Source organism: Geospiza fortis, unplaced genomic scaffold (genome assembly GCF_000277835.1).
Source record: "Geospiza fortis unplaced genomic scaffold, GeoFor_1.0 scaffold403, whole genome shotgun sequence".
In the NCBI taxonomy this organism is placed as follows: Eukaryota; Metazoa; Chordata; class Aves; order Passeriformes; family Thraupidae; genus Geospiza; species Geospiza fortis.
Genome location: NW_005054336.1, coordinates 2,777,635 through 2,829,376, shown reverse-complemented (window position 1 = coordinate 2,829,376; position 51,742 = coordinate 2,777,635). Strand labels below are relative to the sequence as shown.

General features: G+C 38.0%; 2 protein-coding genes across 2 annotated transcripts in view; both read right to left on the bottom strand.

The window, feature by feature from the left end:
• EPHX4 (epoxide hydrolase 4) overlaps positions 1-107 on the bottom strand; it is a 16,370-nt gene extending 16,263 nt beyond the window's left edge. Inside the window, exon 1 of the mRNA XM_031057862.1 lies at positions 72-107. Within this exon, the coding sequence (XP_030913722.1) occupies positions 72-107 (36 nt within the window). The remainder of the gene's footprint in view (positions 1-71) is intronic.
• Positions 108-5,099: 4,992 nt separating this feature from the next.
• BRDT (bromodomain testis associated) lies at positions 5,100-26,833 on the bottom strand. The gene is made up of 20 exons (XM_031057900.1): positions 26,754-26,833; positions 24,481-24,722; positions 23,725-23,862; positions 22,874-23,003; positions 21,879-22,051; positions 20,401-20,772; positions 19,289-19,417; positions 18,930-19,118; positions 17,483-17,670; positions 17,119-17,408; positions 16,922-17,035; positions 15,270-15,395; positions 14,338-14,405; positions 12,978-13,140; positions 12,137-12,249; positions 10,713-10,854; positions 8,893-8,966; positions 7,412-7,629; positions 5,953-6,112; positions 5,100-5,246 (listed from the first exon to the last, which is right to left on the bottom strand). The coding sequence occupies exons 2-20, from the start codon at positions 24,670-24,672 to the stop codon at positions 5,178-5,180; spliced, it is 3,048 nt and encodes a 1,015-aa protein (XP_030913760.1). The 5' UTR covers positions 24,673-24,722; positions 26,754-26,833; the 3' UTR covers positions 5,100-5,177.
• Positions 26,834-51,742: the final 24,909 nt, after the last annotated feature.

Sequence of the window (51,742 nt, the reverse complement as noted above, 5' to 3'; positions counted from 1 at the left end):
CCGCCGTGCCTGCCCCAGGCCCTGGCGGCGATCGCGCTGCGCGCTCCGAGCGCGCCCTTGAGTGCCCTTACCTTGTTGCCGTGCCAGAGGTGGATAACTACCGGCATGGGGTTGTGTGCTCGTACCGTGGTGTTTTTCAAGACTTCATTCTTTCACTGCCGTTTCACTATTACCCATTTAAGGGTGATTTTGCAAACGTATTTACAATTTTAGTTATTATAAGCTAATACTAGTGAATATTTCCTTAAAAGATAAATCACCTAAAGTGTGTATCGATACCTAAACTCCGGAGGGCTGATAGAGGCTGAACAGTCCCTGCCTGCCCATTAGTACATCACGACAAGCATACACCAAGGAGTCACTGTCTCATACAAGGCCACAGATGCCAGGGTAAGAAGAAAGTCTCCAGTCTGTCTCCTACTAACCTACTGATATGCAGGGTAAAGGGAAATTTAAAACTAGAATGGCTCACGTAATCCAAAACTGTAAGTAGAAGTGTAACTATATGAAGCAATTGATTTTACAGGTTGTAAAAGTGCATTATAAGAAATTACAGTTTCTTAGCTCTAGAAGATAACAAAATGTGGACATGGTAGGTGCTGACTGCCAGAAAAGTATAATGAGCTTCTGTGTCAAATCCTGATCTAACTTGCTGCATGGCCTGCTCACCTTTACTCCTAGAACTGTTCCTTCTCAGACTAGACTATATAGGCAGGTTCCAGACTTTTGGAGGCCATATGAGAGTCACAGCTCATATGTAGGCTTATGTGCAGCTTCTTGTCATTTGAAGAGAGCAGGGTTGCCAAATTCTATGAAAAAAAAAATTGTTCTTGGTCCAGATGAGTCTGTAGGATTAGAACTTTACTTCTGAGAAATATTTTTGCTCTGTCCAGCAGTGCAGGTAGAAACTCGTACAAAGACACCATCCATCTGTTAACTCTTAAGATGTGTGATTCAATGAGCTAGTTTTAAAAAAATTGGATAAGCATGTATGCAGACAGAATATATATAATTTTTCACTCTGCATGGAACACAGCTTGTAGATGACTTTTGTCTGTAACATACCAAATGCTTTCTCCTACTTGTTCTAAATTCAGACTTACAAATATAGACACTGATGCTGAATCCTAGGCCCATTGAAGGCAGTGACAGAATTAATGCTGGTTTCAATAAGGCCAAAATTATTCCTTTTTTAGAAAAATCAAATGAAATTAACTAAAACAGCAGAAAGGAATGTTATAAATAATGGCCTGTTACTGCATGTTTATGATTTTAAAAGTTTAAACAAGTTTAAGCCCTAAAATGAATTTATTTTCTATTACTAAAGATAACACTTTAGGTAGCTATAAAAAGATTCCAAGCTTGCCGTTATCTATAACACAAATGAAATATCAGTGACCTACACCAGCTGCCAATGCTGAATAACACTGTTCATGATCCCTGCTCCTTGTCTGAACACAAGCCTTACAAATGTGAGGTCAGGAGCTTTATCAGTCTGCTGGGGAAAGAGGTGCAGGGCTGTTTAAGGCTCCCTCCTTCTCTTGGGCAAGAAGGAACATCAGATGCAGATGATTCAGTTCAGACACCAACCTCTGCAGACTCCAGTAGCATTGCATGAATCATGCCTACCGAGCCTGAGCTTTCCCTTCGTGCTCAGATTACTCATGCTGCCAATCCTAGGATTAGCATACAGCTCATTTCTTATGCATCAGGCTTCGTGCTAATGACCTTTCTTGTAGAGGAGAAGCCTTTGCAGCTTCTCAATATCAGACTAAGCAGCAGCAGAATTTTTCCCTGAAGTGCACCTCAGTAAACCAGTGACCCAGTTAGATAAGTTAGGAAGTTTGGCAGGAGGAAAACAACCAATGCTGTTGTTTATATCATGGTAGCCATCAAATTTCTTAATGAACCAGTAATAAGAATTAATTACTGTAAAACATCCCCTAAGAAAAACTGGAAAACACATTTGAAATCCTGAATCTGACCACAAGCTTTCACTTGCCTTCAAAGAAAGGTTGATGAAAGATTTATGCAAGGCAATCAGAAAACTCCTGTAGTCATCTAGAATACAAGAAGGAATAAAGGTGGAACCATCATGTGCCTTATTATACAAAGGTATTTGGCCATGCTACGCAGTAGTTCTTGTACAAAGAAAGAAGCAGAGCAAATTTTTTCACAAGAATAGAATCAATTCTGTTTTTATTTTATACATCACTAACTACCTCAATAGTTATGTCAAACTTCTAAATGATGTAAACCTTTTGGCTGTCGAGTTTAGCAATGCTATCTTGAGGTAGTGGACATGGATCTGGCATCATGGGAAGAAGGTAGTGCTGGTGACCTAGCAGTTCTGAGCAGTGTTTGCACAATGAAATTGCTGCACACGCTAATGCAGAATTTCTGGGCACCACCTGTGCTGCCTTAGCTGTCCTGTTTTCCAAGGAAGCTGTAGAATTTCTCTATTATTTAAGAACACTTTGGACTCTAGGACCACACTGTCCACATGTGTGGCAAACGTGTTTGTACAAGGCAAATACCTTCCACAAATTTTCCAGGATTTTGCAGAAGAATCTTCTACCTGTCATATGAATAAGAAAAATTGAGAGCCCCACCAATTACTTTTCTGTCTTTACATTTTGATTTTCTTATCTTCTGCTCTAAATTATTGTTGTAATGGGTGCCAAGCCAAACCAACCCCAGGGCAGATGGTCTTACGTGCTTTGACAGCATGCTTTGCCCTCCATAAGGTGCCATCTGCCTGTTTATCTTTTGTCAGCCCAACTAATCCTGATTCTCTGAGAGACAAAAGAGGACAACTTTTCACATCACTGATTTTGCCTCTGCCTCCAGCCTGACCAACTCATAGTTGATAGTAATAAATTTACCATATTCCATTCATTAATGTCACAGAAACTTCTTAAAGCTAATAACTATCTTACCTTTCATTTATATGCGACACAATCTACTAGCATAGACACAAGTATGCAAGTGACACATTAAAGCAGCTGTTTTCACAAATAATAAAGGTCAGTGAATGGTGTAACAGAACTTGGTACACCTTCTATCTGTTAGGTAACTAACAGTTTATTTAAGCAGCTTGTTGTTTGCAGGGGGATCATTTGCCCAAGTGGTATTTCTGCATCTTTGAGCACGTTCATGGCTTTGGGCAAACAGTCCTTGGAGGCTTGTTACTCACATTTGGAGGCCATCTTCCTTACCTCTGGATTCAGCCTTCTGCCTGGGGACAGGAACTGATTATCCTCTCCAGCTGACTTGGAGGTTGCAAATAAAGGGTTTATCAGATTAGCATTAGCAGCACTGATGTTGTGACCCATCGTGACAGTACAGAGTCATGGAAGCTGGAAATAGCTTTTCAAGGGACAAAAGCAGCAGTTCATACCAGCAATGTCCATATAGCTGTATCCAATGGATGAAATGCTCAGAGGGAATTCTTGCCCTTCCCTCTGTCACCTCCTATTTCCAAAGCAAGACCTCTTGAGCTTGCATTAATGCAGAGAAAAAGTATATACAAGTGACAGCAAGGTAGAGAGTCCTGGATGTGAACTGCAGCACTTTATTGCAGGACAAATAACTTTTAACAATGTATAAACGGCAAATGAAGGCAGGTCACTTTTGATGTGGATATGAAAGACATCCTAACAGCACCACTTCACATTACAACCCATCTTTCATCCCAAATCCCTCTCCTAGCCAAGTCCTCAAATCTCCCAAACAGCATACACTTGAACATGCCTCCAGGCCAGGACATCCCTGAACATTTCACAGGGCGCTGGCCCAATCTGAGCGTTTGTCATACGCACTCTTTGTGCTAGTGAGTGAAATAATACCATTCCAGCAACAGCAGAATTTGAAGATCCATGACTATATTGAATAAATATATTGGAACTAGCACTAACTCATCAGCCTGCTACCTGAAAGACCAGGCTTTCTGGGTATGCTTTAGCTGGCATTTTTTAATTTAGAAGCAATTTATTGTCTTCTCTGAAAATTCAGTTATTTGTAGAAAATTTTGTTCACTTAGTTTGGTTGCCTGTGGCAGAACCTCACAACTGGCAGCGTTACCTTCGCTTTTCTTCTAGGAACTTGACAAATTGAAGTTCTGTATTGAGAAAGAGTTTTGAGTGGGAGGCTCAATGAGATCAGTAGTCTCCAAAGTGGAGTGTGGGAATAAAATATTGAATACAATTTTTAAAATTACAAAATAAAATAATAAACAGGGTTAAAAATAAAACAGAAATTAAGAATATTATGATGCAATGTAAAAATATACTAGTACCGTGGAATATTTATGTGTATATAATTTATAAATTAATAAATATACATGTCTTGAGGTCCATGCTTAAAATATTTAAATGATGGGGTACATGGCAAAAAGGGTTTGGAGACTACTTAGCTAGATTGTCTGAAGGGGGCCCCTTGTTCCCAGCATTTCTGTAATACACATTGTGTTTTGGTAATAATTCCATAAAACAATGTTTTGTTTCTCCCATATTTATTTCCCATACCTGTATATAATCAACAAGAATGTAAAAACTACACATTCTGGTTTCTATCAGAAATTTTTTTAACACTAATAATATCTTGTATCAATCAGAAAACCTTTCAAACTGGAGCCAGTTTGCCATAATTTCTTCCTGAGAAGAACTATGTGGCAAACATGTTTGCACCCTTAGCTAAATGTTATGTTAACATAAAATACATTAAACACATCTGGACCTTAAAATACATGCAAGTAGATAAGATTTACTGATGAAATTAAAGAGTTCATGGAAGTTTTTTTTTTGTGATTACAAGTAATCTTACACACCCCCTCCTTAGATAGTACCACTTCTAGAGAGATCTTTTTGTCACAGCCCAGATTTTGTAAGGTGTGTCACAGTAAAGTGATTTTTTTTTAATACCAGATATAAACAACAGATGAAACTGTAATCAAATGAACAACTCCATTCTACTGTTCAGCAGAACAGAATACATGTTATAAACAAGCAGTGAAAAGAAATAAATCTTGTGACACTTCAGGTATTAGTGAACAAGCTTTTAATACAAAGCATTTTAGAGAAGAACTTTAAAGTGGTCTTAATATCTAAGATCCTAACTAGTACAAAACTATGATGGTTTTAGTAGTTTGAAGTTAAATTCTATATAAACTACTGCTTTCACTCAAGATATTCTTCAAAAGATGCCATAATATCTCTCTGCAGATTCACATCAATTATCCAAGCTGTCTGCAAGAAAGCAAACAAGTGTCTTTTCAGAGCAGTCAGACATTAATGGATACTATGCAGGTCAAATACTTAATGATTTAAGAGAAAACTATAAAGCATCTTCTCAAAAATGAATATCTTCTCTGTTATGACAAGTTTGAGTGTGTGTGTTGTTGAAGCACTCAGAAAAGAGCTCAAGGATGAAAGCTTCAGTTGAACTTACCTGAATCCAGTATGGTCTCACACTGGAACTTACATTCCATTTACAACACTAGGAATTTTAAAAAAATATTCAATCTAAAAAAGGTAGCAATTAGAAAACACCAATTACCGTCACCAATAAAACCAGTTAGTTTTAAAAAGGCTCAGGCCTTGTATTTCACACCAGAACAGTAGGACTAGCACTTTTGTTGACATGGAACACATTAAGGAGGATGGACAGCTTGCAACATTCAAGGTTTGAAATTATTTAGAGGGCAGGGACTCCTCTTCAGAATTTTTTTACCACACAATTATTCTAAACTTATGGGTGTACTAGGACCAAGCAGATAGTTTTTCATATGATGTTCCTTGAAGACATACTTTGAGTTTCCTATTGTATTTTCTGCATTAACTCTTCAGGTAGTAACTCTTCAATCATTCAGATAATTTGAAATAAGGACCTGATGTAATATTTGTTTATTCAAGTTGAAAAATAAAACAGTTTAAGCAAGAGTCAGAAACTTACTGCTTCCTTCCTCCTGCGTTCTTGTTCCATTTTTCTAGCCAAGTTACGGTCTTGATCAAGAATACGCTGTTGAGCTTCAGGCAGTTTACTCTTAGGTATTTCTTTTTCAAGCTCACAGTCTGTCACTGCCATGGCATCCAATCCTGTGCTTTCATGGCCCCTTTAAAGACAGGAGAAGAAATCAGTATAGGATAAAACTTCTTTTTTTTTTTTCATAACAACCTGATAGAATTCTGCAAATAATTTAAATCGGTGCCTAGCACTTAAAGTATGGGTCTCTTTCACATTGTTTCATGGCAATTTCCCTTCACAAGAGTTATGTGCACACAATTGTTGGGCTGTCGTAGGTTCATGCTTCCTGTGTCCCATTTCTAATCTGTATGCATGTGGGATTTATAGATATACTACACAAAATTTACATACACTTGCTTTGAAATTCTGTATTTTCAGCTATTTTCTTGGCCTGTGACGTTTTTTTCTACCTTCTTCCTTTTCAATTAGTTATTTGAGGTAGATTTCACTAACTTCTGAACCAGGAGTACTCTTAAGCCTCTCAAATGCTCTGATTATTAAAATAAAACAATCCAACCAATTGACTTTAATACAACTAGCAATGGGCAAGTGCTGGAGAATTTAGGAACCAGCTCTGATTTCTCTTTCACAGGGTGAAACAGGCAAGGGGAAAAAAGCAGACTACTGGAGAGGGGAATATTGCAAACAGTTTCCAAAAGGTGGCAAACAAACTCCAGGATATTACTGCAATGCAGTAATTAGTAGGCAGTCATTTATCCCACTCAGCATGGGCACAGACCTCAGGGCACTGCCTGAAACAGGAGCTGCAAACAGCCAGGGAAGCAGGGGCTTATTGAAGGTGCTTTTCTACAGCAATGCAAAGAATTCTGCTGTATGAGGTGATGCACACTGGAACCCCTGTATGGCTATGTTAACAACGTGCTTTTAAAGACTGGACTATCCTGTGTCCCCTTAGGAGAGCACTAAGATGAGGACATTCCTGGCTACAGGTGTAGGAAAATAGGACAAATGTGAACTCTGGTCATGAGTGCTCCAGGGCACCAAAACCTCTCACCTTAGTACCCAAACAAAAACCAAAGTCCCCTCCGCCCAAAAACAAAACAAAACCCAACCCCTTCCCCCCATCCCACAAAAAAAACCAACCAACCAAACAAACAAAAAAACTCAACAAAAAAAATCCAGAAGCAAACTAACAACTAACAGCAACAACAAAGGAAGAAATTACTGGGAAGTTTCTCTGACTGCTGAAGTAATACTGATTTGAAGAGAAAAAGCTGCTCTGTGCATTTTAGATGTGCAGTTTTGCTTAGCATGGTACAGCTCCCCAGTTTCATCTGAGATGTGGCAATTACCTAACCCAAACCCCTTGTTCCTGAATAACTAAGCCCTCCAGTATCATACAGGCAAAAACCAGAATGATACTTACACAGAAGTAGTTACAAATCTTTTGTTTTCTTGTGGAAGATTTTGCAGCTCCCTCTCAGCTTGCCCAAGAGACCTTTTTGACTCCTGCACTTGCCCACTCCTCTTTAGTACTGCATCCCTGAACTGATTGAAGCTCTCAGTAGATGCTTTTATTGGAGCTGGAAGCTTCATTGTTTTACAAAGGCTTACCCAGGAATCTACAGTCTTCAATTCTGTATCCTGAAGTTATCAGAAAAAGGAAAACACAGAAGAGGAAAAAAAAATACTCTGCAACTACTTTACCTGCTTAGTTCTTACATTAGCACAATGTTGTTTGACTAGGCCTGTTGGAAATATCTACACCAAAATATTCCTCCTTTGGCAGGATATTAGTGCACATACAGCAATCTGAGCAGATTTCAATGTGCTTTCTCATCAGCTTTGAGAGTCTTTGGCAATATCCCAACAAACGTTAGCATTTGTAGCTATTCTGACTATTTAAGTCTACCTCTCCACTTTTCATTTCAGAAAACATGAATTCACAAGGCTGAGTTCAGACAAGGTCTGTTGACAAGGTTTTAATACAGAAAACATCCATCTAATTTCTATACACAATCCTTACACAATCATAGTTTTATATTAGGCTTATGGGTTTTGTATGTTCCCCTGTGGCATTTGCTTCATAGCATATATCAGAATAAAAGCAGCATTCTTCAGAAATCCTCCTTCTAGTAGAAACATGTACTTATGAAGGAAATACGTATTTTTGGAATTGAATACAACGTGTTAGTTAATAGTTTTCTGAAACCTAAGTGCCTAAAGAAAAATCCTAGAAACATTTTAGTTCAACAGACGATATCGAAAACTTTTTAGGTCCAGAGGCTGACGTGATCTAGTATTAGTAATTTTGAATTAATGTTTTCAATTAGCTGATTACAAGAGGAGAATTTAGTAGATAAGAAAATCCCTCTGTCCTTCCAATTAAGATAACGTACTGTATGCCAGGACAGATTTTGCTCAACTGTCACAAATACCTTTAGTCATTAAAAGTGCTTTGTCTTATTTCAGAACAGGTTTTCCAATAGCACCAAGACTATATTCTACACTACTCTTATTTTTTTACTGGATCAGTAAGGGAAATCACACTAATAACTGGCTATCAGAACTAGATCAAGGAACACTAGTTCCTTGTTTAAATATTAAAACTAGATGAAACAAGCCATATTTAAATAAGGCAACATGGGCATATTGAATATATATGTGTGTGCATGTGTATATGTATCTTACATGCTTTAGCTTCTGCAATGAAGAGACTAATTTGTTTGGTTTTAACACTAAAAATGAGATAAATCTGTCCACATTATAACCATGACAAAGGTCTATTGTACTCTAAATACACTATTTGTAAAAGAACAGATTTTTAGAGAAGATCTAGGTCAGGGAGTTATTTGAGCTAGTAACTACATTCAGCCTCTTCTCAAATAGAACTTGAGCATCTCTTACCTTTCTTGGAAGGAGTTCAGACATTGGCTGTGGTATGTTTTTATCATTAGATTTAACATTGGGTGTACAATGACCTGATGGAAGAATGAAAAAAGACTTTTTGATCATGTTGATTTTACAGACTATTCTTTCTCAAATTTAAATGATAACACTTTAGTCTTTCAGGGAATTGACTTAAAAGCTTACACTGCAGTTTATTATTTGGTTCAGAATGACAGAGATTCCCCCAAATGTTTCCGAAGCTTAAGTTGAACTGGACCACTTCTCTCCACTTTTGGGCAGGAAAAAGTATAGCTAGCTCAACTACAGATGAGAAATTAACTCCTGGTTAATTCTAGGAGAGGTCCCAGCAGAATGCTTTAAAGGTTTGGTCAGGAAGGCTCAACACAGCACTTCACCACTTAGTCACTTCCTCCCCTTCCCACTCAGCCCTCTTTCCTTTTAATTCCAGCTTTAGGAGTACCTGATTGATCATGCAAACTCATTTCACCTAAAGCTCTCAGCCCTATTTACTTTTTTTTAAAAAGCAGATAGGTTAGCCATCAAGGGTTAGCCCTCACAGTTCCATGTGTAGTAGCCTACACATACACAAACACTTCATGCTGTTACTTCTTTATTATTTGAGGGGAAAAAAAAACCCAAGCACTATTTTCAAACCAGAGATAAACAACACATTTTATCTCATTCAGCAACAATCCTCTAGTGTAGTTTGAGATGTTTCATTATTTAGGTAAATGCTTAATAAAAAACTTCAGGTAATATGCTGACACTTTTTTTAATTATGCAAAGGATAAGTTTTTGAATGCTTGAATCCAGAATACTGGATTCAAAGTATCAAACCCTCAGTCAGTATGTCATTAAAGGGGTTTTCAGAAGAACCTCAGAGCCACAAAACTTTGTTAGCAAAAATCTTAGCTGAGGCCATGTACCAATTCCAGCTACATGTCTAAGCAAAAGGGGGCAGTAGATGTATGGCTTGATGTGTTAAGACCCTAAAATGAATAGAAATTCCTGGAGAATTAAATCTCCATTTTTAGTATTGCCTTAATACACTGCAACTGCTTAGCATTATTCTTTGCCAAAAATAAGAATTAATCAGTGAACAGGCTCTGCTTTTTAATTTCATCAAGTTTTCAGAAGCTTCTTCCCTCCCTCTATAGGTGTTCTAGAGGGCAAAGAGTAAAGGAGAAACCAAAACAATCATGTCTGGCAATACTGGACACACAGAGCATGGATGTTCAGTCAATTCTTCAGTTTGAAATATGTATGAAGTATAGAATGCAGCTTTCAGAGGGCCAGTGTTCTGGTAATAATTGCAAGTTTATTCCATAGTGAAAGTCTCTTTGACAGTGATTTGCTGTCAGATCCTTGTCACCAAGAGCCAAGGATAGTAACTCAAAATACACACAAAGTGCACTGGGAAAAGAGGTCCATGAAACTTCAGCAGAAGACATTTCAAAAGCCAGTGAAGTTCAACAGATTGAAACATCAATTCTCAGACTTCGCAGCTTATTGGTTTATGTATCCCTAGTGCCACATTCTGAAAGCTAAATTCTTAAATCAAAAAGTAATTTTCTGTATATATTTTAACACAGAACAGGAACCAAACATCAGTTTAATTTCACCTTTTTTTTTTGTTTTGTTTTTAAGCAGCAAATAAAAAAATGAAGAGCAAGGGAAAACTGCATACCCAACCATTATCCTGCAAACTGAATAATATACAAGGTATTCAGCTTGATATTTCTTTAAACTAGTTTCTTGAGCATTTTTAACTTTGCAACCCTCATAATGGCTACAGCTTTTATTATGACATTACATACTTTGTTCTTGACTTATGGATATTAAATCAGCAGTTCTCATGCTGGTCTTGTTTTGCAGTTTATTTGATTTGTCTAGATGTCTTGTTTGCTCAGCTTGTTTACTGCAGTCAGCACTGTCAACTTGGAAAATAGTGTTGGACACCTAGAAGAGACGCTAGACTTCAAAATACGTCCTTTATGTTACTTGTGTTTAGCATATGAGGATTCTTATTATACAGCATCAGGATTAAAGGTTTAGAAGCTTAGAGTAGTAAATTCTTGCAGCTCTAGCTTCTGTAAACACTAAGGAAGAAATAGATTTCACTCTTGTTATGGTAAACAAAGCAAGTTCATAAATCAAGACTTCAGATTTAGAATATGCACAGCTCAGCAATCCCAAGTGATGGAGTGGGTAGAGCATGAGAAACTGATACAAGATCTTTAACCCTTAACATAGTACAGCAGAATAAAGTTGTTGTAAAGGCAGCTGCTGCACTCTAGCTTGTGGCTCAGGGTGACTGTGATCTTCAGTGCAGTGGTATTTTTACTCTGTGCAAGATTACTCTGTGTAGTAATCCCTTGAACTAAGAACAGTGCTGCACAAAACTGAGTCAATTTGCATTACCTGCTACCTTGGACAGTGGACACCAATAGGAACGGGTGAGCTGCTTTTCATCCTTACTTGCAGGATACATTCTTGTACTCATAGATTCAAGAGGTAGTTTCTATCCATTGCCAAAAATTAAGCTATTACAGCCTGATTAAAGCAACTAAATTTTCAACCATGTTCAGAAGGATTATTAATCATCATAGGATGGAAGTGATCATGCTGCAGTAACATCAATAACTTCCTTTGCTCCACAGAGGCCCTTCTAACCAGCATACTCTCCAAGAACATATTAAGACAGAGCTCAACAGTCATTAAATATTTTACAACCTCAGCTAGACCCTGAAAGCCTCAGTTTCCACAGCTTTAGGAAAAGGTATGAAAAGCAACACACTTTCCCAGTAGAGCCTCCAGACCCTCAGTATTGCTGAGTTGGTGAAATTGATATTTCTGCAAAACCAAAACACATTATAATCTGCCTCTTTTGTAAAGCTTTTGGTTTACAGGGTGGACTTTTAACCTGTAAGTGTGCAAGGGTTACTTAAGTTCAAGCTATAGCCCTGAAAAGAAATAAAATAAGTTTTATAGTACACTGTAAATGTGATCAGCCAAACTTTCCTTTTGTGTTACAACCAATAGGCAATGAAGTAATACCCTGTTAAAGGATAAGAATCACTTTATTGCTGGGGTTTTAGAAAACTTTTGTTGTAAACCTTAAATGGCCTTCATCACATCAAATTCAAGCCTGAAGTATTATATTACATCTTATTTCAAGGGTAAGAACATGCTTTACAGATGCTGTTTGAAATTAATTAATTGGAGAGAAGCACGTATTCACCTCTGGAAAAACATTTCTGGAGTGGGTGACAGAAGACTGATTTATCTTTGGAGCACTCTGAGGAGTCTGCTGGTCTGGAGCATCACACAGAGCAGATACAGCTGAGATTTTACCTGAGAAAGAGGTAGGGTATGATTTTTCCCCTGTCATGTAAAATGCAATCCTACATCTCAAAATTAGGTCACTGTTTAGATCTGTGGAGTAAGTCAGTATTGAGATATATTCTATCCACGTGATGTAAGAGTTATTTTTAATTAGTTTTTAATTGATTTCTCAGTTAATCAGCTACCAGTTCATGCTGTCTTCTACCAAAATCTCAGAAGTGTCTAACATTATTAGACTTTTTTAAATGAGGGAGGGAAAATACCTCCCTGGATCAAGTTTCTAAGCAACTTCACGTATCTCATGTGTCTAGACAACAACACTCCGTTCAGAGGACCTGTGGCACCAAGCCTTCCATTCAGCTAGTAGGCATTTCAGACACGAACTTGGGTATTGGGCAGGGGTTCAAGCATCTAATCCTGCCTCAAGGTGTTCAACACTTCCTGTAACTGCAAGCTCATTAATTTCCATCTCATTGGAAGGAAGCATGAACACCTCCTGTTTTTAATACTACTTTGCCCCACCGCAAGTGACCCAGTAATCTGAAACCCCCTAGCCAATCCTCAGTGCTCCCATGCTTTAATTTACATCATGCTCTTTGGTAATCCATACCCTACAAGAACTTTTTCAGTTATCCATGTGCTAACCTTCAAAATTCCAAGATAAGCTTGTTTGGCAATACAGGCATCCTGACAACCCTTCTTTCCTCAGCAGTCAAATACAGGCATAAAGGTATTACCTGAGAGAGTCTGAGTGTTTTGTTCTGATGGATTTAGTGATCTACACTGAAGCATTTGCAGTGCACTGGGAGGTTGCTGCTGCAGTTCAGATGATCCATGAATTTGCAAGCTGCTAGTAAGGGAGGAGGGCTGTGCTTGCAGACCAGCATTGCAGGATGTCCTCTGTAAACAAAGTGGTATTCTCTATAAAAAGACTGCAGTCATTAATACAGCCAATTTTTTTTAATAGTTATTTGATTATCTTTTCCCATCACTACCTATTTCCACTGTTTATCATATTCAGTACCCCTTGTATTGTGATACTGCTCCATCATTTTCTAAGCATTTAGATGACAAAAAGCCATGAGGTAAAGTGCACTCACTGCCTTAGCCTGACAGGTACAGAAAACCCCTGAGAACAAAATGTAATGTGAGGATTTCAAGTATGATGTTTGTTGCTACTCAGAAGGTCAGTAAGAGGCTGTTACAACTGACCAAGCTGAAGCTCATTTCCTGGATCCTGTTTTCTCCAGTTTATTGCTGTCATTCTGTCACTGCAGAGGCTGAAGCTCTTAAGCAAAAAGAGGGTGTTGCATAATTCCTTCCCTGAATCCTTGCTTATGAAGATGCAGAAAGAGCAGCTGAATAATAAATTTGCAGCCTAGTTTCCTGTACTTTAAGGGAAAGTCAGTCTCTTGCAAGAAGAATGAAAGTTTGGCTGTGATTTTGCTTTGAAATTCAAGGTCTCTGTCTCTGGTAGCTTCAAGGGAAATTCTTAAAGGCAGCTAACCTTGACAAGAAATAACACCCACTGTATAATACAGAAATAGAGCAATTCAATGTAACAGGCATTAAGAATTATTTCTAGATAAAACTGCTGTTGGTTCCAATAATACCATAACAATAAGCAACATTAAAGTATCCTGAAAACAAGTGTACAATGTATTTATTTTCAAGTGTAGAGGTAAGAGTCTTAATAGATTAAAAAACATTACACTGTTTGTTAGGTCAATTCTATACTCAAAGATCCATTTGGAGACTATTTGCCCTTTTTGAGGGTGGGTGGGATACCTGGAGCATTCTGCCCTTCTTCATCAAACACATAATCACTACAATGATAATAAAAGATAAAAACCTCCCAGTATATCTGTTCCTATACAGATACATAAAGTATTTTTAAAAAAAGCTCATGGGACATCTTCATAACAATCAGTTCTACAGAAAAAATAGCATTCAAGCCATATTCGTTATTTCCTGAGGAAGTTGCATCATTTCTATTACCATTGTATGTTAAAAAATAACTTCAACAAAGTTATTTGTATAATAAATTTGTTATTTGTTTAAGGCAAAATCATTATATCCATTCCAGGACAGATTTACCTTAGATTTTTCCATAGAAGCTGGACAGTTCTGCCTGGCTCCAGTCTGTTTTGAACAGGTTTCTGTAACTGTAAATACAGTGAGGTGGGCAGAAAACGGGGATGGAAAAAAACCAAATCATTCGCATATGTTTCATTATTCACACATAGAAGGTGTGAGTTGCAGTTGTACCTAGAGTCAACCTCACAGTGAAAGGAACATTCTTATCTTGAATACTTTGACTTGAGCTTGATGTGTTTAGAGAACTTCTCCCAGATATAAAAAGAGACCACAGATTTCTGCAGGATCAAGGTCTCCATTGCCATTGTTTCGCTGTGTTTGCTCCCCCTCACACTGCAGAGGGTTGAGCATTCCTCTCACCCTGTACCTCATATGGAGATCTACACTGCAGACCTCCAGTTTGGCAGATATATTCTGTCCTAGAAAACTAAAGAGTTCTGTGTACAGAGAAACATCATTCAGTGTTCTGATGCTGTAATATCCTTTAAACAAACTTGAAACATTTTAAGCACCAGGGTGGATTTTGCTTCTACAGTTAATGCTGTAGGCACTTTTGTTGCTCAGGTCACCCTTCATGTGCAGACCAGAAGATGAAAATAAAGTGAATCACACTTTCAAAAAGAGATCAAAGCTACATGAGTAAGCTATAGCCCTATAGTCAAGTGTCCAGGTTAGATACAAAGACCTTTTGCTAGCTTATTTTGGTCCCTATAGATTTTCATTGGTAAGTTGAATGGATGTACTGGGGGTTTGGTTGTTTTGTGTTCCCTGGGATCACAGTATTAAGGCATTCATTTCATAGCATTGGAATTAAGCCTTCAAAATGGAGTGAACCAAACCTAAGATTACTAAAATCCCTGGTAAGCATGTGGAACAGTAGATGCTAAGAGAAGATATTTTGCCTACACAAACACAAAAATAAACTTTCTAACCTGATTCAGAGTCACTGCTATCTGAGGAGCTAGAATCACTGCTAGAGCTGCTGCCAGAATCTGAGGAGCTGCTGCTGCTGTCACTCAGTCTGCTTGGCCCAGTACTTGACTCAGCATTATTTTCAACTGCAGGAGAAAAAGAAAGAATTCAGAACAACCTACAATGGAGCATTCTTCCTATACAAGACTGTGATCAACCTTGTTAGGTCTGTTCTCCCATGCAGGAGTTCATTTTATTTCACTTCCTTGTCTACTATCCATTCAGTAGAGGACTTGAAAACAAAGACTTCCCTCTAGAGAGTAGAGAAGTGGGATTTACCAACAGCAAGCTACTTGAATGAATGAAATAACCGAGGAGAAGCTGTAATCACACAGTTTACAATTGTGAAGTAGATTAAAACAGTAGACATCAGACACAATTCAAGCAATTTTCCCCCATAAGCTTTCCTATGGTCAAGAGCCTGTTTGTGTCCACATTGCTGCTGCCAGACTTGCCTGCAGAGTTCTTTATCTACAGCTAGCTCTTCCTTCCCTAGCCATATGCACTCCCAAAATTGCCATCTTTTGCCACCTCCCCACCATCTGACTATTTTGCATCTGCAGTGTTGATTTAACTCAGCTTATAATGATTTTGGAGTCAAACCTTTTTCAAAGTTTTTTCTCTGTGGAAGCTTCAAAAATGAGAAGTTACAGGGATACCTGTTTCCCTGGACACAAGTCCAGATTTAGCTCTTGTAAACAAGCCAGATACCAGTTGTAAAGATTTCCTAGGCAGCTTCTTCACTGTCCTCACAACATATAGTTTATAATTGATTCCATCTCCTTAAGATTTTCTTTGTAGGATATTTTCAAGCCATTATGCATACCAGAAGGAAGACTTGACTGAGCTAATGCTGGATACAGATGTCCCTGTGTCTTCCAGAGCTGCTTCTATCATGTCAGCTGATTTTACATAGGAGCTAAGTAGATATCCAGTGGAGGGCAATAACAGCACTCACTATTTTAATGAGGAACAGCTTGACATATAATAGCAGCATCAGCTGCATTGATTCATTCTCAGCCCCTGATGAGAACCACCAGTAAGTGTACAGCTCAAGTATGCACTGAATTTCTGGCTTTGACCTTGAAATGCATTATTGCCTGAAAAACTGAATTTTTCTCCTAGGACACTTTCTTAAGTCTAAGATAACACAGCACACCTGTCACTGATATACCAGTTTTGTTAGCATGACACTGCCATATAACAAGTATTACTAGAATTAGTTATTCTTGTGTCTCTAAAGCACAGAAAGTTAATTGCAATCAAATAGATTGTGTGACCCTCCACACCCCACCATGTTTTCGTATATTAGCATAGGGGAATTGTTCAGTGTCCCTTAATTTGTGAAACTGTTACTGTCTTTGCTTGTAATGAAGTATTAGGTGCAGGAATATGGAAACTGTTTTAGACAGGATAATAACTGACCAAATTTGCTGCTGTGACTCCAGCTCAGTCAGCATAGAAAGAATCTTGAGACTATCAGTGGGAAACTTAAGACCCCACCTATTGTGAGGAAAAAAGCTCCAGATACCTAACAGGACTAAAGCCCAAGGGAAGAATTCCACTTTAAGCTATTTCCATTGCAAACAAATAAAAGTAAGTGCCACATTACTCTTGAAGCTCTCTCTCTTTGGGTTTAGTTGACCATTGACATCCAGTAGTCTCTTCTCTAACTCTTGTTTCCTCTCAAAATTAAGTTCTTCTTTTGACTTTGTTGGGTTTTTAGCTGCATGTGAAACAGAAGTTAACATGAAAGCAAACCAGAAAGCAAATGTAATGGGTTTTTAAAACATCATTTATGCTACATACCCTGCATTCTTTGTTTCTTTCTCAAACAGGTTGCTACGTATCTCTCTAGTTCTCTGAGTGTTGAAGCATTTAAAGTTTCAAAGTCTATTTCTATCTCATCAGGGTTAGAGTTCCTCAGTGCAGGTTCTCTTGACTGTATTATATGGACTACTTTCCCAAGCTTATCTCCAGGGAGTTTATTTATGTCCAAACTCAACTGTCGCTTTTCATCATAATTCATAGGTTTGGCACCATCTTCATCTTCTGACTTATGTGCCAACAAGACCTGCTGCATGGTTTTCTTTGATTGACTGCAGGAAAAAAGTGTACTGCAGTAACGGCAGTTTAAAATAATTTGACACCCACACAAGTTCCCCACACTTACATGTTTAAAGAGAGCTTTCTCTTAGATTTCTTAATGTATTTCGGATTTTTCTTCTTTTGAATCAAGCTTTTTATTTCAGCTTTTTCCTTGTCCTTTCTTTTCTCACTTTTAGCCTTCCCTTTTTTCTTTCCTGGTCTAGATAAGCATGCTTTGGTCAAAACCCACAACTGCTGGTGAAGAGCGTTAAGCTGTCAAAACCAAAAAGAAAACAAGAAAACCCACAGAATGTTGATAACCTTGGGCAATGTAGGAGGAACAATGAACTGGTCCTGAACATCACAGGAAATTAGTGGCAGCTGAATGGATATTAATAGGATGTCTGCTTTCCAAATGAGATTTATTTCCCAAACATTTTACATATTGTATCTCAGTCACAGATTATGCATCTAGAAGATGCAGGACTGTTTATTTTATGCAAACATTTCTAACAGCATGTGCCTTTTAGCATTCTGTCAGGAAAACATAAACACACCCCCCCACCTCCCCAAAAAACGAAAAAAAAAAAATCACTGCAGGGGTTTCCAACAGCCTCTCTAATTTCAGGGATTTGGGATGCACATAAATGCCTTATTAGGTTATATTTCTACAGCATTGCTGAATTAGGCAAGTGGGACTGGGCTCATGCATCTCATTTTGCAATATAAAGTGGCTAGTTGAGAAATGCTAAGAATTTCAGAGAAGAGCTTAACACAACTTTGTTTAAACCTCAGGAATTAGAAGATGGTCAGATGATGAGATTAGAAATCACTGAAATACCTTGCTACTGTAAAGGCTGGCTTGTACACTTGTGTTCATCCTTCTGCCTACATTCATAAATTGATGATACTAATCTGACAAGGACTGAAAACTGTCCCTCTTTCACTAACAGAACAAATGCTAATTTTCCCCAGAGTTTATAGATACAGCAGCAACAGGTTAAAAATTATGTTCAAGCAGAAGTAACACCCATCCCACTCCTAATATGAAGCATGGCTTTGCTTTGCTGGTTAGCATGAGATACGTTCTTTTCTCTCTCAAACTGAGCTTTCTGAAGAAGAAATTAACAACTTGCTTTTGTATGGCTCAAAAGAGACTGAGGGAAGGAACAATCCTTTCTGACCATGTGAAAGAAATGACCCTGTTGGAAGAATATGCCACTAAGCTACATGTGGAGTGCCTGGAGGCTCTCATACCACAGGAACATGCTTTTATTTTTTAAGAAGTTTGAGATTCCTCTGAAGAAGTGGTAGGCAAGAGTAGTAGAAATGTTGCTCATTTGGTATTTGTTGAGGTGCTATTCACTTAACATTTGGCAGTGCTTCCAAATGGGACTAAAGTTCTGTATTAAAAATACAAGTTAATAGAACCTTTTAAAAACTGATTTTTGTTGCTAAATCTTGGAATAGACCATTGAAAGTGACATTACTAGAGAGATCTTAAGTCACATACAATAAGTAATAATGCTTACTTGCTCCTGAAGCTTTTTGAGGTTCACTTTTCTCTCCTCTTCAGAATCTTCAGATGATTTTTCTTCTGAAGAGTTATCATTACTGCTTTCACTGGAATAAGCTTCTGTCATTTCTCTCACAGGCTGTGGCAGATGATCACTCGCAACAGGTTCATCAGGAATTTTAGCAAAGTGCATTTCAAAAACATCCTGAAGAGTTAGGTTTGGGAACAGCATATTTTTCAGATTTCTGAAAGTGTTATGCAGCTACTACTTGCAGAACTACTCAGCAACACAGTAGTTCAGTAATATTAGTAGATTCTACATCAGGGCATGAGATGAACTATTCTTTTTCAAGTCTGACTTAAAAGATAACTCACCTGAAGTTTTCTTGCCATAGCAACTATTTCATGGTCTGAAGAATTACGCTTGTAGCAGTTCATGAACATTAATCTAACATCTGTAGCAAATTCTTGTATATCATTATATTCCAAGTTATCCATTTTCTTCTAGAGGAAAAGAAAATTAAAGGCACACTTAGTATACAGTATCTCCATGAACTAGCAGAAAGAAAGGAGGAACAAGAATTTTAACATATATTCAGGTTCAACAAGACAGTAAATATTATAAAAAATGTTATGGAAATACCTGCATCTCATTTCAACATTGTCTCTTTAATGAAGTAAGAGGTTTTTTTTCCTCTTTTAAGCAGATTTAATTGTAATTGCTGAAAGACTTTGTAGTACTAGTTTCAGCACTTGGTCAAGACAAAAATGTTTGGGTGGTTTTATTTGATTCTGAACTCAGCATCTATTTTTGATTCTATGCATGGTATTTACACAAAGCTTATTCCATTATAGCTGGAGTCAAACAAATGGACTAGAAACCGGGAAATAACCTTTGTATTGTGCAAGTCAGCTTTCAAGATAATTCAGTAAGCTATTAAAATTGAACATTCCCCAAAAAGTGGAGCTTAACTGGGCTAAATATTTTACCCCATACAAATACACTCAGCATCCACAGAGAGCTGTCCACATATCTCCATCTAGAATGGTTGCTTCTCACTAAAAAGGTGAAATGTGTTACGTAAACATCTAGTGCAGAAGTTCTAGGGCACTTCAAAAACATTGAGATTGAGGGAAAAGGAATTGACAGAATTTCATATTGTTTTATAGGGCACTAACAACAGCACTGTGTGTACAGACAAATATTTAACATGTGGCATGCTTAGAAGGGCTTAATGGAGATCACAATTCCCTCACTACTTATATTAGCTTTTTCAGCAGTTAGGTAGATTAGCCATTGTGTGTCACAACGAGACTCAGAAGACTTTCTTTAGTGACTGGCTAAATTTGAGAAACAGAAATGCATCTGGTTTCTAGGCCTGTTGTGTCTTTCATAGAAAAAGCAGCTTTCATGGCACCTTTTCAGCTAACACATTTAAAACCTTATAATTACACAAATAGCCTAATTTCCCCAGAAACATACTTACTTTAATGGTGCCCAGGTCTGTAGGATATTTGGCAATGGCTTGGTTGACCCCAGTGGAGAAAGGTGCTGCATCTACAGGTTTTATGAAAGGCCATGCATATGCTGCATGTTTCTTTGAAAACATTTCTTTAAGTATTGCATTACAATGTTTTAGTTGTCCTGACAAGTCAATCTTTTTAACAATTCCAGGTGGCTGTTGAGAATCTGAGAAGGATCTCTTCAGAAATTTATTTGTTACCATACATTCATTTTCACCTCTACATGCTTTAACAGCTTTTCGTTCATTAAGCATTGCAGAAGATTGAGCACTTGCTGTGACTATTGAAGTAGTAGGAGTTGTAGTGTCAGCCTTCCTTTTCACACCTTTTTTTGCCTAAGAAAAAATATACAAGTGTCCAGAACAGGAAGAGAATGGTCAGTTTTAGAAAATTCTTTTGTGTGGGTAGCCCAAAAAAAGTGTCAGAACTTGTACAGCTATTGAAGTCAGAGCAGAATTCTGTAAATCCACAAGCTTAGACAAAAAACCAACAAGGTATTCCAAGACTAGCACACCAAGCTCCATCTTAAATGTAAAGGAAAGAAGTAGATGTACTGCAGGCCAGGCTGTGGTCAGATTTTAGCCATTTGTGAAGATTCCAGGAAGCTGGCAGGTTATGAAATTACCTGCAAGTTGACAGTCACAGGAAGGGGGTAAACTACTGCAATTTAATTTAGGCCTGGTTGAGGGCCTTATGTAAATGGTTTATCTCTTTTTTTCTTTAAGTTGTGTAGTATTTGGTTTGAAAGCCATATAATGCATGCTTCAACATCAGTGTTCAGACTCCATGTGAGTGAGGTGTAAATATACACTATAGGGGAGGCTGGCAAAAGTGCCTATTCCTCATTGGAAGAGCACAACCAAAACTAAGTCAATACAGGAATTTTTTCAGATGTTCACATACAACTCAGATTGAAGTAACAAGAATTTGCTTTGTGAGCTACAAACACCACCTCCCAGGCCAGTTACACAGTGTTTAAGCAAACGTGCTAATTTTTGAAGAAACAAGTATTTGATTTACATAGAAAAGCATGAGAAATTATTAAATAGAACTTAGATATTTATTTTAGTAGTTTAAAACCAATTATTCTCAAGGTGAAGTCTGCAGAAGTATATATAGTAATACACTTCAAGAATGATCATCTTAATTTTTTTCTTTGAGAACAACATTTTAAAATCACATTTATAAGAAATGATGTACCAAGCAATCATCCCAATTTCCATTTAACTTCTAGAATTAGTACTGGCCCAGGTATTTAGCAGAGACATTGAAGATCTAATAGAGATCTCTTACTATCTTGTATCATAACAAAAGTTTCAAAAACATACAGTTTTTGAAACAGTTTCAAAAGCAATAAACATGGCTCCTATGCTTTTGCCATAAGTGCCTGAAGGAGCAATTTCAATATCTTTCTTTCTGAAAGTTATTTGAGGAAACTTACTTTTGTTATAGGGACTGCAGCTGGCATTAAAGCAGTCAGCTGGGCTGCAGACAAAGGAGCCAGTGTAACCTGCTGTCGCTCTTGAGTCATCACTGGAGGCCGCTCACTGCTTTCAGCTTGCTTCTCATTTGTGCTTTGTTCATTTGAAATCCCAGGGTTGGGCTGCCATGTTTCTGGTTATTTTAATACAGGAAATTTTAGAAGTCTTAAATGTTGCACTTAATTTCTTTCATGGTCAAATTGACCAGCTGTCCACCTAACCACTAGCCTATACAGGAATGCTATAAATAAATGCAAACCAGAGTGTTTGTTAGTTACAGCAACATTGGTATCCTCCTCTGCTCACACCATTAGTGCCTCAGCTAGAATATCATGCGAAGTTACACCTTACTTGGCTTCAAGAAAGTGTGGGTTGACTTCAGACCAAAAATTAAAGAGGCATCATACTACATTCTGTATATTGTAAAAATGTGATACTTTCTTGCCAGGGAAAGTATCAAGTTGTTTTCTACAAACACAAAGACCAAGCAGCAAAGAGTGCAGACTCCATCATGTAGGTTCATGTTTCCTAAGCATAGTTAATACCTGCATATATTGCTTAGCAGCATTACAGATCTCCACTGCTGAGATCTGAGAACAATTTAGACCAATGTTTTTCTGTATTTGCTTTGGCTGATTAGATTATTCATGTCTTTTTCAGCTGTTACTCTGTTTACTTCCCACAGATGTTCACACCTATTAGTTTATATAACACAATGCTGAGCAGCATGACAGTCACTGAATTGGAAGTCAGTTCTTTTTCTAAAAAAAGGAACTTTTTTAATTAAAAAAAAAATTCTAAAGCCTTATAGCAGTATTGTTATTTGTCTGATTGTTCTGGAAAGAGTAGAAAACACCCAAACTGTTCCAGGGTTGAGTTGTGACAAATAAGATACCCTGTTTCCAATTCTGCTTGCTTAATATATTATAAATTCAGCATATAATACAGGCCTTACCTTCTGCCTTCTTTCCTTTTCTCTTTCCTTTCTTGAGACTCACTGGTCGTTCTTCTGGTGGCATATGGGCTATTTTCTGCATAAAGACTTTTTCTAGTTCTTCAGCCATAAGCACAATGTCATCACCTGGCTGCAAAATATGGTCAATACCATTCAGTAAAGGAGAGGCTGCAGTAAAGGGAGCTATCTCATGAAACAACCAGGCTAGAGAGTCCTGCCCCAACAGATTAAAAAACGCCACCAGTACCAGAGAGGTCTTTAAATCATTGCTATCCCTGCTCCTGCAACTCACTTTAAAGGAAATTACTTCACTATTGAAATACTCTCTCACTGTCCCATTGAAAATTCTTCTTTACCTCTGCATGCTTCTACGGCAAAAGCCCAAGGGGACAGATCTGCAACTCCCTTATTACCCCTGTGTTCTGAAGAAGCTGTTGAAGCTCAATGATACCAAGACATAGCCAACAAATATCCAAGAACAGGGAGATGATCATACTTCATTAGGTTGAACTTGTTGAAGGAACAGAGCATGGCTCAGGGTTGCTAGCCTTGGACTTGTACAGCAGTGACATAGTGCTTGCTGTTCATGAGCTCTGCAGCTAAACCCCAGAGATTTTGGATGTGGAGTCCTTGTGCACTTAGTTGCTGGAACAGCAAGCAAGACTTCACTTATGTGTCCTCAGTCAATCCCCAATTAAAAAACCTCCCCAACACTTCAGAGAAAATAGTTTCAAAACAATAATGAAATGTCAGTTAACTTACTGCGTGTTCTAATAACCATGTGCTTGTTTTAGACTTGTTTGTATCATTCAACAGAACCAGTTACTGGTAAGAGTTGGTGTTCCACATACCTTGTTGTACATGTAGCAGTTCCAGAACATAGTTTTAAAGTCTTCAATACATTCTGCAGCTTTTGTGTAGTAATTGTGTTCCAGTCGCTTTTTTATGGTGCCTAAGTCCATAGGTTTTTTTATGATAGTGTAATAATCCTGTGGTATTGAAAGAATAAGTCACCAAACATATCTTAATATTAGGACATGAAGATTTTGACACATTTAGTTATGAAAGCTAATTTGCAAGAGAGAATTGCATTATATTAGAAGCAGTATTTGATTTAAAGGAAAACCTTCCCCTATAGTCTTAGGTACCAAAAATGTAGGTGTTCAGGAAATCTTCACCTTATATTTTGTCCTTGTTCTTCCACGTAACATATATCATTCAAAGTCCCAAAGAATATTTATTTCAAGAGGCTCCAGAGCTCTACTGGTAGTAGTACTTATTAAAAGTATATGCACTCCTCATTTGTTGTCTCAAAGCCATTTACACAAAGCAGCACTCCAGTTTATAGAGCAGAGGAAAAAGAAGCCAAACTTCAACAAAGTCTCAGTCACTAACAAAAAGAAGCTGCCAAGTTTTCACAATTGCTGTCGAAATACTTTCTGGCAGCATTTCTCTAGAAAGAAAACACTTTTCTTGTAGACTTGGATTAATGACAGCAGTTCAATAGCAAAAATAGTCTTCCATAAACTGTTGCATTAGAAAAAATATTTTTAACATTAATAGACATAATTAACATATTAATACTTCAGTTCCAAAATGGTTCTTACAGGCAGATTCAGTGCTGCTGCATCTACAGGCTGGTGAAACGGCCAGGAAAAGTTGTGTCTCCACAAGGCTCTCATGACCACCCTCTGTAAGTACTGAAGTTGGTTTGTTTGACATCCACTACTTTTGTTATTTATGTACTCTGGTGGAGGAGGGTTCATAATAACGGCACAGTGCTGACTTTGAACAGACATCTTTAGGGAATTTGTACATCCACTTGTTCAAAGATCATTACACATTTAACCTGAAGGGAACAAAACAGAAGCATTCAGTGAAGATATCTAAATTTAATGCTGCTTACCTGCTCACTTCTGTTTGTAGAACATCCATACTGTAACTACAGGCATGCTTTTGTGTTCTGAGCAAGACATTGGTGTTAAAGTGCTTATTTGGACATACCTAGAGTCTAGAGATGCATACTAGCTTTCTCCTAAAAAAATCTGATAGCCTGCTTTTCCTAATAGAAGGAAGTATTGCATGAGGAGTGAAAAAGGTGATAATAAGATAGATAGCTACTGTAACCAGCTAGAACAGTGCATATGGCCCACTCTTACAACAGCTGTAGCATCCCAGCCAGTATTGCTGATTACACATCTTATCTTTTCATTTGTTTATTTCAGCATTCAAAGCATACCTCTTCTGAGCTCCTGAAGCCTACACCTTAGCTAATAAGAGTGAATACTATTTGCACCACCACATATCATTAACTAAGTGCAAATTCTTTCACCAAAATATCTATCTTAGAAGGGAAAGATCCAGACACATACAGGATCTGCCTCTCCTATAACCGGCCAGCATTTAAAGAAAAGTTCTGAGGTAGTTTTAAGTGCCTCACAACTCAGCCAAGTCCATCATACACTATTTTCAACTATTAGGATACACTATCATTTTTTCCTGCTTTTTTCTGCCAAAAAACCCACACTAGATGATACCAAGTGCAAGCTGTTCACCTTCCCCATCCAAAGCTCTAAGGCTAGAAATGGAAGGCAGGAGCAAAAGAGTACAGTTTAAACTTAGCAAAAAAATCTTATAGCAACAAGCAGATAAATAACAACATTTAATACTTAAGTAAGAACACATAACATCTAATCTCTTGAACATTTTGTAAATTAGTACAGTAGAGCCTAGAATAAAAGGCATCAAGAGTGCCAAGGAAACCAAGAGACTGAAGTTTTGTGTACATAACAATGTCTTAGGCTTAGATGCTTAACTTTTAAAACCTTAATTTATGCTGTGAAAACTACCTTTCCTGCTTACAAGAGAGCTAAGCCTGCGCCTTCTAAAGACAGACACAAGTCTGTGTTTTCAGTCCCTCCTTTACTTCCTCCCTCTCCATCTCCCCAGTCACAGAAGACTTCCCTATCTTAAAATAAAACTTATGTTTGCATACTAAAGCAAAAGTGTGATCAGATTCCAACCAGGTAAGTGTTTTGATATTTTTCAAACCACCCCTTCCCAGCCCCATGTGTCCTTGAGCTGCTGAGTCAGGTCCCAAAGGCCAAGTAGTCTTTAAAAGAGAAGCCTTGAGTGTTTTCTTAAGACCCAGTTTGAAGATTCTAGCTAACCTGATAGAAGTGTGTTTTTAGTTTAAGAGTAAAAAGCAAATAGCTTACAATGAATTACATTGCTAGAGAAGCCAAGACTTTTGGCAAAATATCACATCTTGTGAGAATCAATTTTTTTCCTTTTTTCTCAGTAAGAAGAGATTATACACTATTAGTGAGTGCTCTCTGAAAGCATGCATTAAAGCTTCCTCTTGTTTTAGCTCTGTTTTAGTATAAAACCTGTCTACATAATATACTGTACAAGAACAGCAGCTTGGAGAAATATTAATATACCACATACAGAACAAAGGCAGAGAGTGTACCAGGTTCTACACACTAAGAACATTTCATTCTTTGAAGCCTTTTTAACAAATTTTGTTTAGGTGACTGCCAATAATCACACTGAACATTCATAAATAATATTGGAACCTCCCTTAGGTCATTATATTAAGGCTTCACAAAACAGAGCACAGCCTTCTTAGTGCAAGTAGCACCATCTCTTCTTTCAAAAGGACAGCTGTTTCCATAAAGACACCCAGAAAACAGCATTTCCATATGTTTAGGATCTCTCTTGGGATACATCAAACAAACCTTCATTTTAAAGACAATCCATATAAATATTAGGTGTTGAGAAAACACTTACACAGTTATTACCATAACCAACACCAACCACTTTTGAGCAACTCAAACCTAAACTTCCACCCTCAAATCAGATCAGTCACCTTTTTTACCTTAATTTTAGGGAAAGCCACAACTCACTTCCTCCCCTTCCCAAAGACGAAGGAAGAAGAGAGCTTTAGAAGGCAGACAGAGAAGTCTTTATAACCTACTCACACCCTCATCTTATTCTCTAACAATAGCTCCATCAAACACCTGCAAACCCAACTAAGCCTGCCCTATCAATGGTTCTCATTGGGAAGCCATCAGCATAGAATAGGAACAGCTTCTAAGGGCTAAAGCACACCAGCTGGTTATTGGGGCCACATCTGCTCTCTTGGTAGCCAATAAGACAGAGTAGAGGGACACAAGAAGGGGAGTATATAGATGAATTTTGATTTGATCTTCTTACTTTAACTTCTAAGTCTTAAATTTGACATGATGGAAATGTTTGTATTTTATCAATTATCGTGGGTCATGGTTTAAGAAGATTGCATAAATAGTATGTCTGGATAGGAGTGGTACAGTATTCATAGTTTCCTTCACCCCACAGATTAATTAGTTAAATTAAAACCCAAATCTATTTAGTAAGTGCACAGAAGTATAAAAATGAGGACCAGGTTGTTTTATAATAAATTTAATTTGTTGTCATTAAAACCACAAATACTTGGAATTTAGCCAGCTTATTTTGAATTTTGGTTATTGATTAAGCATTTGTTTTTCTCAGTGCACCTAAAAAGATTCATTCCCAGCATGCTTTAGTACAAGGCAGGTCTGCAAAATCAGATTTCTGTTTGATTTCTTGTACTATTCACATTTATGCCCCAACTTGGGATCGAAACCTGCTTGGATTCTCATCATGAAAGTAATTAATCTGCATTCTTTTTTTATTTCCCTTTTTTTTTTCACCAAGATGTCCTAGCAACTTTGAAATTGTTGCTTTAAGACTGCTGCATCACCCCCACAAACACATGAAACACAAATAAAATTGAAACCCGGTGATTGAAAACTTTGATTTGTTTTAATTTGTAAGAGTTGTATTTCCCAAAAGTGTTCACTTTCAGCATGTTAAAATTAGTGAGAGCATTTAAAGCAGTGCTTCACCTAGTGAATGCTGTATGACAGGACCCCTAACTATGCAAACAGCAAATACCAGAACCACGGGAAACAGAGTAACAGGAACTGAAGCTCCCCACAAATAAAACATGATTACAGGAGTCAGCTTTGCATCACATGAAGACATAGAAATTGAAGTTAATTGCTACTGCTTTAGGTCTAGGCCAAATATGGCTCTGGATAGCACCCTGAATTTGGAATAACCCTACTAACTTCAATAGAGTTGCCTTAGGTTTTCATCAGGGTAAATGATAGCAAAATAGCAAAATGTCATTTCCTTGTGCTGTTTAAGTCACTGTATCATTTTCCTAGATATTTGTAACTTTGTTCATCTGTGACTCTATGGGGCAGAGTACCCATGAAAGTTGTAAAGGCACGTACAGGAAATGACAGTGAAAAAAATTTATCCATTCCAGAAAGTTGCACTATTCCTGCTTGCTTTCTCACCCATTAGATTGTTCTCACACCCAGAGAAATCTCACACTTCATTCACTCAGCCTTCAGCTAGTGTCTACCCATGGGGCTATTGCAGAATGATGCCTGACTGGGGAAATATTACATCATCACCTGGTGCAGCTGGCAACTATCTATTTCTCTCTCTGAAAATTTCTAAACTCTTTCATTGCAATTGAGTCAATAATTTCTGACATTGAGCTGGTGAGATGCTCCCTGCACCCGTGCTGTGGCTCTGTAAACAAGCAGCCTCCTCTTCCTTGCTGTCCCTTCTGGCACTCCAGCTTCTCACGCAAAACAAACGTGTCCCTCCACCTGCTCTGCTCCTGCCTGGCCTCCTTGTTCATTGCATTAGTATCTGCTTACTCCTTGGACCTTCTTCCAAAAAGATTTTTCTTTTCCCATAGTTCCTTATTAATTACCTCCTCAAAAATAATTTTACTGTGGTCAGGCCTTCATTTTTGATGGCCAGCTTGTTTCTGTGCTTTCAGAGATCATAACTGATGTGGATGTGGGGGCTGCTCTGCTCTGAAAGGGAGGTATCCTGTGAAAATTTCCATTCCTCTGTAAACTGAGCAGGAAATAAGCCCTCAGTTACTAGGCTTCTCTGTATAGCACTTTGATGCATTATTTTGAAAAGTTCAAGTATATGTCAGTTCTTTGTCCCATCCCATGACCTTTGGCCATCTTACAGAGAGAATGGGGAAAAAATTTCAAACTCCTCTGATGTGGAAAAGGGAACTCTTTTTATTGTGTATAAAATTAGCAGGATGAAATTCTCAGCATGCTTTTCACAACCAAAGATTTAAATAGCTTGCCAAGGGAAAATGACTGGCTTGTTCAGTATATTTTTGTACTCCCCAGGATGTTGATACTCAATATCAGCACTAAATTTGTGGTTATTAGAACTAACTAGGGTGCAAAGAACAGACACAAAATAGTTTACTAAATCTGATTTTCACATTTTTATTTTCCTTCATGTGATGCCTTTTTTATATATTTCAGGAAATAAGCTGTTCTTTTTTTTCTAAGAAGTCCTCTAATGTTTTCCTAAAGCATTTAAACAGTACATAATAAAATCCTATGTGTTTAGCCATAAATCAGGGATCTTGTTGCTGTCATATGATTGAATCCAAAGAATGTGAGTGGCCCTTCCATGTGTATCAAAGTTTGGGTTCTCCCCATGCTGTCAAGCTCTCCTTGTGCTGTATGAGAAACTGAGTGTGGAAAAGATACATCCACAGCCTTGTCTGCTCACTGAATTTAATTTGTTGAAGTAATGTTCTTAGAGTTGTTTGAGTCCCTGAGAAAACAATCTTTTTCTGAGCATAATATGAATTTTTAAAACCTCTTCAGTGGTGGCTTTGTGCAAGCTGACGTGGCTCTATATTACAGCTGGCTAGGGTAGCGTACATGTTATTAATTACTGTGCCTCAGCTGAAACCTAAGAACTTTTTGAACAGCTTTGACACAGTTGCAAACTATTATGTGTTCATACCCTTCATGATCTAAGCTAACCCAAAGTAGATCTGACTAAAATGAATTTCAGCAGTCATTTCCATGAATAAAATTGGCTTGAAATGCAAAAGTTGAGTTGATAATTGAGTAGTTACATCCCCAAGCTATGTGCTTGATTTCTCTGTGAGAGATTATACCCTTGCAGAAGAATTGCATAAATTTATACTTTCATGAGCTCTTATCCTTTCAAATCCCAAATCATTCACCAGGTACCAATTGGAGATCCTTAAGAAAATACTTCTCTGTATTTCCTGTTGCACTGTTGCAGTTTTCTGCCAGTAGATGTCAGCTCAGAACTGGTGAAAGTTTACTCTGTTTGTTTAAAGGTAATTAGAATCAGTGGTTCTGTGACTTTGGCCCTAACTGTTAATATCAGATTGCTTGTTCAGAACACCAGAAAGCATCATGTCAGTATTCAGACATTGAACGTATGACCAGTGGGACATTTGCACACTTGGACATTTGTAAAGAGAGAATTCAGACTGAATTAACTGATTGAAAAAAATAAATCTAGGTAGTGAGTTATTCAACTTTAAGGAAAAAAATTTCAAGATCAGACTCTGATTCCAAGTTAACTCAAATTCTAGATTATGCTAAGAAGCACCGTGTTGCAGAGGGTGGTAGTAATTTGTGGCAACCTCTATGCTGCCAGAAACAAAATTACTGGAGCATTCCTAGGAGTCCCTGCTCCAGTAAACTGGTTATCCCTGTCAGACAGTGTGAGGGAGGGATATGCTTGCTGCTGGGAATTTTTCCCCCTTTCCTTAGAACTGCAGGACTAGTTTGTATGTGTATTTGGTTGTAGTTTGTAAATGTTTCTGGAACAGCATTTGAGAGGCAACCCTCTGACCACTGGTGTTCACAGTACCATGGCAGCATGCATACAAGCCCCTGCTGGGACAGGAGGAGCTGTACTTCTCTGTACACTGTACACTTCTCTGTACTTCTCAGGCCCTGTGGCACTGCCTTTGCTTGCTTGATGGCATCTGCTCTGCAGGCAGGCACAAAGACATGACATGTTCCTGGCATGTGGTCATGTGTTCTGTGAGCAAGCATGGCACAGTCAGTCTTCAGAAATCTCTGCTTCAGGGAGAGAAGCATGCTGTTAGTGTATTTCCCCACTTTCTCCTGAGGACTCTGGAGGTCTGCCCCAGAGATCTGAGTGCCTCAGCCATGGAGCTGTGCTGTGGTATGGGAAGGCTTGCTGTGCCCTGTGAGGCAGTGACTTCAGCCCACTGTCATATCCTGATGGGTGTGTTTCTGAGTCTTGCCTGCTCAAATCCATGCTTTAGTAGTAGGTTGGCTGCTCACACTTGTAGGTGAGTTGTTTATGCTGTGGAGTAGGTATTTGATGAAGTCATTGGCATTTTCTCCTTGGAATGCAGAAGGCATAGGACATGGAGGGCAGACAAGGACACACACAGGTGTGTGAATGCTGCAGTTAGTGTGCAATGCTGTGAAGGGACCCAGGCTTTGGGATCACAGAATCATGCAATGGCTGGGGTTGGAAGGGAGCTTAAAGATCATCTGGTTCCAACCCTCGTGCCATGGGCAGGAGCAACTCCTAATAGAGCAGGTTGCTCAAAGCCCCGTTCTGTCTGGCCTTGAGCACTTTGAGGGTTGGGCCATTCACAATTTCTCTGGCCAACCTGTTCCAGTGCCTCACCACCCTCACAGTAAAGAATTTCCTCCTAACATCTAAACTAAATCTCCCCTCTGTTAGTTTAAATGCTATCCCCCCACATCCTGTTACATTGTTTGGGATAGGCTGAAGCCATGTTGTTGTCGACATCTGGGAGAACCAACAGTTTTGTTCCTGCATTCAAGGCCAGCCCTGACACAGTGCAGCTGTGTGGCTTTGGATGGAACTGGGAAGAGAGCAGTGTGAGAAAGGGCTGTGAGGAACATCGTAGGATCTCCCTCTGTGCCCTTGCCTGAGCTTGTACCCATTCCTGGCCATATCCTTGCTAGTCCTGATCCTCAGCTGCCTTCCTGGCTGTACCTGGGACCTGCTTGGTCATCAACTTCTGTGACAATCACTGGACTATCAGCTGACCCTGGTTGCTGTTGGCAGACCTGCTCTTCTTACTGTGCCTGGGGACTTCAGGATGGGGACCTTGCTGGTGAGGCCACTGTCACCACTGGCTTTGTGCTTACTCAGCCTGGTGGAGCAGCCAGCTCCTGCTACTCCCTGATACTAACCTGCTGCTACCAGGCAGATATCACAGGCTGATTTATCTTCTGTAAATTACAAATCAAAATTTTAAAATACCTGTATGAATTAAAATTAAAACTTGTCTTGGCAGTTCAGTTCTCTGTACTAGCACCATGGAATCTGTTAAGTGATTAATGATGTGTCTCCTCAAAATTCATGAAGATAAGAATTTATAAATTATTTTCAGAGATTAGGCTTTTGAACGGGTAAGTGTCTTATAGATGGTATGCTCCCACTTGATCCTCTAAAAAGAGAAAAGAGATACATAAATTCCAAGAAAATATTATTATTATTTTTTTGCAGATTGCAGCCTAAGTCAATGCACAGTTGTAGATGTTAATACAATAAATTCAGAAAAGTTGAGTTGCACAGTTCCAGGGTCTTTAGGATGTTAACTGCCTGTTTGTTTAAAAACTTGTTTCTAGTGACCTTGCTCCTTACCGTGTATCATTACTGGGGTTTTTTTGGAGGTGGAGAGGTTCCTCACTATTGCTATTGCTCAACAAATGGAACTTTTTTAACATCAGAGAGCCAAGGACAGCAGAACTGGCTGTAAATGTTTGACAGTGGCAAGAGGGGATTTTGTTGAACTGCACTGAAGGTTGATGCTGGTGACAAAAATCCATTTGGGTACCAGTGTTCTCAGGGCCCTCAATTAGACTGAGTTTAAAAACCTTGCACTGTAGACCCAGAGGTGTTTCTATATGGCGTGCTTTCAGGAGCCTGCTTGTTTAGGGGACTGATATGGGCAACCAGAAAGTCCCATTGTTCCTGGGGTTGGCTCAAGATGGGTGGGGAATTAAGATATACCCTGCATACCTACTTCCAAGGGGCTTAGGAAATGAGTTTCTGAGGGGAGCCATAAGGGCTTGAACACTTCCAATAAAATTTTAATTAGATTTGACTATACAACCCTCAGTTAATTTGTAACATGCTTTATGGGTTTATAGGTTTAGGGAGATTTTTAGGTGTTAAGTGTCCATATGTTTTACAGGCTCAATATGACTTCAGGTTTTAGATGATTGTGACATTTTGCAAGTTTTTTAAAGCTTAGTAATTCTTTCCTTGGTTCTTCTGCATGTGCATAACCCATATAGCAATGCATTTTAATAAAAAACCAAATCATTAAACATTCAATTAAAGCCAACCATTTAAAGCCTACTAGGTGCTTGTTCACATACAGAGAAAATAACTCGAGTGAAATATGATTTGAAAAGATATGTACCTTTATGTGCTTAAAACATTTAAAATAGCTATAGTGAAATTATGTAAGCCCCTGATAATGAAAGTAATAAAGGTCAGTCTCTGTGGTAATGGCTATCTGAAGACCTCTGCATTCCCAGACTTGAGCAGTTCTTATAACTGCTCGCGTGAAGTGACTTGAAACTGAGCACATGCTGGTACTTCAGGGCAGTGGCACTGGTGCTGAAGCTGGTAGAAAAGCCACTGTGACACTTTGTGTGCAAGCTCTTGTCCCCAGCCTGGTGACTGATTTCACAAACATGAGACCCTGCTCCTAAGCCTCTATCCTTCTGCAAGGAACTTGCCCTGCTATTTCTGCCTGTGCATTCTGCATCCACTTCTGTGGAAAACTCATCCAAGGCTGGCTTGACTTTTCTCCATTGCTGAACACTCCCTGCTCTGTGCATGTCAGCAGCAGCTCTTGCTATTAGTGTCCACAGGCACATTATGTCTTACCATACTGTTAAATAATAGAACTTGGCCTTCCTCTATTACCAGCGCTGGTTCTAACTTTTTTTCAGGCCAGAGAACTCCTGGAGAGTACAACAGTTGCTAAAATATCCTAATGGAAAAAAGAACTAATATTTGAAGCCAGTGGGAATATTCCAGCTCTCTATGCCAAGGAGCCTGTGAAGGGAGCAGTGTATCAGCAAATGGAGAGGCTTAGTAAGTGACCAGCCCAGTCCTGGGGAGTTTGCTCAGTCCAGATATCCAGCAGCCTGTCACTGCTGTTGCTCTAACAGGTAATGCTGACCAGCATTATTTATCAGGGAGGAGGAAGGATAACTTCCAGTTATCCTGTGCAATGCTCCAGTGGGATGCACATGCTTGTTTTCATTATCAGAATGGCTTCTCCTCCTCCATCCTCTCAGCTATGCTCTGCAAATAAATGAAGAAGGATAAACAGCATGGATTTGCAGCTCTGTTGTTGCAATATTAACAGTCCTTGTGGGAAATGTTTATCACTCTATCAGTGTGGTGATATGTGACTTTTCCAGGGGCTGAGGTGGTGTGATAATTAAAGCTACAGTCTGTAGAAAGGGAATGAGGAACCTCACACAGGAGGAGATGAGAGAGGTCCTTGCCGCATCCCACCTCTTGCAGCTAGGACTGTCCCAGCTTCTGCACGTGGCCACTGCCTGAAGCTGAGCAACCCCTCCCGGGGCTTTGAGCTTTGAAGGTGGCAAAGGAGAACAGAGTGCTTATGTTGAGACTGCATCCTGAGTGCTTCTGACCCAGCTTCAAGGGCTGAAATGCCTTTGGCTGGAGTGGGCTGTAGAGTGTATGGAGAGACATGTTTCTGGGAGTGAGAGGTGCCTAGATTCAGGACTCTGGTACTCAGGGAGGACAAATAATGAGGCAGAAGAGAAGGGGATTTTGGCACAACCTTTCTTTTTACTGATGCAAAACGGGGAGATTTTTCAATAATATAGTAATATTTAAATAATTATGTGGAGGATTTACCCCTCCAGCATGAAACTCTACTGTCCATATTTGGTTTTATTCATGGGAGGGTCAAAGTATGTTAAAGTAATCTTAAAAAAAAAAAAAGTTGAGGCTTTTCTTGGAAGGAAAAAGCTGAGGGCAAGTTGTAGATGGGATAGCTGGGGTTGAGATAAATGGCTGGCTGGAGTCTGTTTTAGCTTAAACAAGAGTAATACAACTTGTGTAAGACTGACAGCAGAGCCTGTTTATCTAACTTATGTTTATTATTATCTAGCTTTCTGAATTTCTAAACCTCTGTTTCAACATATTTAGAATTCCCATTTTATTTTTGCAATATGCTGTATTTTGCATGATGCATTTGGTTGTACTGCATGTGCAGGGGTTACAGAAAAGGTATTGTATGTATATTAGTGCTGTACCTTTATATTTCTCTATATGCCAAGATTAAGCCAAGATGCAGTCATGTTTTGCCAAGAGCAATTGTACCAATGAACCTTAACCCTGATCTTAAGAGACTTATGCTCTGTTCCTGTGACAGTTTGTTTATTCTTCACTTCAGGGCCTCTTTTGAGCTAAAACAGCCATTAAGAGCAAATTGTTCTGGACACCTTTTCTGCCTCCAAGTAACAAAAACTGTGCAACTTGTTTTCATTTCTTCCTATACCTTTTCCAGGTGATTCTTAAAAACATAAATCCACTGTGGTACCCATCCAGCACTGGAATGTTCTAGATGCAGAGATATTACTTGACTCTTTACCAGTGTGACCTTTCAGCATTCCCTATTCAGCAGGGGACAAATCCCACTGTACTTTGTGTACAAATTATTGTGAATACAATGTGTACTGTGTCCATATTGGAAGAAAAAATGCATCCAGGTACTTTGTATATTTTCAGCTGTTTCTGTACGTTCTTGTGCTGAGTGCCAGATGAAATTACAGCTGTATTGTAAAAGAATGTTATGTGTTTAGAGTTGAGTCTCAAAATAGATCTAAACCCCTGTAATTCTGTGGAAAGTGTAGGTGCTCTTTATTAATTTGAGTATTTGATTAATCCAATTAATCAACTTAATTATTAAAATTAACAATCTCAAAATATGAATGAAAATATATTCCTATATTAAGCAGAAAATAGTTTTTTAGTTATAAGCAAATATATTATCTGTGAAAGGGTAGAAGAAAAGAAATGAAAAAGATTGTTTGCCTGCAGTACAGTAGAGATATCAAGGGAAAACTGGAGCTTTTGTTAAAGTTAATAAGAGCTGGATCAAGCCTAGGATTTCTTACAGCTCTCATGAGGCAACACAGCTCTTGACTTCACTAGTCAAGAATTAAAACCGAATAATTATGAACTATATCTTTCTCTTCACTAAAGAAGAAATAACTCCCAGGTAGATTTAACATGGTAAAACTTGCTTTATGAAACCTTTTTTAATTAACCAGATACCTTACATTATTTCAGGTGCTGCTGTTCTGTTCCTTCTTATGGGAGGACTACTGAAATGGAAACGAAGGTCAGTTTAGTAATATAAAATTTATTTCAGAATTATATCTAAAGTGAAAAGATAATCAGAAATAAAACTATCATTTTCTATCAGGCTAAAATCTTAGGCTAGCAGTGCAAGTAGGTTTATAGTAGAATAATAAATTAATTACTGCCCTTTGAAAACATATTTTGTTGAATTGCAGTTGCAACATAATTGTTGGAAAATTGTTGGAAAGGAGGTAGAATTTTTTTGTTTTTTTACCTTTTCACAGAGGTTTTTCTATGGCTGCCACAGAACAGAGACAGCGGTTACTTTAGTAGTATGGCAGATACTCTTCTTTTCTGTTTGCATAATTTTAACATAACTGAGACATTTTACTGCTTAGAATGAAAAAAAAAAGACATTAACAGATCCGTATGTATAATGATTATGTGATTATCGATGTTTTTAATAGAAGTATTTTTATTGCTAAAGGTGATTGAGATTTTTATCTTGTCCCCTCTTTTTTCTTTATTTTATTTTCTTTATTTTCTTTATCTTTTTACTTTATTCGAAATTACAATCTAGGAAAATATGAACAAGTGAAAAAATCTGATTTATTGTAATATATTGCATCTCATTAATTTTAAATCTTCATAATTGTAAACTACAGTAATACTTTTGAACAAATTTATTTATGTGTAGTTGAATAGCTAGATTGAGGAGCTGAAGTGGAGTCTTACAGGATACTTAAAATATTCTATGAACACTTTGTACTACATGCATTAATGGTACATTTTGAGAAGTGTGAAGTGTTGATGGGTGCAATGAACAGAGGTGGGATTGATCTTCATTACAGCTGCAGCAGTTTGTAAATATGAGGCTTGTGACAGCTTATTCTTGCAGAATAAGCCCCTGCTCATTGGCTATGTTACCAAACAAATGAAACACTGAGAGGAATCTCAGACTGGTTTCTCTGTGCAAAATCTGCTTCTGTTCAGGTATTATTGTCCTGTAGTGAGAACCTGAGGATGAAAGTACAATTTACCACCTGAAGCAATCTTGTCCTGTATGATTTTACTCAGAATATGTAAATTTCTCAGGTGGTGCTCAGTTAGCTGTAGCTTTCTGCAAAATTATGTCAGAACATAAATAATTCTGATAGTTCATGAAATATGAATAAAGGCCTATTCAATACTTTACTTGAGGCTCTTGGGAAACCTAAATTGAATTGTGTTGCTGAATTTCTTTTGAATACATATTCTGTAAAATTTTTAATGTTCCATTTACTTTTTCATTAATTTGAAATAGCTTTCAATTCTTTCAGTGTTCCTTCCTGATGAAAAGTTTTGGCAAATGCCAGTCCTCATTTGTACATGGTTTCCAACAAGGGCTGTTGGACATGTCCTAAAATTATTAACCTCAGTGCTGGAAACATTTCACTTTTCTGCATTGCTACTTCTTGTTAATACAGAGTGAAACTGTCTTCTGTTATTGTTGGGCAAAATGTTTTACCTCTAAGTAAAACGATAGAGATGCTATTTGTCTTTTGGACATCTATGAATACAGAAAGCCCAGTGCTGCTGCCTGCAAGCATCCTCAACTCCCTGTGTGCATTCACGCAAGGGGCTTTCCCTGCATCTCATCACTGTGCACTGTGAATGTAACAGGAACATAAAAGACAGAGGATCTGTCACAGATGTTTCTAAGAGTCCTGCTGCAGTAATGTCTTTCTCGCCCCAAATTACAGCAGGCTACATCAAGATCAATTTGGTCAAAAGAAATGATAAAAAACTCCAAATCCAGAAAAGCTTTCAAATTGAGAGAGGTGAAAAACTTCAAATAAGATAATTATATACCTTAGATAAATAAGATGTGCCATAACTCATCTATTTTAAAAAGTAATAGCAAATGTTGCTAAGTTAGAGAAGGAATGGCTGTTCACTTTATCTTACAAAACACAGTGAATAAGATAGTCATGAAACTGAAATGTTTTGCCTGCAAAATTGAAAGGAAGTTTTTTCATGCAGTTCATATTGTCCCTGGGGAAATCATTATTTCAGCATATGGTTTGGTATCTAGAGTTTATTGGGATCTAGAAAAAGAGTTGGCCATGAATATTACCCAACAAAAATAAAAAAAAATAAAACCATCCTTAGTCAGATTTGACATGCTGTTAAGTAAGGAATTAAGTATTTTAGAGGAGAGATAAACACTTTACTGATTTATGGGGTCTGAGGCAGGTGTGACCTAACTACCTCTTGCAAAACACCTTGAAGTTTTATGAGGCAGCTGTGGCCAAGGGCAAAGCTCTGCACCAGTTGAACCATGGGCCTCATCCAGCACACAATGCACACCCACAACAGTAATTCCCCATGATGCAGAACGAGGTCCTTGCAGCGCCCTGACACCTGTTAGCTTTGGGGGAATCTGAGAGTGTTTCCTAGGTCCTGGGGTGTCAGCAAAGTGCAGCTCAACCTCCTGCTTTGCACTAACCTGTAGAAGCACCAAGGGTTAAAAGCTGCTACGTCAGTGTTGGAGCCATCAGTGTAGCTGAAGTTGGTCAGGTACCCCAGCGCTGCTGGTGAGGAGCTGGAGCTCCCATGGCTTCTGCCAAGAATCCTGTGTCCCTCTGTAGGGGCAGGGCGCTGCCAGGCACCCCTCTGGCTGCTTAGGGCTGGGCCATCTACTGATCTCCAACACAGGGAGACTCCAGGTGTGCTTTTCTTTCCTGATTTGCTCCCCTGACAGCAAACCTGGGTGCCAGACACAGCTTGATGCTTTCGCACACACTTTGGTGTCTTTTTGCTGGAAAAAATTGCTGATTGGCATCCTAATGAAAATCTAATGGATGTAGTCAAATTGTCTCTGATTCTGAAGTACATGTGATGACAGACACTGTAAACAATTTATTTTTATGTGTAAAGAAAATACATCAGCTCCAGTGTGCCCCAGGTTTACATGAAAGACACACTGGTAAGAGTTTTATCTGATAATTAAGAACTAGCATGAAGATCAACTGCTATTTTAATTTGTACAAATAATTTCTATGAAACAGCTACTTTGAATGAGACTATCTGAAAGTGAAACCTTGGAAGTGCTTTCTGATAAACGAGGCATTCAGCATTCTAACATTTACTGCTGAAATACGATTAATTATATGTTACACTTTACTGTGAAAACTGGATACACTTAAACATAAACTCTCCTCAATATATATGAGCTACCCTACTTGGATGCTTTTCATTCTCTTTTTAGCAGTGAATTTCATACATTCTAAGTGAAAATTCTCATTTTTTCTCATTTCTGTTCCATGTCTGAATTCTAACCTTTCTCCTATAATGCTGGGTGTGGTTTTACTTGCTTTATCACTGGCATTTCCAATAGTTTTGTGGTGATTTGAAATCTAAATGCTAAAGACATCCCATCTCTAAAGTAATGGCAAAATTACAAGAAAACCTGAGCGTGGTACTACTAAATTAGTCTCTTTTACCCTCTTTGCACTTCCCTGTCCCACGGGCTGAAGTTGGCTGAGCCACAACCAGTTCAGTCGAGAAGCTTATTTACAGTCTTATGCAAGGGGCTTTCATTCTGCATATGTTACAAATAATAGCTTTGGACAAATAGGAAGATCCTAGAACATAACTCTGCCGTCTGGAAGTGATTATTGGAAGTTACATTCCTGGTTGGAGGATCTCTCCAACTCCCCCTCCTCCTTTTCTTCTAGATCCCTGCTGGAAAAAAAAGCCATTCTCTGTATGTTTGAAGAAACTGGTTCTGGATCTATTATAGTAGGTATGTTGATAATCCTTACGGTAGAAGTCCAGTCTCGCTTGTATGTACCAACAATGGCTTAGCTACATGACAATTACTGTCATAACAGAAATAAAAAACCCCTAACTTTTGGTAGAGCATATTGTCTGGTGAACTTATGCCTAAATGCTAGAAGCCACAGGGTGTTTAATCTGCAGCGGCCCGATTCAGGCACTTGTGTCAATGTGTGAATTTGCCCAATAAGCAGAGCTATCAGAACCTTGGCTGAGTTATGCAGTCTCCCACAAAGCAGCAAAAGCAGCACCCTACAACATAGCATGTATTTTTTTTCTTTGCTTATTCTGGCCTGACTCTCATCTTTGTTTGAGTCTTGGTCTTTGGCTAGCATTTGTTTGCTAGTTCCACTGGGAGATCTGAATTCATGCAAACCGAAATGGTGAGGGGTTCCAACTTGCATCTCTCCAGGCAGATGATCTCATCATAGTTCTTGGCAACAAAACTCACACACTCGAGCAATTTCATTAACTCTGAGGGGAAAAACTTATTAATGGATTGGTACATACATCAGTAATAGTAGAACTGGGGCTTTGTAAGATATGCTTTATGGATAAAGTTCCCTAAGAACTTCACTGGTACACATGGGTAAAATGATCTCCTATATCAGAGCACCACAATAATCCATGTGCTGTTCTGGCATGAAGAACAAACATAAGGTAATACTAAAAGTAGTAAAGTAAAACTACTTTGTAAAAGTTGGGTTTGTTGTTTTTTTGATTTCTTTTGTATTTTTTTAAACAAGAAAAAGAGAGAGTGCTGTAATTAGATATTATAATGAAAATATTTTGTAAAATTTCTTGAATCACGAGTCAAGCTAATGTAAGCTCTTTTTTCAGATCCACAAATAAGATTAAATTCATGTTTCCTTTTTTAAAAATAATTTGACAAGAAAAATATTTAAGTTTACTCTGACCAGATTTAGTGTATGCAGAAAACATTTAGTAGATAAGTGTGAAAGACTTGCAGACAACTTGTATGGGCAATTGCTTCTCTTTTCATACATGCTAACCTTAAAATCAAAGGATAGCACATTTCTACAGTATATAGTTGATCAAAATATTGTAAATAATTTTGAAATAATAATAATTTTCAGAATAATGCTTATTCTTTTGAACATGTTATAAGGACTGTGAGAAAGCAGAAAAAGGGGCATACTAAAAAAAAAGGTTGCTCACATTAACATAGCTATTTAACAGTGGGCTTGTATAACACTTTTCTTTCTGGTGGCATGACCCATGTGCAGTATCTCTCTTTGCTGGCGATGGAAAATGGGAGCAGAGGGAAGTGTTCCTCATTAGAACAGATCTGCTTTCCTTTTTTTAAATAATAACCAAGAAATACACTATCCTTTTAGCGTGCTTGGCTATATGTACTTTGCTGCTTAAAAAATGGCCCTGTGTATTAATAGTATAGCACAGGATTAAATGGCCCTGTGTATTAATAGTATAGCACAGGATTCAAATATTATCATTTGTGGTGGATGTGGGAGTGAAGGCCTCCTAGTTGGGTTTGGGAATATGGGAAATCTCTTATGAAATAACTGTTACTTCACTCAGTGTGGTCCATTCCAAATGCTAACCATTTACTTGTCAGATATTTTTCACGAGCCTTGCAGATAAGATCGCTCTGTGGGGATTGATTTAACTGTGTTCAGAAAACTAAGCTCACACTAGAGATGGGGAAACCACCCCACCCCCATTTCTTTCAATTTGGTAGAGAATATTAACGAGGGGAGTGTTAGTCTCTGGAGCTTCATCCCACCCTTCAACACATCAGATTCATATTAGCAATATTTATTATCTAGAAGGGTGACTCACTGCCAGCTGTTTTCATTTTTGCTTATAGTACCCTGGAGCAAAATGTATAAGTAAGCAACAATTTACATTTTCATTTCTGTATTTTACTGCAGTGGAGCTGGTCACAATACCATAGTAACAGTTGCTTTGCAGTTTCACTTTTGACAGCATTTGATTCCTTGCCATAGGGGATGTGGTTAAAAGGCTTGCTTGTGGTAAGAACTGGTAAACCTGCAATTCTGAATAATTAAGTGCTATTATTTTGTTGATAGAATTTAAAAGGAATAATTTGTCTTTATTTAAATAAAGACAAATATTTACAAAATAAGTAAATGGAAATATTCAGTACATTCTTTTGCTTCAGGACTTGCTTCATACATAAATGTGTATGTATATTATATTCAACAGCATGTGCAATGTGTAAAGACAATTTTACAACTTCTACAGCTGTTCACCACATGTGGGGCTGCATGGGGAAAACAAATATGAGCTATGAATGGTCCCCAGATCATGCCCCTCTGAGAGATGTATATGGTTACAGTAAAAAATGTACATTTAGTGTTGTTAATAAAATGCTAATAGTTACCAAGGTCTAAGTTTTGAGTAGTACAACAAGCCTGCATTTCAAAAACTACACATAGAACAAGAAAATGCAACTAAACTGCTGAATAGGTTAGTTAGGACTCTTTTTTTACACACAGAAATTCAACAAATAGACAAAATCGATATAGGCCTTAGTATTACTACTTAGGATAGGATTTACTCTCAAACATTCACTGCATGACCTGTAATCAGACAAGACAGCAGCCCAGTCAGATGTTTTATCTGTCTTTTGCTAACTTGACCTAGCAGATGCTAACTGCCTTTCTGCTGGATGAATGCTTTTGTTTGTTGCCATTGCACTTTTTAACATAAAAGGTAAAAGAAATACGGTGTATCTGAAAAATCACTCTTTGTTTTGGTAAAAAAAAAAGTTTCCTTAACCTATGGTAAATAAGGCTGGTTTATCATTAATGTATGTGGGATTTATTATGCAGCTGTTACAAAATTACCTTTGTAATCCCTTGTGCACTTAAGAGAATTTGGTTCCTTTTACATTTCTAATATTGAACCTTTTGAACCAACGAATTAAGTGGTTTTCTCTTCAGGGATCTGAACTCCATCCCATACAATGAAATAGAACTGTGGTTGAATATTTTTAACTTGCAGAAGTAAAATAATTTACAAAATAATGGTCAGCACAATACAGTATCTACTCTGGTGTATTTACCTCACACATACAAGTATGGATATGTAAGGTTCCAATTCTAATGGAAGAGTCTCTTGTGTTTTGTTTGAGAGAAGAAAGAGGACTGGGGAGAAGGATTCTACAATCCCTTCATGGACAGTCAGTGAAGTTCTCACTAGCAAAGGGCCAGTACAAATCCTGGACAAAACAAGGAGTCAAAATAGGAAGGAAGAAGGGCAGAGCACTACATGAAAGCTATTTCTCTGCATTGGCATGGATTTTGACACTTAAAAGCAAAGACCTGGAAATGTTTTGTGAACTCTGATTCCCTTTGAATGTGAACATCTTGGAATAGTATCAGATACATGTATTGGGCAGGTAGCAAGTGCTAGTGCTGTCAGTGCTCTGCAGTATCTTACATGGCAGTTTCTCTTGCCCATGTGTGTCCCTGAAGAGAAATCAGAGTAAAATTGTGTCCTTTGAGCTATTTGGGATATGCCTCCTTCAGCATTTTAGGTTGGACCAGGAGCAGGCTTTGGAAATGAATCTCCTGGTCATTCCCACATGTAGGGCTTTGGTTTTTGAGGTGGTTTACAGTGTCAGAGTACACAAATGGAATTGCCTCCTGAGTAAAATTAAACTGGGACCCAGGACCTAACATGCTCTAGTGCCTAATGGACATGCAGTCCACACTGGAACTGGTTGGAAATAACTTCCAATAAGCTGTGTCTAGTGTAGATACCAGACTCTAAACACGTGATTTTTTTCTGTAGATCCCTTCCTATTGTACCTGGCTAATTGTTAATGGAGAGATACCCACAGCCTGATCATTAACAGGTCTTGCTTTTAAAAAAAACGGATTATGGGAATCTGCTCTCATATCTCCATTCCTTCTGGAATAAATTACTGTTCATTAACAAAGTGGTTGGTCTATTTCATGGGAGAAACAGGATGAGACAGATGGAGGCCAGCCAGTGTTCTTTAGCATGAGGCCTTTCTCACCCTCATAGTGATAGTTTTGTGGTTTGCATATTAGGAACAGTTTTGAATGTAGTTAACTATTCTGCTTCTGTTGCCTCTTTCTATCTAAATATTTTGACATCTAAATATCTAGATATCTAAGTAATCTGAAAAAATGTGTTCTTTATCTGTGAGATAACAAAAAACTGTCTGGTTTATAGATGTTTCTTTCTTTCTCTGTGTACTTGTATAGATCAGTATATTTTCTAGGGTAGGCAAAGCTTTCCTTACCATGTTCTAAAAAAAGCACATTGTATAGAAATGGTTTGTAGATTTCTCCATTTTTTTCTTCCCACTCCCCCAAAAAAAACTGAATTAAACAAACGAAGTATCAAAAAGAAAATGTAAATATATAATGTTTCTTTCTTCAAACTTTTGGGCTCTTACACCCTAGAAGTTGAAAACTCTTGGGTACCTTTTGGCTAGTTCATAAAAACATGAGGATTTCAGTAAAAGTTTTGAAACCTCCTGCAGATCTATATTGCTATGGTGGCCACCTACCATGCCAGCCGATAAAGACCTTAAAAAAAAATCCAGTGCAAATGAAACTCCCAGTCCTTAAGAGAAAATTAACCCTTCAGGCAACAGCAAAATTTGAAAGGCCTGAATAGTAAATTTACTGGATACATATATTTATAATCTCTGCTAAAGGCATAACTTGCCTTTGGTTGTTTCCTTTTGTCCGTGGTTTTCAACAGCACTGAGAATGCACTTGTGTTGCCTGTCTGCTAAACACAGATGGTTTGACAGATGAGCAGGTTACAGGTGGCAAGTGTAAGCAACCTGCTTTGTGCAAGAGGTTCTTGGCCCTGTGATATAGCAGGCCTGGACTGTCCCTGCTTTTAAGCAATTTCCACCTGATAACACTGGGGGCACTGGCTCTGACGTACTGAGTTTGCTGATGTCCTTCAGCTCATTATCACCTCATATTTGACATTGCCAGTTCTGTGGAAGTAATAATTCAGAAATACGTAAAATTCTTTTGAAGTTCTGCAAGGGAGGGAATGGTGGTGGCTTACAAGAAGCAGCTGTGAAAATTACTAGGGCTTGTGTTTGGGCTCATTGAGAGAATTATTAATGAAAATACAGCTAGCTGAATATACCTGGACTGTTTATGATCTGGTATTTCTCACTTTTTGTCTTCAGATATGTGCTGTGATTAGGGGTGTTGGTCAGCTGCTTTTGAGTTATTTCTGTTGATTTTTATGTTGAAAAATTGTCTTTCTCCACAAGTCTTTTTCTCACTAGTGCAATCAAGAGACCCAAGGGGTCGAAAGACCAATCTTTTCCCTCAAGATTTGGTTGAGGATCAGATCGAAGGTTGGGTTGTTTTTTCCTCCTCTGTCTCATTACTCAAGATTTCTCCTGATCTTTTGTACATATTTAAAGAGAAAAGAAACTTGCATTTGGCTTTTTTTAATGTGTAAATGGCAACAAAGACTAGATTTTTATAGCAATTCACACACATCTGCACTAAATAATTGATATTTCATGAATCAATGTATGACATGAAAGTCTTCTAGAAGCAAATTATGTGTCAGAGTAAAGTGTAATATATATATATATATAAACCACATATATACATATATATTATATGTATATTACATATATATAGTCTATGTACATTACATACATATAATATATGTGCATATATTTACATATATACACATCTATTATATATATGCACTTGCCTTACATCCCCATCCAGACTCAATGAAGGACAGTTAAGACTGATAGGTCACCTTCCCTGGCACATATTATTGTAATTCCAAGGATGATGAAATAACACATGGGAAAAACGAATATCCAACATAAGGCATTAGTCAGAAGCTGTCTAAAGTAAAAAAGAGATTGTCATGTATTGCAGATCACTTGGAGGGATAAAAATCAGATCTAATACTTGCATAAAGACTAATTCTTATATACACAAAGACAAAATAATATGTTATCTGAAAGAGTTAATGCTGCACTGTATATGTGAAGGATTTTATGTTGCTTCACAATTCCAGCTGGATCGAAACTGTAAGTCCCATAGGAAAGTATAAAATTAAACCCTTTTACAAATTTGTTTTGCAATAGTATTGGTAATTTCCATTGTGAAAGAAAAAAAAAGGTGTTTTCTCCAGGAGCAGTGCTAAACCCAAGCACAGAGCAGCAGTGCAGAGTTCCTTCCTCAAATCTTTGGAGTTTAAACAAGAAATAATTTGGAGCATGAGCAATGCATTACTTGGTAATTCTCAAATCCCCAAATTTTGCCACAGGTTGGTATTTAAGTTCATATAGCTAATAGGTTTAAATAGTTGACTGTTTCTTGCAGGGAGCATGTTTGGAAACACACTGTATACTGAAGAGAGGCTCACTTTATGGCTTTGCTTTAAAATGTGACTATCTATATTGGGCTTCAAAAATACCACACAGTATCACCTTATAAACATCTCATGACCTCCTCCTCCTCAAACCACTTTGGAGACTGATAATAAAACAGAAGATTTATTTAATAAAGTAAGGATTTGCAACTTCTGTTTTTTTTGTTTGGTGGGGTTTTTTATGGGGCTTTTTAGTTTTGATTGTTTACTTGACATGAAATTTCATTGGCAAGTATAGCTAGATTCTGAACATCTAGCCAGCCTATTCATTATGTGACAGAAATATAGCTAAACCAGTCTTATTTCAGGCACTTTTACTCTGCTGGTTAAAATTTACTTTATGAAAGATAATGACTATATAGCAGCTTGATTTTTAGCTCTGCTTCATCTGTGAGGCAGACTGTACATAAACCTCCTTCCATTTCTTCATCATGACCCATTTTATCATGTCCTTGCAATTAAATCAGATTGGGAAGAAAAAGAGAAAACCAGATCAACTAAAGATCAAAAGGGCTAGAAGAAAAAGTCCAAGACAAATAATTATAACAGTGTGTCAAACTTCAATGCAGTTACACTTTCTCACGTCCATTTCAGTCACTTACCTTTGCTTATTGAAGTTGTTACCTCTCTATGCAGCAGCTTTGTTTTGATGTTTTTCAGTAAAACATTTGGCACCCTGTGGAATTATGCAGATAAAAACAATGAATTAATTAGGAAATTGTAGACATGAAGAACATGTGATACTTTCATCTTGGCTACAAAGAATTTCACCTACTAATTTGGTTTTGAAACCACAAGCATGCAACATGAACTTCAAAACAGAATACAGTAGTTTGGAACTCAATCCTGCAACCCACAGGTAGTTTTAGCCATATATATAGTTCTATATTTTAGGTATTAGAGGGTGAATATCAGTTATTTAATATATTGAATCTGAAAGTATATCTTATTAAATAATTGTTATGTGACTAAGTTCTAGGTGTGTTATGATCAAACATAAAGAGCATTGTCTGGAACTGAATAGTTTAAAGTAATCTACTGACGTTTGCCTATTATATTTTGGACTGAGTTCTAAACAGACAACTGCAATTTGAGAAATGGGATCCAGCCAGAAGAAAGTGATTGAACAGTGAAGGTATGCTAGTTTCACATTTTCTGTGTTTGATCTTTTGTTGATTTTTCCCTTCTCTCATATAATCTCTTTCTTTCCTCCCTCTTCTGCTCTGTTGTGTTTGCATTTGGTAGGTTGAGGGCCTATAAACGTCTTATCACAAAAATGTTGGAAGGAGGGTAAGGGGCATATCAGAGTCAAGAAGAGTGCTGGGTATAGAGGAGCCTGTTTAAGGCAGGCAGGGGAGAAGAGGGGGCACAAAAGAGATGGTTAGTCATGCTGGAGGGTTTTGGTCTTTTTCCTTCCTTTCTAAACTCTGAAATCTAAAAGAATGTGTTATTTGACTTGGATATGTAGCCTTTGGTTTGAGTTTAAAACCCATGGTATCTTCCAGGGTTGTACTATACATGACTTGTCCATGTTTGGAATTATTTCAGATTTGCTGCTGCACTTGAAATTCACTCCCTGCCTTAATCCAAAGTAACTTTCAAGTGTAGACAAGCCTAACAGTTCAACACTAACATTTACTTACCTTTAGCAAAAGTTTTATGTGTTCAAGGAATGCAGGATCATTTAGTAAGGAATGTAGAATTTTACCTCATTAGTTTGTATTAATGAGTTATTTCCTAAGAAGCTTTTAATAGCTTAATTACATTAACTGACCCTTCATATTAAAGGTTGTTGGGTAGAGTCATATGACTAAAACAATGGAGTTAATGTAATGCAGCATAACAACCCATACGTAGTCAGCAACCTATGGTAATTGCTTCTAGACCTTTCTTTTCCTTGCTTTCAGTGGCACTATAAATCAGCTTAAAACACAAAGCTAATTTTAAAGAACAACATTTTACCTCAGAGAGGGACAGAATGGATGTGCTGGGCAATGACTGTACTCATCTAACATACTCCCTATGCTTGATCCCAGTTCTAAACCTATCTTATGTACAAGATATCCCTTCAGGATGTCTATTCATCCATTTGGTTTTTGGAATTTAGTGAATTGGCATGCTTACTATTTTCTGGACTTTCAAAACTACCAGAGGTTCTTTAGTGGTTCTTAGTGGTTCAAGAACATGGCTGCTGGCTTGTTTTCTGGATCCACTGTTATTGGCTTAATTTAGAATATGATCCATTAATTTAAAAGCAAACAGGAACAGCTCTTAGGACAGTGTGGTCCTTCCTAGCTGTCTTTTTATTTTCTAATGCTTTATTGGCTGGGACAACCTTTTAGCCTTGAAAAGATTCTAGACACTGTATGAAGTAAGAGAGTTTTGTGAGAATTAGTCCTTACTAATGTCCGAAAATAATTTCTGAGATCTTAAAATACTTTATGACAAGAAAACATTTTCATACCAAGATGCTTGTTTATAGAAGTCTCTGTTTTCAATTAGAATCTCCAAGTCAGTTTGGAAATAAACATTTTGTAGAACTGTTGGACCCTTCATTTCTTTTGGTGGGTGAAGCACGTTTAAATAGTGCTATAAAGAGGTAAGTGATCATCAGATGCCTACATCCAGCAGCAAGTATATAAAGTGCATTTGGACTCATGGCAGTGGGTCCATCACAAGAAGCTGTTAATTAGCAGGCAGTGTATTCACTGCCCCATCAATGACAGCATGCAGTCCCCAGCTCCACATTCGGTCCCAAGGCCCCAGTCTAATGTCACTCCAGAAGGCAGAGAAGATTCTGTTTCTTAAAACTGTGGAAATTTCCCAGGCAATGATAGGTTTAGTGCTAATGTTTTGAGAGCAAGTGAATCCTAATTCTCCTTTCCAACCCAAACTGCTCTGTGATTCTATGAATATAGAATGATACCCAAATGAGTAACCTGCTCCTGGGAAGGATTAGTTAGTTCAGCTTGGATGCCTTTTTAACAGATTGATGCTGCTCCTGGTGCTGGTGACCTGAACTCAGCTGGCTCCTCAGGGCAGGTTAGGGCTTTATGACCATAATATGAAATGAGTAACTGAAACTAGTCTAGAACTTTTTGGGAGTAGTAAATGGGTAGTTGCTATCTACAGGAGTGTGCCTATTGTATTTTCTGGGAAAGGAGGAAAAAAAATTGAAACTGTGATGTTAATAGTTTTAACAGCGCATATTTTTTAAGATTTTACATTTACTTAGGCCTAATTCTGTAGCACCACACCATGAAAACCTCCAAACCTCCTGCAAAAGTGAGCTGTCACAGCTTTCATACATCTTAGTGAGGATAATACATTACACTGCTGGATTGGAGCAATGCCTGCTAAGTGAAATAATCCTGCCCAGGACTGAAGATAATCACTAGATCAGCAAATACTTAAAAAGTAAGTAAAATGTAAATTATGTATGTAATTGTGTTCCTCAGCAGCAAAGATTGAATGCTATAGTTAAGATTGCAGGAATTTTCCATGGTTTTAAGAGGAAATTATGTGGTTTCTGTTTATTCTGCCACAAAATGTAAAAAAAAAAAAAAGCCAAAGCCAACTGTATATCATTATGTTCCTGGGTGACCCAACCCACATGCCTAATTGTATTTTAATGTGGCAGTTTGTCATGGCTTCAGTCTTTGAACATCATGTACATCAATTGAGTTACATATTAGTTCATAACTAAAAATCTGTGGTTTTGTGTCTTAGTCTTGAACTTTTTCAAACACCAGGACAAGTGGTGTAAATCCTAGACTTTGCTCAAGGATGCTGACTACTTAACAGAATTGGCTCCATGGACAAGAACCAGTTCTTACCAACATCAGTGAAAATGGTGAAAATAATTTGGCTAAGGTTAGACCTATAGAAACAATTTGATTTTACAAAGGCTTGTGCATACATATTTGATGTCACATACTTGAACAGCTCTCATGGCTACTTGTTTGAGTGAACCTAATCTGTTTGATTTAATCTTTGCAGGATTAGGACCTAAACGAGTAATTAAAATAAAAATAATGTGTTTGCTTAAGTTTCAATCCCATTTTTAATCAGCAGTCTGGAATTTTAGCTAGCAGAAATATAATAGACACACAATATGCCTTGAAATACATATATTGCTGTAGAATATTAGTTTTCTTCTTTGTTGAAGGGACTTCCCCCACCTCCACATCCCTCTTGCAAAAATTTTGCATCCTACATATGAGAGTGATAAGAGAGGAGGTATGTCATGCTCCAACATGCACAACTTTTCAAATGCTAAAAATAAATAAAAAGTTCTGTAAGCAATCTTAGGCTGCCAACAAGCAGTCTGAACTTGTATTTTACTTGTTTCTGCAAGTTTTTCTCCAGGTTTTGTAAGCCTGTTTGCTAAAATATTTAATGTAGACAAAATGTTTGTTATTTGATTTACTTTGATTTCCTTGCTAGAGCTCTCATATACAGATAATGTAGTAGTTTTGAGGACTGGTCTTTGGGGGATCCAGCCATTGACTGATGTATGGTGCATGCAGCAGAACTGTGAGTAAGGCTTGTCCAAACACAGAGAGGTCAAAGGTAAATGGCAGTGGATTATTCTAGGTTGTGAACTGACATTTCAAGAGTGGCTAAATTGTGTCTGAACTCTTGTAACACTCCTCTTGGGTAGATGTAAGAACTTGGCATTTGTGACTCAGGGAAAAGGGCCTGGAGTCAAAAGAGCATTATGAAAAAATCAACTCACCCTTAATCCCCTCAGTAAGAAAGCCAATTAAACTAGTAAAATTTTGCAGAGACAATGTGGAGATATAGAGGAGTGGAGTAGTTCTACTCCTCTCTACTTCTCTATATCTCCACATTATCTCCATGCCTACAGAAGAACAATTGCTTATTTGCGAAATAATAGGACTAGGGCTCAATTTTGTGATGGGAGTTTTGCTAGAATAATTTTGCCAAGTTCTAGTACTGCTCTCATGACCATGACCTTTAGAGGACATACAGGTTTGAGAGCAGCATACACCTGATGTTGCAGGACTGTGTTAGAAACTAACTCTGTTCATTCTACTGAAGGATAAAGTTGTGGCTGGAAAGGCCTCATCAGTGGCGTAGCTCCCTTAATGACAGTTTGCTCCACAACTCGATAGTCTTGCAGTTAGGGGATTTGACAACCTAAAGTGTGCCTTCTGCACTGAACAGCACTTTCTGTTATTTTCTAGTATAATGAACCTCGAGGGAACTGGAATAGTTTGCTCTGCTGCAAACGATGTCAGCTGTGCGGTGTTGGCCAAAACTCGTTCAGATGAGGGCTTTGGGCTGCCCTTGGCCGGGGAGGCAGCACTGAGGGGGCGGCCGCGGCCTCGCTCTGCGCCAGCCGCC

What these genes read in the sequence shown, in the direction of transcription:
- BRDT (XM_031057900.1), bottom strand. Translation starts at nt 24,672, where the DNA reads ATGTCTGTTCAAAGTCAGCACTGTGCCGTTATTATGAACCCTCCTCCA. An exon ending in CAGACCTGGGCACCATTAAA is followed by an intron (nt 19,418 to 20,400) that starts GTAAGTATGTTT and finishes CTTTTCCTCTAG; the next exon opens with AAGAAAATGGATAACTTGGA. An exon ending in AAACACTCAGACTCTCTCAG is followed by an intron (nt 12,250 to 12,977) that starts GTAATACCTTTA and finishes CCTCTTTCTCAG; the next exon opens with GTAAAATCTCAGCTGTATCT.